Source organism: Arvicanthis niloticus, chromosome 26, assembly GCF_011762505.2.
Source record: "Arvicanthis niloticus isolate mArvNil1 chromosome 26, mArvNil1.pat.X, whole genome shotgun sequence".
Taxonomy (NCBI): domain Eukaryota; kingdom Metazoa; phylum Chordata; class Mammalia; order Rodentia; family Muridae; genus Arvicanthis; species Arvicanthis niloticus.
In genome coordinates, this window is record NC_133434.1 from 8,285,017 (window position 1) to 8,347,500 (window position 62,484).

A 62,484-nucleotide genomic window follows, 5' to 3' on the forward strand; every position below is an offset into this window, starting at 1 on the left:
CAGTCAGAGACAGAGAGTACAGGTAGCACTAGAGTTAATCAGATGGTGAAAGGCAAGCACAAGAACATAAGCAAGAGAATTCAAAGTTACATGGCATCATCAGAACCCAGTTCCCCCATCATAGCAAGCCCTGAACACCCCATCACACCAGAAAAGCAGGATTCAGAATTAAAATCACTTCTCATGACGATGATAGAGGACTTTAAGAAGGACATAAATAACACTTTCAAAGAATTTAAGAACACAGGTAGACAGATAGAAGCCCTTAAAGAGGAAACACAAAAATCCATGAATGAATTGCAAGAAAACACAACCAAACAGGTGAAGGAATTAAACAAAACCATCCAAGATCTAAAAATGGAAGTAAAAACAATAAAGAAATCACAAAGGGAGATTACCCTGGAGATAGAAAACCTAAGAAAAAGATCAGGAGTCATAGACACAAGTATCATCAACAGAATACAAGAGATAGAAGAGAGAATCTTGTGTGCAGAAGATACCATGAAAAACATTGGCACAACAGTCAAAGAAAATGCAAAATGCAAAAGGCTCCTAACCCAAAATATCCAGGAAATTCAGGACACAATGAGAAGACCAAACCTAAGGATAATTGGTATAGATGAGGGGGAAGACTCCCAACTTAAAGGACCAGTAAAGAGAGAGAGAGAGAGAGAGAGAGAGAGAGAGAGAGAGAGAGAGAGAGAGAGAGAGAGAGAAGGAAGAAGAAGAAGAAGGAGGAGGAGGAGGAGGAAGAGGAGGAGGAGGAGGAGGAGGAGGAAGAAGAAGAAGAAGAAGAAGAAGAAGAAGAAGAAGAAGAAGAAGAAGAAGAAGAAGAAGAAGAAGAAGAAGAAGAAGAAGAAGAAGAAGAAAGAAGAAGAAGGAAGAAGGAAGAAGGAAGAAGGAGAAGGAGAAGGAGAAGGAGAAGGAGAAGGAGAAGGAGAAGGAGAAGGAGAAGAAAGGAAAGGAGTCACCATCATCCATTCCTTATATATTTCCTTGTCCATTTCTTCTCTTTGCTATAGTGATCCCAGAATTTCCTGCCTTTACCATTATGGAAAATTGTACCTTCAACAAATATATTAAATAAAGCAATTATTTTCTTCCCCCTCTAAGTAGGACTAAAGCATCCACACTTTGGTCTTCCTACTTTGTGGGTTTCACATGGCCTGTGAGTTGTATCATTGGGTATTCTAAGCCTTTGTTTGTTTGTTTGTTTGTTTGTGTAATATCCACTTATCAGTGAGTACATACCATGTGTGTTCTTTTGTGACTACGTTACTTCACTCAGGATGATATTTTCTAGTTCCATCCACTTGCCTGCAAATTTCATGAAGTTGTTTTTTTTAATACTTGAGTAGTACTCCACTGTGTAAATGTACCACATTTTCTGTATCCATTCCTCAGTTGAGGGACATCTGAGTTGTTTCCAGCTTCTGGCTATTATAAATAAGGCTGCTATAAACATAGTGGAGGATGTGTCCTTATTATATATTGGATCATCTTTTGGTTATATGCCCAGAAGTGATACAGCTGAGTTCTCAGGTAGTACTATGTCCAGTTTTCTGAGGAGCCACCAGACTGATTTCCAGAGTGATTGTACCAACTTGCAATCCCACCAGCAATGGAGGAGTGCTCCTCTTTCTCTACATCCTTGCCAGATCTGAGAGGAAGAGGGGAAGGTGGAAAAAAGGTGTGGGAGGAGACAGGGGAGATATACAGAGGGTCAGGAAATTATGTAACAGTCGGGGTGGGGAGCTGGGAGTAGCCACTAGAAAGTCCCAGATGCCAGGTATCCAAGAGCTTCCCAGGACACAACAGGGCAGATATTACCAGAAACACCCAGCAAAGAGGAGAGAGAACCTGTAGAAACCATATCCAGTGGATAGGTAAGCCCCAGCTGAGGGATGAGGACACCCACCCATCTCAAAAATATCAATCCAGAATTGCTCTGGTCAAAGGAAATGCAAGGACAAAGAGTGGAGCAAAGACAGAAGGAAAGGCCATCCGGAGACTGTACCACCTTGGGATCCATCCCATCTGCAGACACCAAACCCAGACACTATTGCTGATGCCAAGAAGCACTTACTGACAAGAGCCAGGTATAGCTGTCTCTTGTTAGGCTGTGCCAGAGCCTGACCAATACAGATGCAGATGCACACACCCAACCATCTGACTGAGCATGGGGACCACATTGGAAGAATTAGGGGAAGGACTGAAAAAGCTGAAGGGATTAGCAACACCACAGGAAGAACAATATCAACCAACCAGAAACACCAAAGCTCCCAAGGATACAACCATTAACCAAAGAGTACACATGAAGGGACCCATGGATCCAGGTGCATATGTAGCAGAAGATGGCCTTATCTGACATCAAATGGGAGGGGATCCCTTGGTCCTGTGGAGGTTCTATGACTCAGTGTAGGAGACTGTTAGGTCACTGAGGTAGGACTGGGTGGTTGGGAAAAGAAGCACACTCATAGAAGTAGGGGGTTGGGGGAGGGGATGGGTTGTTAACTGGGAAGGGGAATAACATTTGAAATGTAAATAAATTAAATGACCAATAAAAATAAAGCAATTGCAATATTTATTCTGTCTATATTTCTTTAATCTCTGCTTATTGCCAAATTTACTAAGGTCAAGATGTTCATCTTCTGCCCCTTCTATGAAGCTTGTATTACTCTTGAAATAATAAAGGGACATATAAGAGACAACTTTGATAATGATTATAAAACATTTTCTCAAACATTAATTAAAAGGAGCAGCAGTGAAAAAATGGCCTCATATATTTCAGAGATTATTTTCAGATGGGAAGGTATCATGAAGTCATCTTTCACCATACCATCTGACTTCAGTTTCTGGCCCCAAATGCAGTAATTGAAGCTATTTCCAGACACAAGGAATATACACAAGGGAGGCAAATTGAAAGTATTAAGCAACACATAATACAAGAAACCTTAATTTTTGTTTCCTCTGAGCATCTCATCCCCATTGGAAGGAAATTCTCAGGGCGTTTTCTTCTATACATGTTCCAGATGCCTCTCAAAAGTCTTTGTGAAAATAACATCATTTTAATAAGTCCCTCTGGAAGACTTGAGGGGAATCATGACATTGGATTTATAATACAAGTGTAAACTAGTCAGATTTCTGCTCTTATTCTACAAACAAAAGTAAGCTAGAAGATTATATTTTGAGTTACTTGCACCAGCAACATCAAGAGGTATTTCATGTAAAAGCACTTGATCTAGAACTGGGATGGAATTCTCCACACAGAGGTAAGGTGAGGGGCATCTGTCAGATGACCTTCATGAACTCTACTTTTCAGATATGATAGGAATTTTCTACTGATATCTGAAAATATCACTCATATTTGAGAACCAAATTTCCCCCCAGGAATTTTTAATCTTGGATAGAATTTTATTATTTCGCAATATATTTCAGTGGCTGTAGCTCTTTCCACTAAGGTGATATTTTAAAAGCAACCCATATTATAAAAAAAGAAACTTTTATTACAATTCATATAGCTAGTAGTTGTAAGTTACTCTCAAATAAATCTATATTTCTTACAAATAACTTTAGTGTATAAATGGTATAATGAGCTGCAATATTTAAAATATAAAATTATAGTATAGAAACATGAGGAATTTCTATATCCTCATTTTTCATTATTTCTTTTAAAAAACAATTTGAAAGTTTTAGTATGTCTTGGTGTTTTGCAATCCAAAATTATTAATATTGTACAAACATAGCTTACTTCTTTTTATTCTTCCACAGTCATATTTCATCCCCGAAATAAGAGGATTTAAACCTTTAAATTTACTCTATCAAAGTAACTCTTTTTATCGGACATATTTCTATACATAGGGCAGGATGCTTGCTAGGAAAATTGGTAGTGAAATGTGTCATATACAGAATGCTAGAGTTAGTGGTAACTGAATAAAAATACTTCCCTCATCTCATGAACACCAGTTCTAAACTAAACACCATAACATCTGTGCTCCTGTAGACCTGCTCCATCTTAATATGCATCTCATACATTACCTTTCTCTCTCCTTATAGCTTATAAGGAGCAGGGTCTTTCTATCATGTATCTCTCAATGCTTTATGTCTATAGCATATGCTTATTGTTAATAAATTTTCATCAGTCCATATTCACAAACAAACAATATTGCTTGAATAATTATAATCAGGAAAGTATTTATGATGATTGTCTGCAAATTTCATAATTTGCATAACTGCATAAGATATGGTATGTATATGTGTAATATATTTTATGGCAACTAAAATAGAAAATTTTAGGAATTAGTCAAGAATACTCAATAGCTGAATAGTCTTACATATTCCTTAAGCATATATAACTATACATTATTGGTTTTTATCTTTATTTACAAAGCATACTCATCAACTGTACAAGATAAATTCAGCAGGTTTAGTAAAAACTATCATGATAACCAAGGGACCAGTCAGTATGAATGAAGAACAACTAAGAACAAAAGAAGATGAGGGAAATATTTTGAGTCAGTGACCAAGCATAGTTGTGTATGCTAACATAAATATTAATTTTATAATCTATCAGATAATAATACTAAAACCAAACTTCTGGATACACTTTACTTGGTTCACAATGGTTCTCAGTCATCACCAAATTCTTTCAGTTTTAAAAACTGTGAATAAACATGGAAGATACTATGTTATGTGAAACAAGCCAGTCACAAAATAAAATATTATTAAGTGGTTCTATTTGTATAAGGTAACTATGATTGTCAAACTCGTATATAGAGAATGTGATAATGATTTACAGAGTACAGTGGCTGAAAGAGAAAAGGTGGACTTGTTAAGTGGATATACATCCACAGTAATGACAGAAGAACTGAGCTATAAAACGCTATAAAGTATCTAAATTTTATCACATAGTATCACATAGTAAAGTATCTAAATTTTATCACATAGTATCACATAGTAAAGTATCTAAATTTTATCACATAGTATCACATAGTAAAGTAACTAAATTTTATCACATAGTATTATGTACTCAAAACTTAATGAAAAAATTTCCCTTACATTTTGGTATTTTACTTATAACATGTTCATCTCTAATTTAATAAAATGGAGGCCAACAATTATGATATATGTGAATATATACATATATATATTTATAAATATATGTATATTTCTGTATTGTGTGTGTTTGTAACAATTACTGTAAAAGAAAGCCTGAAATTTCAAAAAGAGTAAGGAAGATTATATTGAGGAACTTAAAGGGAGGAATGGGAAAGAGAAAATAATGTAATTATACTATAATCTCAAAAAATTGAAAGAGTTTTGTAGATGTATTTATCTTATGTATGCGAGTAAACTAGAAGAGGGTATCTTTTCCCATTACAGATGGTCATGAGCTACCATTTGATTGCTGGGATCTGAAAAGCAGTCAGTGTTCTTAACCACTGAGTCATCTCTCCAGTCCAAAATAAGTCATTTTAAAATAAATTAATAGACCGAGATTTAAAAAAAAAAAAAAGCAGAGAATGCTGAAACAATCGATTTAATAGGGCTCCTTTAGTTCTTTCTTGAGTTCCTGGACTGATTTCCCTCAAAGCTGTGTGTTCTGTGGATGCAGAGCTGAAGAGATGAGATGACTGAAGCTTTTGTTGCCCTAGAAAGCATGATGGGTTCCAGATGTTGACCACTGAGCCAGAAGGTTTATATTCATTAGAATGTGTGTTTGCTTAAATGTAATTGTTGCTATGCCCTACTTCTTTAACTTTAATATAAAATATATTTGTTAGTTTTGAATTTTTCAGAGGCCTGTAGTTAGGAAACTTTGTACATTAGAAAGACCTCGGACTTTAAAAACATGAAAAAAAATTTTTAAACTGGGGAAATTTAAATTTTAGATAAATATTAAATATTGGGATATTACCCAATTTTGGAGACAAAGAAAAGAAAGGTTATGATTTAACAGTGATTAGTGTGTTCTGATTACACAGGATAGAGGGTCTAGTTAATTTTTATTATCAATACCACATTATCTAGAGTCACCTGGAAAGAATGAAACTTAGTTGAGTTGGAAAATTAACCTTGGAAAAATTCACCTGTGGCAAGGTCTATGAGAGATTGTTTGCTTGAAGGCCCAGCCCTCCAGCCCTGAACAGAAAGATAGCTAACTGAACATTTCTCAGTACACAATCTATACACAGCATTTTTCCATAGTTTTTCCTCAGTTTCTCCTTCAGTTGCAGCTCTAACTTCGCTCGATGGGGGACTATGACCTAATAAAACATAAGCTAAGATAGACCCTTTCTTCTCCAAGCTGCCATCTGTCAGAGTATTTTATCACACCAACAGAAAAACAAACTAGATCTGATAGTGAACTCGTTCACATGGCTCTACTAATTAATGAACCTGTTAACTGTTGTCCTTTAAAATTCCCAGATCTCAACAAGTTTTTATTGATAAGTAAATTTCTAACATATGAATTCTCTAAGACAAAGAACAACTATATCAAGATAGACATCATTATCTTTTCTCTTGCTTCTTTGATTTTCTGACATTATATTCTAGTTATGTTGTTTCTCCTCTTCCTCCTCCCAAGTCCTCCAATACACACCTCCTTGCCCTATCTCAAATCCACGGCTTCTTTTTTGCTGATTGCTGCATTATTTATATCTATATAAATTTATATTGCCAAACACAACATGACCAGGCTGTATAATGTTACTTGTATGTGTGTTTTTAGGAGGACCATTTGGTGTTGGGTATGTTCTATTTGGGGGAATAAATTTCCAACACATGAAATTCAGGAGTCAGAGAATAACTGTATGAACATGATGCTCATTATCTTTTTATATCTTTTATTTTTAGATATTATAATTTATCAATTTATAAGTTTACACTTATATTTTACAACTATAATAAATTTATGTATTATAATCATTTTATATTATACAATTTGTGATTATTTCCTTTTAAAATACAAATGCATCATTATATCAAGTGGTGTGCTCTTCCCTAGGGAAAACTATTCCTCCCACTCTCAGCATTCCTCAGTTACCCCTCATGGTCCTTTGGGTAGAGCTGAAGCCTCACGGTCTTTCCTCGTCCACTTTTCCATGTCCATTGTTGTTTTCCTTCTTCAGCTCATGTTCAGGCAGCCATCCTTATCTTTAATAGAGACAATTCTAAATTTGCTAAAATAAATAAAACATATTTCATAGAAACTAGCACTACCACTTCTGAGTTTGACTTTAAATTAACAATGCCAATCTCTAAACATTCTTAAGCTTTTCCAGAAAAGTACAGAGTTGGTCCAGAATGGGAAGGCACTTTTCGGTATAGGAGAGAGCCAGCTGGAGAGTCAGAAGAAAACAAGTGTGAAGAGTGAGATCCTTCAGTCCTCTGCTGCATGTTGTAAGCAGTGCTACTCCAGACTCTTCTGTATGACTTTTTATGTCACTGTGTTTTGTATTCTAGTAGCTTTGTCCCAAGTATTGAAATCTCTTGGACCTGTAATAACTGTATGTAACTTCATCTAATTGCCATTTGTTGGAAAAGCATTCGTCTTACACCTAATTATTATGACACACATGATTTCAATGATTTATATATGTAACTTATTTACAGATTGACAATTTTCTGATATCTCCTGGCATATTATGGCTTTTGATTTCAGGTTCTCACCTAATTGCCACAACTTAAAGCTCTGCTATAATGTTAATTAAAGTACACCTTATACTGTTCATTACCTTATGGAGAAAGGCTTTAAGTTATGACCATTAAGTATCACGAGGGGTGTGTGTGTGTGTGTGTGTGTGTGTGTGTGTGTGTGTGTGTGTGGTGGTCATTTTTATTTGTGTAGATGCTGGTCTTACTGTAACAGAAAAAAAATGTTGGGTTTTTTGGTAGCATTACTGGGGGAATGACAAATAAGTCAAGAAGTATATATTCAAGGACAGATGTATCTTCTCTTCATCTATAAGAGCCAGGTGTTGATAAGTCTAATGTCTTACATAGTTAAAATTGAAGATGCCAGCAAAATTCAAGCTTGAGTTCTGAAGTGAAAATTTCTGGTTTCTTTAAGAACTCAGGGTGTCATGTGATATTTTTCTGGAAGCTGTCTTGGGAACAGGCATGTACTGTTTTGCTGAAAACAGACACATGAAAGTGTGTGTGTTGATTAGAAAATATGTAAGTAGAACCTCACAGACAGTGAAAGGTCGCTCTTGCATTGCTAAACTATGCAATGCTAGGCTGGTCTTCATTGGTCATCAAACACTTTCCTGGTCTGTGCTGGCTGTGCAAAGCTTCACTGGTCTTTGATGATCTTCACCTTGTAGAGCGAAACATGGCTGATTCTGGCTAGTTCATACTACTGACACATGTAGATTAAGCAGAGGTTTGAAGTTTCTGTTGAATTGAACCCTGGTACTGATTCATGTAGGATATTTGCTATTCGACTGGGCTACAGGTATACTGACAATGAAGCATAGAATCACCACGAAGAACTACTTTTAAACAGGTCCAAAAACAGAAAAACCTAGTAACCTTTCTCCATTACGTCTGATTGGTATGCTAGAAGGGAGATTGAAGCATTCAAGAACACTAAATAAAGGGGGTTTAGAAAAATATAAGCCTACAGAGTCCTGTTTAACTCTGTGGTAAGATAATAGGTATTGATCTCATTTTTTTCCACCTCCTTCTACATAGAACTCAAAGAAGAAAATGTTACAAGGAAATCTTTCTGGGGTGGCTGAGTTCATCCTCGCTGGGTTAACAGACAAACCTGAGCTGCAGATGCCCCTCTTCCTCCTCTTCCTAGGAATCTATGTGGTCACAGTGGTGGGGAATCTGGGCATGATCACCATGATACTATTCAGTTCTCTACTGCACACACCCATGTATTATTTCCTCAGTAGTCTGTCCTTCATTGACCTCTGCCAGTCCACTGTCATTACCCCCAAAATGCTGGTGAACTTTTTCACAGTGAAGAACATCATATCCTATCCTGAATGCATCACACAGCTCTACTTTTTTGTTATTTTTGCTATTGCAGAGTGTCACATGTTAGCTGTAATGGCATATGACCGCTATGTTGCCATCTGTAACCCCTTGCTCTACAATGCTGTGATGCCCTATCAAGCCTGTTCCTGGATGATATTTGGAGTATATAGTATAGCTTTGATTTGTGCCACAACTCACATAGTGTGCACACTAAAAGTGCATTTCTGTAAAGCAAATGTAATAAATCATTACTTCTGTGATCTTTTGCCACTACTAGAACTCTCTTGTTCTGATACTACTTTTAATAACATAGTAGCTTTAGGCTCCAGTGTTTTTAACATCTTTATTCCAACTCTGACTATTCTAAGCTCTTACATCTTCATCATTGCCAGCATCCTCCGGATTAAATCCACTGAAGGCAGGTTCAAAGCCTTCAGTACCTGCAGTTCACACATATCAGCTGTTGCTGTCTTCTTTGGTTCCCTTGCATTCATGTACCTGCAGCCATCATCAGTCAGCTCCATGGACCAAGGGAAAGTGTCTTCTGTGTTTTATACCATTGTGGTGCCCATGCTGAACCCCTTGATCTACAGCCTGAGAAATAAGGATGTCAAAGTGGCTCTAAATAAGTTCCTAGAAAAAAAAATTTTTTGTGAGCACAACTGAATTTTTCTTTCTAGAATTTTTGTTTAGAGGGCTAGCAAACAGTTCAGACGGATAAGTATAGCCACCATAAGATATGAGATTACTACTATCACTGTTTATTTGTAAGGTTTCCAAGGGCAGGGCAGTTTTAGCCAATGGACTTATGAGGAAGAGCTTCTGTCTGGGATCCAGAGACCCCATCTACTTATCATAGCATGTATCACACTAGTCACTTTGTCAAACTCCCAAAGCCTTTTTGTAAGTGATTCTGTTTTATACATGTAGAACCATGTTACTTTTATGCAAAACATATGTATCATATAACAGAGAGTAAATGCATTATCTCAATATCCGATGTAATTAGCCTTTTAATGAAATATATTTCTAAGGATTTCAGACATCGTGGTATCCAAAACTATTTTATCTAAGAATAAACTATGCAAACTATAATGACTAGTCTTTTCTAAGTGTGTGGACCTATATTAAAAACATAGAGTAATATTTTGAGTGGTAACATAGCTCTTAACTCACCCTTCATTCCCCCCTAAAAAACTACAGTAGATGAGACACAGCAAAACAGTATTGAACATATTGTGCACAAGCCTTTAAAACATAGTGGAAGTAAGAACAAGAATTCTTTGTGTGTGTGTGTGTGTGTGTGTGTGTGTGTGTGTGTGTGTGTGTGTCTGTGTGTGTACTGGGATATATCTCCTTCTTTCTTATTTTATGAAGATATTGTTTTAAGGTTCCATGTGTCCCTTCCATCGTCTCTTGTCCTTGATAATTATAAGGAATCCCAGAAACATGGGTAATGTTAAATTGCTGCTAAAAAGTCTCAAATGTTTGACTGCGATAGCCAGTTCCATTATCTGGTTTGCTTGTTTATTTTTCTTTTATGTTTTTTTTTTCTTATTGAATACTTTACATTTCAGATGTTATACCCTTTCCCCATTCCCTCCCAGCCAGAAATCCTTTAACTCATCCTCCATCCTCCTATTTTTATGAGGGTGTGCCCCCACCCAACCTCCCACTCCCACATCCCCTTCCTTGAATTCCCCCTCTCTGGGGCATCCAGCCTTCAAGGGACGTCCTCTCCCACTGATGCCCGACCAGTCTATCCCCCTCTTTATATACAGCTGGAGACATGGGAACAAGAATTCCTATGTTCAAATATTTCTAATATTTGATGATTTGACTCCAGCACATAACTGACCATGGCAGATTCAGAAGTGCATTATCTTGCAATTGTATAATACATAATATGTATTCAGATCTAGAAAGCAAAACTTATAAAAATTATTTTCTGAATAATACCATATTAGTCAGAATTATTAAATATCCTCGTATATATATGCTATCTATTCCCAAAAGAAAAGACTAAATTTGGGACAGAAGAAAAGACTTCCCAAATAATGTATTCTCATTTTTCCCTTACCCAACTAAATTCCCATTGCTTCCCTTGAAATAGCAATCATAAAACTGAGTTTATACTTCTGGAAGGTTAATTCTTCCTATAAGGCCATTTCAGTAGCTCTAAGTGGCCTCCAAAAATGCAAACCATATTAAGGCCCTTATGATGGTAGCCCTCATGGTGGTAGCAGTATCCACAGAATCTTTCCTGTATGCTATTTTTAATTAATCATTCCATTCATTTATATCTCAAATGATATTCCACTTCTCAGTTATCCCTCTATCACCACCCCAACCAATATCCACCTTCACCTTCACCTTTATGAGGGTGCTCCCCCACCCACCCACACTCTCCCACCTCACCGCTCCAGCTTTCCCCTATGCTGGGGCATCAAACCTCCTTGGGACCAAGGGTCCCCTCTCCCAATATCTGTATCCCGTTTTTAATAGGGTTATTTGGTTCTCTAGAGTCTAATTCTTAAGTTCCTTGTATATGTTAGATATTCAGATGTAGGATTGCTAAAGATCTTTTCCAAATCTGTTGGTTGTTGTTGTGTTTTTTTTGTTGTTGTTGTTTTGACAGTGTCCTTTGCCTTACAGAAGCTTTGCAATTTTATGAGGTCCCATTTGTTGATTCTTGATCTTAGAACACAAGCCACTGGTGTTCTGTTCAGGAAATTTTCACCTATGCCCATGTGTTCCAGTTTCTTCCCCACTTTCTCTTCTATTAGTTTTAGTGTATCTGATTTTATAACATAGGTGACATAAAAATAGAGAGGGGACTTGGAAGTGAAATTTCTTAGCAGGACGATCGGGATAGGTAAAAGACAGCTAGGAAGAGTTAGTCGAAACTTAGGTTTATGGAAAAGCAAATAGGCTTTGTATTGATTACATTCTGTTGCTATGAAATAAATCAATAATAAATTAACAAATAAATAAATGAAATAAATAAGATAACAAAAGCAACTACTGGAAGAAACAAAGTGTTTGCATTTGTTAGCTTGGGGTTCCAGAGTAATAAGTCCATCATCACAGAAAGCATGGCATCAAGCAGAAGCCCGATGAGAATGTTGAAAATCTAAAAGTTCAGACTCTTCAACTATAAATATGAAGCACAGAAAGAGTGAACTGAAACTGGAAGAAGGCTATAAGCTCTAAAAGCCAGTTAATGTTGATTTAATTCCTTCTTCTAGCAAGGATCCACTTTCTAAAGGTTCCAAAATCTGCATAAACAGTGCCAGGGACTGGGCACAATGTGTTTAGATACAAGCACCAATGGGCAATATTTCTCATTCAAAACACCACAGAAACATAATTTTTTAAACCTGTGTGTATGTGCATGTGTGTGTGCATGTGTGTGTGCGTGTATGTGTGTGTGTGTGTGTGTGTGTGTGTGTGTGTGTGTTTAAAAGAGGAGAACTAGAAGAGAGACTTCTTGCATGTTTGGATAATGATGCACCTAAAATTAGTATTTACTTAACAAAGAACTAAGGGGAGATATGAAATTTATCTTTATAAATTTTTTTATCATGGAGGCCCCAGTTGATCATAAAATAACACAGATTCTTACAAATACAACTGGTTAATAACAACTTATTAAAGAAAGCACATATCTTTGTTGTAAGGTGTAGAAAGGTCAATATTGTACTGATCTGGATGCTTCTTGTCTGCTGGCTAGCTTTCAAAATGCCATAAATTTATATAAAGGCTGTTTGGCTTGGGTTTGTGGGGTAGGGGGCAATAACAATCTCACCCAGCTGTGAACACCAGATTCTACAATGACAAAGAACCAGACTAGATATGCCTACTGGTGAATAGTGGCGCAATTCTTACAGGAACAATTAATTACTTTCTAGTTAGATTTGAGGTTTATTTCACAAGGGCAATATCATAAGCTCAGTTAAAGTATTTAAGTGAGGAGTTCTTAGACTTGAAGTGCAAACTGATTACTGTTCAGCTAAACTCTCATGGCTCAGAGCAGCTTTTGAAATATTTATATTTATATTTATATTTATATTTATATTTATATTTATATTTATATTTATATTTATATTTATATTTATATTTATATTCAAAGGCAAATGTTATTCCCAGTCTTAATCAAAGAAGCTTTCTTTGCAATAAACAACATTGAAAACAACACACGATTGTTCAAGGTGACAATACTAAGTAAAGGTTGAACCTTCATCTCTAAACCAAATATGTTTACCAACCCCCTCTGAGCCTTCAGTAAAGGGGCTAGGAGTATGAATGTCAGAGCCAAAAGAAATGGAGAACAATTCTATAATTCCTTCTCCTGGGTATGGCACAGATAATGATGTCATGGTCTCATAGCACCTGTGACTGCCTTCAGTGAGACTATACAAGATTGGCCTATCAACAGTCAGCTATGAGGAGTCCTGGTGAGGAGCCAATACTGATGGTGTCACAGAAACCATAGACCTTAAACATTCTCAAGTGATGATGTGTGGACAGAGGGGTATACTGTGGAATGCACTATGAATCACTGCACAACGTTCACAATGAGATGTTTTCTATGTGTTTTGTTTTTGTTTGTTCACGTGTTTTTTTATTTGTGGTATTTCATTTTATTTTATTTTATTTTATTGGCAAAAAGAGCCAATAAAAACCAATTATTGACTTTAGTTGTGTGCGCACTGAGGAGCCATCCAGTCTCCAATGAGCAGTTCTAAATTCACAGTCACATAAATGATCCTGGTTAAACTCAGTAAGTCTTAACACACACATGCACACACACACACACACACAAAGAGAGAGAGAGAGAGAGAGAGAGAGAGAGAGAGAGAGAGAGAGAGAGAGAGAGAGAGAGATGTAGAGACAAAGAGAGACACAGAGACAGAGAGAGACAGAGACAGTGACAGAGACAGAGACAGATAGAAATGGTGAAGAAACACAAAACACTGAATGTTGAAAAATGTAGTGGTAGGACTACATTTTTTACAGGTAGGGGGAATAGAAAGTATTTAGGCTGAAATTTTTATATCTGTATTGAACTGCCAAACAACAAAGTCAATACACACATACACACACACACACACACACATACACACACACACACATACATACACACACACATGATAGCTAAGACAATGATAGCTATTAAACTTAATAATTAAGAACTGTTGGAGGTACCACCATCCATGACTTCAAGTGGTACTACAAGTTGTACTTTAGTAATAAAAACAACATATTAGCCCAAAATAGACAAGTAGATCAATGGAATTGAATTGAAGACAGAGACATAAGCCCATACATGTATAGACATTTGATTTTTTGATAAAGAGGCCAGAAATACACACTGAAACCAAAAACAGCATCTTCAACAAATTGCACTAGTCTAATGGAAAGCTACATGTAGAAGAATCCAAAAAGAGCTATAGTTATCATTCTGCACAAAACTCAGCTCCAATGACCAAAGACCTCAATATAAAACCAGATACACTGAACCTAATATAAGAGAAAGGGAGAGATAGCTTTCAACTCATTGGCACAGAAAGACTTTCTGAACAGAACCCCTTAGCACAGGTGCTAAGATCAACTATTAATAAATGAAACTGAAAATTTTTGTGAAACTGAAAAACAAAGGACACCATCAATCAGACAACATGTAAGGAAAAGATTTTTACAAACTCCACGTCTGAAAGAGAAAGTGAAGGGAATTTGAAGAGTAGTATGGAAACCCAACACAGTAGAAACATCTTATGCTCAGGAGTAGTTGACCAACATATATCCCAAATGTATAAAGAACTCAAGAAATAGTTATCAAAAATTAAATAATTCAAATAAAAAGTGGGGTACAGACCTAACCAGGAAATTCTCAGTAGAGAAAACTCAAATGGCTGAGAAACACTTAAAGAAATAATCAACATCCAGGGAAATTCAAATCAAAGCTATTTTGAGATTTCATCTTATACCATCAGAATGGCTAAGATCAACTGAACAAGTGACAGCTCATGCTGACAAGGATGTGGAATAAGGGGGAACACTCATATATTGTTGGTGTGAGTGCAAACTTGTACAGGTAATACGGAAATCAGTATAGTGGCTCCTCAAGAAGATGAGAATTGATTTACCTCAGTATCCAGCTACAATGGTCTTGGGCATATAAACAAAGGATGTTTTGTCCTACTACAGAGGCACTTGCTCAGCTATGTTTATTGATGCTATATTTGTAATATTCAGAAATTGGAAGCAACCTAGATGTCACTCAACAGAAGAATGAGTAAATAAAATGTGGCACTTTCATACAATGGACTGTTACTCCGCCATTTATGGAAAAATAGCATCATGAAATTTACAGGAGAATAGATGGAACTAGGGGGAAAAAGTCACCCTGAAGTAAGTAAACCCACACCCAGAAAGGCAAATATGGCATGCATTCAGTTATATATGGATATTAGGCGGAAAGGCAATGATAACCAAGCTACAATCCATAGAACCACAAAGGGTAGGTACAGCGTAAGAGACTAGAGAGAAAGATGGATCTCATTAGGATAGGATAGGAAATGAAACAGACAGATATAGATGGATGTTGGGAACTAAAATGGAGGATCAAGTGGGAAGGATGAGCAAAGATGAGGTTGGTTTAGAGAATATAGGGAGAAACAGCTAAAGAGAAGAAGCATTTGAGAGGAGTGTATAAACCTAATGCCATAGAAACTCCCTAGCCGGGCAGTGGTGGCGCACGCCTTTAATTCCAGCACTTGGGAGGCAGAGGCAGGCAGATTTCTGAGTTCGAGGCCAGCCTGGTCTACAGAGTGAGTTCCAGGACAGCCAGGGCTACACAGAGAAACCCTGTCTCAAAAAAACAAAAACAAAAACAAAAAAACAAACAAAAAACAGCAACAACAAAAAGAAACTCTCTAGGTTCATGAGTAGTTGAACAACATATAATAGATTCCACTGATTTTCGGGGTTTTTTTTATACTTTGTTTTGTTTTTTGTATTTTTATTTGGTTACAGTTTGGTATTTTGTGTTTTGTTTTGTTTAGAAAGATCTTAAAGTTGTATGGTTGGGAATGAAGGGAGAATCTGGAAGGATTTGAGGGAAGGGAACATATTTAAATTTAAAAATAGTTTTAAAGAATATACAATAATTTATTTTAATTTTAAATTTTTTCAATTGTAAGAAATTGCTCCTATCTCCTTGTTATAATTGTTACTAAAGAAAAATTTAAATAATTCCTAAAGGTTTACTTAAAAAAACATTTCATGAAGGAGACAAGCATGGACATCTCCAAGAAACACTATGCTTTCCCTTACCCTGTGGTGTTCTGTGTCCAGAGACATAGCACTGAGCTATTTATTTCTCCTCAATAAAAACTACCATTTTAACCTGTTCACCTTGCAGCTGTAATCCATCTGTCTTCTCTGACCAGCTTAGAGATATGCAGCTTTTTCTTAGCCTGGCTTCAAGTATGTGATGGAAACATTTCTATTGTGTCAATTTCCCACTCTGTATACGGACAAAACTCTTAATTTTTCTCATTAATTTATTTATTTATTCACTTTACATCCTGATTGCAGACCCTCTCCTCCTAGTACCCTCCTCAAACAGGTCCTCTTCCATCCCCCATACCCCTTCTCCTCTGAGCAGAAGGAGGGTCTGTCTGAGTACCATACCACCCTGACACATCAAGTCACTGCAGGACTAGGAGCTTCCTATCCCTGTGAGGCCAGACAATGAAGCACAATTAGGGGAATGGGATTCATAGGCAGTCAACAGATTCAGGGACAGCCCCATCTCCAGTTGTTGAGGACCCACATGAAGACCAAGCTGCACATCTGTTGCTGAAACCAAGTACTCTTGCTCAAATCACCTCGGTAGTGGTGGTGGCGCTCCTCACTACGTGCCCCAATGTTCTAGGTTCTCTAATGAAAGACACACACACACACACACACACACACACACACACGCACGCTGCTGCCAGACCCTGACCCACCCCAAAACTGTATAAAGGAGCTCTACTCAGGAGAAGTAAAAGTGTGTGAGAATCATCCCATTGTCCGAGAGTTTCTGTTGCAAGAGCTGTAACACTAGAGGAGAGATCTGCTTTCTTAAAGTGCCTTCAGGACCCTCCTCTTCTTGCTAGCTAGTTGGCTTCTCACCATCACAGCCTGGACAAGTTCACCACAGAGGGACAGGTGCAGCACCTGGGAGTGACTGGGAAGCGACAGCTGAGGCATAGAGACAAAAGTGGAGGCAGCATCAGTGGAGGCCACTCCCCCTCTCTACTCACACTCTATCCCCTTGGCCGAGACCCCTGCACCCAGCCAGGCTGGAGATCTTCATGGGACGCCCTCCAGAACAGGGACTACAAGTTCCCAGAATATTGCAACTTAAGGAGAGAATGTAGATTTGTAACTTCATGCTGGGATAAGGTAAAATGTAGCTCCTTTCCACCTGGTATGTATGAGACAACTCTGGGGGTGTCGGGGGCGGGGAAGGGGACAGATGACAAAAAAACTGTGGCGCGCACTATTGCTAACCAGCATATCTTCCTCAGTGAGTAGGTTAAAAAAAAAAACAAACATAAAAATCAAAACGAAACAAAACAAAATTTCACAAAGTAAATATATTTGATGACTAAGCACTGTGACGAAGGTGGGTAATATAATGTGCAGGATATTTCATTTCTCTGATACTCCCGTATATTATTTTCTACAAGGAAATGTTTGTTCATAGGAAGTTAATGTTTTCAGGAATCATTAGTGATCACTAGAAGGAATATTAGATACCATCATTTTGACACACATACACATACAAACATTCAGTCAAAAGGTCACCCAGGGTGATTCTGCAGATTCTCAGAGGTATTAATATCTTTTAATTGTTTATCGACTGTGCCGTATGGAATGTCATATGAATTTGGTCTCACATAATGGCTTTTTATGTGAAGGCATTAGTCTTTGGTGCATGACAGTCAGCCACAAATCTATGGAAGGAAAAAGGGATGACTCATACCTTGATATGTACAACACAGGAATGATGAAGCTCACTCACATCTCTCTGAGAAGAACGGAGTCAAATAGACAAACTTAGATGCAAGAGATATTGACAGATGCTATGGCGATCGAGATAGAAGCATGTCAGGCTAAGTCTCAGAATTATTGTAGAAAAAGAGGGAGGAATAAAGATCAGGAATAAGTAACTAATAGCTTCTTTCTCATATTCCAAAACTCATGTTTTTACAGATGACTTAGTTGCATGGGGAACTTTTTTTAAGTATCCCTTAAAAATTTCCTTTTTTATGCATTGTGTATTTAGCTGCATATCCACCATATGTGTGCCTAGTGTCTGAGACCAAAAGAGGGCATCATATCTCTTGGAACTGGAGTTACTTTCTGTTGTGAGCCTGCAGTGTACATGCTGAAAACCAAATGTGTGTCCTCTGCATGCAACAAGTACGGAGAACAACTGAGATGTTTCTCTGTTGCCAATTGCTTCTGCTCCTTCAAAAGGGGTGCGTGTACTCAGGTGAGGTCAGGTAAAATCTTAATTGGTCAGATAAGGCTAGAGCCTGTGATTGGGCAGTGGAAGGAGGGGGCAGAGCTGAAAGTTTTAGAGAGAGGGGAAAGAGGAAGAAGGATAGAGAGACAGGGAGAGAGATGGAGATAGAAAAAAAGACAGAGAGAAGATGGAATCAGGAGAAGATGGAACTGACCCACGTGGTCAAGAGAAGATGCAAGTAGATAGGGATTTCATAGATGTAGGGTACATCTGCCCAATCTATGTGTGCAGCTTGAATTAATATCAATTAAGCTTTGTGTTCTCTGTGTGGGCACTTTGGAGCTGGAGATTTACAGATATAAATCTGGCTGGTGTATTACAAGTCTTTAGTACTATCATTTTATGGGGCTAAGGAAATCTAAGCAGGCAGGAGCTGGCTTTCTGCAGGCTAATCACAGGGGTGAATAGCCCTGAAAGTCAGAGCATCTTGGCAGCAGCTGGCCACAGGAACCAGGCCAAACCACCATCGGAACTCCCCATGGGGGTTGGCAAGTCCGCTGGTGCCAGTGTATAGCCAGTTTAGCGTGGATCATGTTTTAAATTGCATGCTACATTTCTCCAATGCCATTACTTAGAATTTAACATTTAGATTTAGCACTGCATCTAAGAGAAATACTACTGTCAAATGTGACTAAAATAGGATACATAAAGTGCTAATAAATATACAGGATTTTAGTATCTACTAAAAGATTCTTAGGAAGGCCTGTGTTATGTTAAACGGAGCCTTCATCTTTGTTCTTACCCCCGATCCTTCTCACCCAGAAACAGCTTTTTGATTCCATCCTTTCCCAGCATTTATAAACCTTTCAGTGACAAGCACAAGTGGTTGCTTGCCATGCATTTCCTATCACTCCAGGTTTTAATCAAGCATCCCACTATAACATCCATCCATCACACCTGCTATAGAGATGATGCTGTGTCAGTATGCAGTGAGCGTTGTACATGTCTTACATTGTGCTGTTGGTGAGTAGCAACATTTTTTCTGTTTTCTTTTAACAACTATTCCAAGTAAGGACATCAGGAAGAAGCTCCTTCATGTGATATATCTGATATATAGCTGGATCCCTGTTCTTTTCTGGATACCAAGGACACTCCCAACATTCCCAACTGTCCCCAGCAACACTGAAGTATAGAAGGGGGGTTATCAGCCTGTGTCTTTCAGCACAAGACCCATGTAATAGGGCTGTCACAGGTCATCTGCAGTCTGGGCCTTTATTTCCTTTATATTTTTAATTAGTTTATTTTCATTTAAATATTTTATACAATATATTTTGATCATCTATTTCTCCACTTTGAACTCCTCCCAGATGGGAGGTGTTAATCTCCTACCTACAAAACTATATTCTCTCTCTCCTTCTCTCTCTCTCTTTTTCTCTCTAAAAAATTACAAATATACTAAAAGAAAATAAAATGAAGCAGAAAAATCATGAAAAACAAAAATCATAATTAAGTTTATTTTGTGCTGACCAATTATTCCTGGGCATTAGTCCTGCCCTAGAGTGTGGTTGATATACCTGGTCATCCTCCATTTTTTTCTTTGCCAGAAGTTTTCAGTTGCTAATAGCTTTATTTTTACCAACCCTATTTTAAAGTTAAGTAATAGATTTTTAACATATTGAAGAAATACCCATATAAAACACATTAAATTTCTACATCCAAAAATTTAAGAATTTTAAAGTAAGTTCAAATACAAAAATTTATTTTAACTATTATCTCAAATCTGTATGTTACTGAGTAGTGAATAGAATATTAAATGTAACTTTACTTTAACAAATAATTTCATATTAAATAGAGTCTATAAAAAATATTCATGGTGTCTACCCATATTTTTTTTAAATTTAAAACTATCACAATCTGTTAATCTTGTTAAAAACTCCTTTTATGTCTTTAATAATGTCTGAATATTTTAATGTGGATACAAAATGAATTATGCTTGTATTCACTCTATCATTTAAAATATTCTACATATCATCATTTATGAATATATTATAATATTTAAATACAGTTAATTTAGTGAAGTCAACAAAGGTAAATAAAAACATATGGCTTCTCTAGTTTTTTGCTTTCCCTGTATTCATGTTTGACATATAAAATAATTCTTTAAATATATATTTTACAATTTTCCTGACATTTTAAAATTTTGACTGCCTTGCCTAAAAATGCTAAAACCCTAACAGTAAGAGCACTCACATCCTTCTTTTGTAATTCAGATTCTAACAAGAAGAGTAAATAACCTCAGATGATATTAAATATTTAACACTCAGTAGGGAAAAGGGGATTTCTAATTGTTGACAGTTTTCATCACAGTTAATACCTATGGGATAGGATTCTTCTGAGAGGTCATTATTATTTTTGTTTTGAATGTGACTATGATTACCTCTAACACATGAAAGTGTCATATCAACCGAAATTACAGAGGAACAAATGACTGAAGCAAAAGCTTAATCAGACATCAAGATCAGAGACTCAAAGACCCTAGAAACTATCTCCTTCTCACATTATCAAACACAATTTTCTATCCAGTGGAATTGAAAATAAAAACCTCCAACACCGAACTTTCTGTGGGAGAAAAACAAGGGTAAGTATAAACTCCCATCATTGCCGTTTAAAACCTTAGCATCTTCTGCTGCAGTATCTCTCCTGGTGCACACAAATGTGCACGGCCGTTTATCCATCCATGCCCATGCTCATTCTAGAGACCTCACTCTCTGGTACAAAGTCCTCATCCCCCTTGTGCTTGCAGTACAGACTCACGCCAGACATGCCATTGTTCAGCCATTTTCAACCCTATCAGTGTAAACTTGGTGTCCCATTCTTAAGGATTTATTTTAACACTGTATTACATTTCTGTGAACAATTTTGTTGAACACATTTGTGGCATTATAAGATTTAAATACAGTTAAGCTGGTGACACATTTTTGACACATGCTACATCCAAGGCAATAGGCCAATCACTATTCAGAACAAAAGCTGCTGACTAACTCACTTAGAAAATCCCAGAGAGAAACCCAACACATTTCAATGTAAACAACTTGGACATCGGTTAAGCTCAGACTGTGGTCCAGAAAATGTGCGCCAATTAATTTAATTTAGACATGTCAGGTATCTGAATTTCTACTTTCTTGATGGATTGAAGAATCTAATAACTTTCCCTGTGGTCAGAGCAAATAGGATTTTTGAGAAAATATTTGAACTGAGACTATATAATTTAATGACATTAGCACTATCAAGTCACAAAACGTTGGAGTTGGAAGAGATTTTAAAGGTGACTTAATACACCTAGCACTGCATCCTTGACAACCATCTGAAAAAGAAAATGGCTACACAAAAACAAAACACTCCGCCATTGCGAACTTTATGGAAATTAAAGGATGTCTGACACTCTTTTTAAATCAGAAGCCACATACTTTTCTCCTTTACTTCAGGCCTTACCTTAAGCCTTTGAAAGCAAATAGAGTGAGACCAATAAGTTGCATATTTAGATACACATGTCTTGTGATATGTGGGTCTTTACTATGTTGACAAATTACTCTCTATTATTTTAGACATTCTTCAACTAACAGTAGTTATTGACTTCTTTTCTAAAATTATCTGGTTTCCATGTTCTTTCAAAATATCCCATTCTGGTTTGAAAGTAGTAGTACAGATGTTGCCTAAAGATGAAGACTATTGTTTTTTTTTTTTTTTCTGTCTTTTAGAATCTACATGTTTACTTTTCAAATTTAAGGTAAATATACAATAGTCATTTTGAAAAATTACGTTACATCATTAGCTTTAGTGGGTTGGAAAAAATCCAACTACCTTGTACAAATGATCTGGTAGTCCACCAGCCACCATCAACAACATGTTAGAAGGTACATATAAAGTCGATGATCACAGAATCTGACCAGGGAAAGGTCCATCTTGTGTTAGTCTTCAAAAACTCTTCTCATATGAGTAGTATTCTGAGGACCACTAATTCAATAATGAAATCCAGTTAGCCGGGGTCATCGTGGTCCATTGTTCTTTACCACTGTGGTGAAGTATATAACTAAATTATGCTATTGTGTTTCTCCCTAGAAACTACCCATGTGAGAACAACAACAACAAAAAACACAACTCCTCTGCTGTCAAGATATAAGTACAACATCTGTGGGGAAATTAGGCTCTGCCTTGCAGGGTGACAGGATTATATGCAGTATATGAGATTCACAGTGTGGCTGTTTCAATAGAGAAACAACTGTGTTAAGTCAGCCAGTTGGTCAGCTGGTAGAGTCAGAATTACTGTAAGGAAATATTATGGATCTCGTTACAAACAGAAATGAAGGGAAACATTTGTAATTCCTCTTGATTTTAAGTCTAATAAAAATGTAATTACTATGCATTATAAACAGTAACACACGCGGCAACATATATTACAGGGAATTTGACATGCAGAGAAAAAAATAAAATAAAATAAAAAACCCTGATAACCCTTTGTTTTTAAGCCAAATTTAAAGGACAGACCTCGCACTCATCCTAAAAGGTTATGATCACTATTAATGTCAAGATCCTAGATGCCAGCTTTTCTTCCTCTGATCACACAGTCATCTGGTGTCCCAAGAAAACAGGAGAAATAGTCTGCTTTAATGAGGGATGATGGTCTCTACAGAATACTTGAAGTATCTGTCTTGCTTCATCTCTTTGTCTCTCTGTCTCTCTGTCTCTCTGTCTCTCTCAAACACACAAACACACACACAAAGAGAGAGAGAGAAAGAGAGAGAGAGAGAGAGAGAGAGAGAGAGAGAGAGCAGATACAGACACCAACACTGAGACTGTGAGAGAGAGAGAATACAGATATGCAGAAAAATGTATTCATTTCTCTATTTTAAACTTAGAAGCTTTGGACAGCATAATGAGAAGATAATGGGGTCTGGAAACCATTCAATGGTAATTGAATTTATCTTGGCTGGATTCTCAACCAAACCGGAGCTGCAGCTGCCCCTGTTCCTCCTCTTCCTTGGAATCTACCTGCTCACAGTGCTGGGGAACCTGGGCATGATCACTCTGATCCTGCTCAGCTCCCACCTGCACACCCCCATGTACTTCTTCCTCAGCAGTCTGTCCTTCATTGACCTCTGCCATTCCACTGTCATCACCCCCAAAATGCTGGTGAACTTTGTGACAGAGAAGAATATCATCTCCTACCCTGAATGCATGACCCAGCTCTACTGCTTCCTTGTTTTTGCCATTGCAGAGTGTCACATGTTGGCTGTAATGGCATATGACCGCTATGTTGCCATCTGTAACCCTCTACTGTACAATGTTGTCATGTCCCATCATCTCTGCTTCTGGCTCACAGTGGGAGTTTACGCTTTGGGTATTATTGGATCATCAGTTCATACAGGCTTTATGTTAAGATTAAATTTTTGCAAGATCAATGTGATTAACCATTATTTTTGTGATCTTTTCCCACTCTTGGAGCTATCATGCTCTAGTATATACATCAATGAACTCTTGGTTCTTTTCCTGAGTGCATTAAATATCCTGACACCTGCCTTAACCATCCTTATGTCCTACATCTTCATCATAGCCAGCATCCTCCGTATTCGCTCCACTGAGGGCAGGTCCAAAGCCTTCAGCACCTGCAGTTCCCACATCTCTGCTGTCGCTATCTTCTATGGCTCTGCTGCATTCATGTACTTACAGCCATCATCAGTGAGTTCAATGGACCAAGGAAAAGTGTCCTCTGTGTTTTACACTACTGTTGTGCCCATGCTGAACCCCTTGATCTATAGCCTAAGGAATAAGGATGTCAAAGCTGCTGTAAAAAAAATTCTTAACAGATGAACATGGCAGACTCATGAATGGAGTTGTTGTCATAGAAGCACATATTTTTTTTTCTGTGTGTAAGTTAGCCCTACTTTGCTTACCTATATTCTCGTAACCTTTAGCTCTTACAGTGTGATCATAGTCAGAACTGTCCACAATCAGTTCACTGAGTTAATGCATCATCAAATGCATCAACCATATGCTGGTGGTTATGATCTCTGTTTGTTGTAGCAGTCATGTACCTAAGACTGTCATAAGTCAGCTTCAGGCACCAAGGGAACGTGTTGTCTGCATTTTATTCTATCCTTGTGTTCAGCTGAATTACCTGACCTGTGGTATTAAAAAGAAGTGCATCAGTGTTGCCTAAAAATAATATGATATTGTTATATCATATTACTAAAAAATAGTTAAAGAAAAGATTGATCTTGCAAACCTGTTAGTGATTATTATATTGTTTGAGTTATCAACTGCATATTGGGGCATATGTCAACACTGTCCCTCATTTTCATTATTTTGTCTTCCTGTGAATGTTCACGTCATTTGCTATGTGGGATTGTGGAACTTTGGGTTAACTGTTATCATTGAGGCATATATTAGACTAAATACTAAAATTACAAAGAACAGTTAATCCCAAATGCACTCATGTTGCCTATCTTTTTCTACCAACTGACATAAATTTAGGTGGATTCTCAACCATAATGAAAATTTCATTATCCGATTGAAAATACTAAAATCCTTTATTATAGGCAGTCAATGATAGTGCAAATCAGGATGAATAACAGCTTTGATTTCTACTGTGGCATCTTAATCAGAACTTTAAAATATGAGCTAGAGATATAATTACATGCTTTGATTGTATGAGTCGGCATATCCCCTGCTTTGCCCTTTGCTTTCCAGTGCTGTAGTTTCTGTTTGTTATCTAGCTGCACTGAAAGTTAATTGGTGAATGATGGTTCTGTCCAGCCACATCGTTCCATGTATGCCTCTAGGACATAAACTGCTTCCTGCCATTCTAAGTCCAATATTATTTCCATTTCTAAAAATTTGGACATTATTTTTTAAGATGAATGTCTAAAAACTCTATAAAATGTAATGTATGGTTAAACTCTATAAAGTATAATTTTGGAAAGTCCCTCATGGATCTTCTGCAAGATAATGGACACAGTCTTACTAATTATGTACAAAAGCATTAAAGGCTTAAGCCTGATCCCTTCTGTGATAATTCCTAATAAAAGAGTAACAATATCTAAATATTCCTCTATCAACAACCAAGAAGACCCAGAGACAATATGTATTTTTTAAATATTTCCCTTCATTTATTGTAGGGATGCAGAAAATAATATATAGTAGGTATATTTTATTGAGGGTTGAATTTAGTCCATATGATGAGGGGATTTACTAAGTTAGCTACGTAGTCCAGCAAATGCCATCTGTGTGCTGAAGAAGCAAAATCAAACAAACAAAAAAAACAGTACTTACAGAGAGCCTGGAAGTTCCCTAGAGAGTCACTGGCTCTACAGCAAAAGTTTTAATGAGCTGAAATCTGAAATGCTCTAATGATAGTAGCAGCAAGAGACATAATCAGAAAAGAAAGAATATCAGTTTCATGCTGCCTTCCTCTTTCAATTTTCATTACATCTGGACCAATCCCTTTGTATAGTGGCTCCCATTTTCACAAGGAGTCTTTTCTCTCCCTTCAGTTACTGACTCTCATGTAAATCATTGGTGAGAGTACCCCACATACACACCCAGCAGCATGCCTAATATTCCTAGACCTCTCTTAATACAGTTAACTTGAAAAAAAACTAACCATTGCAGCTTAGTAAAATTACATTGACTATTTGTCAGATAGTGCAACCTATGTCATCTGTATGTTCATTTAGAGCCTTCTCAACATAAGAACTGTCAGCCCATAGCTATACAAGACTGTCTCTGGAAGCTCTCAAATTATCTTTATTGTATAGATACAAGCAGTTCAGTAGATATAATATGACTTGAAAAACTTCTTTTCATATTTTAAAGGTCACTGTTATTTTCACTCTGAATCTTATTAAAATGCATCTTGAAATCTTGTGACTCTGTTGCTACTTCTCAGCTATCAATTTGAATCCATGAACAGTCACTATCATTAATGAACTCTCATGATGAAGTTTCTTTAGGCGTTCCCTCATAAAAGTAATTAAAATAACAAATTTAACTGTCATTACATTTATTTATTTTGGGTGGTGGTCACATGTGTCTCATCCAGCAGGGCATTAAACAGGGGCCTAGGGAGGTCACCTGAAAGAGAGAATGAGGGAACAGGCAGACACAAAGAATGATGGCTTGTCTATAGGCTGATCAAACCACAACTTTACTTTTTCACACAGAGGTTATATACACAAAAAGGCAGGATCTGGGGAAGGGAATGACGCAGGAGCACAGATGTTCAGGGGGAGTACAGATATCTTCCAGAACAGAGTATCAGCTGGGTGATGGTTCAGGTCACTATCACTATGATTCACTTGTCTTTATCTAAGTTGGTATTATCCACCAAGGCTACCCAAGGTCTATGACTATCCACAAGATCTATGACTACTTGTTCTTATGCAGGCTGGTAAATTTCCACCAAAGCTGCCTGTTTACAAGATCTTATAGCTATCTGTTTCAGTGTTTTTCCACAGAGACCTAAGACTTTGTGTTAGCAAGCTGACTTAGGCCTATGGCTGATTTTAGGCTTTCAGTGTATAAGCAAGGCTGCCCCTGACACACATGTGTACCACGATGATCATATCTGGTACCCACGAAGATCAGAATTCCCTATTAGTAAAGTTACTGATGGCTGTAGCTGCCATGTGGATTCTGGGAACTGAACCCAGATCCTTTGGGGAAAAAATAGTGGATGCTTTTAATCATTGAGCCATTTCTCTGGCATTTGAAATGTCTATTTAACTATTTAAACCATTAGATGAGTTTTTCTATATTATTGAAAACTGTCAATTTTCTTGTACCTCACTGGTACAAATCGGCATAATTATGCTCCAATTGTATTTTGAGAGAAAAGTTTCATTTTAACAGGAAGGGTGATATGTAGGAGGAGCTAAGGTGGGAGGAGTACTGAGAGGAAGACAAGGAGTAAGAAGAGGAGGAGAAGAAGGAGAGGAGAAGCTAGGTGATGAAAGAGAGAAAGAGGGGGGAGACAGGGAGGCAGATGTTCATGTATCTCCACCAGTCAAAGATAGTTGATATATCTAGGTTGGGTAGTGGGTTACACCTCTGATTGAACAATACCAAACTTATAAAGCCTATGATTAACATTTTTTAAAAAATGTATAAATGCAAAAAGGAAAAGGGGCCATGGGATAGGGGTTTCTAAGGGGGGGAATGGGGAAAGGGGATGGCATCTGAAGTGTAAATAAAATATCTAATAAAAATGGCAAACAAAGAAAATTGTCAATTTTATTTCCCCTTCTGAGTGAGAGCCAAGTATCTTCCCTTAGGCTCTCATTACTTAGTTTCTTTCTGTCTGTGGATTGTATGTAGAGTGCTTATTCTATACCTGTGTACCTTTCTGGGTCTGGGTTACCTCACTCAAAAAAGATATTTTCTCGTTACATCCCTTTGCCTACAGATCTCATGATGTCTTTGTTTTTAACGTCTGGATAGTATTCAATTGTGTAGACGTGTTACATTTTCTTTATTCATTCTTCACTTGAGGAACATCTAGGTTGTGTCCAGTTTCTGGCTATTACAAATAAAGCCATTGGTTGGCTGAACATAGTTGAACAAGTGTCCTTGTGGTAAAGTGACTTCAAAGGTGAATGGAGGGAACTAGGTGGGAGAGGGGGTGAGGAGGGAAACCCAAATGAGGATTAGGTATAGGGAGAGGAGGGGTGGAATAGAGTTGTGTGAGAATAGAAATCAGTGTGGGGTGTCTCTGGAACTAGCTGAAGACCTGGGACAGGAGAAGCTTCCAGGAGTCTATAGGGTGACACTAGCAGCAGGAGATATGGAGACTAAAGTGACCACCTCCTTTAGGGAGGTGGGACTTCTAGTGTGTGTGTTGGGAAAGTAAACATACCCACAAAAACTTTGACCAAAAATTTCTCCTGCCTACAAGATGTGCAAGGATAAAGAGGAGGCAGGGATTGAGAGAACAGCCAACCAATGACTGGCCCAACTTAAAACCCATCCCATGTGAGAGAGCCAACCCCAACACTATTAATGATATTCTGCTATGCTAATAGACATGAGCCTAGCATTACTTTCTCCTGAGAGCCTTCATCCAGCAGCAGATAGAAACAGATGCAGAGACCCACAGTCAAACATCAGTCAGAGCCTAAGGAATCTTGTGAATGAATGGGAAATAGGATTGAGTGAGTAGGAAGGGTCAAGAACAGCACAAGACCTACAGAATCAAATAATCTGGGACCATGAAGGCTCACAAAAACTGAACTACCAACTAAAAAGCATGCATGGGCTGGGTGTAGGCCAACTACATATTTGTAGCAGATATGCAACTGGTCTTCATGTTAATCCTCTACCAGTTGGAGCATGGGCTGCCTCTGTGGCCTGCCATTGAGTCTCCTTCTCCTAACTGGACTGCCTGGTTGCGCCCCAGTGGGAAAAGATGCACGTAGTCCTGTTGAGACTTGAACCCAAGGGGCTTTTCCTCTTCTCTGAGGTGAATGAGAGGGAATAACGGGGAGGAGAGATTTGTAAGGGTGGAACCGGGAGGAAAGAGGAAAGAGGACAGTGATGGGGACAAAGTGAGTAAATAAATTAACAAAAAGGAAATACGAAAATTGCTTCTTCTCTCATTTAATATAGTCCATCCATAGTTTTCCTTTCCTCCACTCCTCCCAGTTGGTCCTCCCTGCCTTCCCTCTCCCCCCAGATCCGTTCTTCCTTCACTTCCTCTTCCAAAAAGAGCTGGCCTCTGAGAGATGACGGCCAAATGAAACAAAACAAGAAAACAATACAATTCTAAAAATCTCATATTCAGGCTGTACAAGACAACACAACAGGAAGAAAAGAGACCAAAGAGCAGCAGAAATCACCCATTCCCACTGGACACTAAGCTTAAGTGGAAACTTATGGTTTCTTCGGAAAGTCAGTTGTGTCAACAGATGGTGTTTTGCTGGGGCAGACAAGTGAAGGAGTGCTTTCCTGAAGCCCACACAGGTGAAAGCAGACACATGAAGGACCGTTTCACTGAAGTGGACACAGGTGGAAGGATATTTTCTCCACTAAAGAGTTATACCTTTTGTTACACGTGAAGCTTAATTTTCCTAAATTATGAACTAGGATCATGCGGAATGCGCGGATGTATTAAACATGAAAACAATCTAGAATGTTCAAAGTGGCTGTAATCTCCTGTTACTAACATTCGGGTTCCAAATAAAACATTCCCTTTTCATTGATTATTAGAAAATTGATTATTGTTTTATTTCATTTCATTGTGTAACCTAGCCATTTATATCTATTAGGCCTCTCAGTCTCTCTACAGAACAATGATGAGTCATGCAGACAGAATTATACAAGTTCCTGTAGCAAAGTGGTTTATGTAATCAGTGCATTGGCCTTCCGGTTACAGACCTGTCTCCCATAGAGCTCGGCTGAGTCAACTGATGGATATCGTCTTCTAGTGTCCTAACGATGCTGTCATTTTACAAACTGGCATTCTGCTTCTGTGAATCAGCTTAACAGGCTGGGCTGCTGTCAAGTCTGTTCCCAACAGAACAAGTTCCTGTCTGTGCTGACAGGATGAGCATTCTGAAGCTGTAGCATGGGATCAGAGCCTAGCCTGTCACTAACAGGGTCTTGAACTCATGCTCACAGCCTTTGGAATAATCTCCCAGACCTCTCCTAAAAAGGACTAACCTAGCTATGGTATAGTCCCACCCCAAAATTACCCTGATAGAGTTTGGAGAAACAAAGGCCGCACTGTCTATGGTGACATGGTTTCCAATGCAAGTCTTTCAAATCCAGGTCCTAGGTCCTTTTGTTTCTGACTTTTCACTAAAGTAAATCAACAGGAAGCCAAGATTTCAGAGGAGAAAATTCAGGTGAGTTTTCCTGCAGCTTTGGGAACTCTCACTTTATATTTTATTTCCTAGTATGCATGCAATTTTCAGTATAAAATCACTGCTCTTTCACCATTACACTTGTTTGTCTTGCTTTCTGCTGTTGTTCTTTTCTTTAAGGCAGGGTCCTCCTATTTAGGCCACAATGGTTTGAACTCGAAACAGTAGGACTTTGGCCTCAGAATACGGTAATTTACAGCTGTAACCTACCATCCTACTAGTCCAAAAATACATAAAAAAGTATTTTTGTTTGGTTCGTTTTTATTGATGTGCGTGTGTGCTTGCATGTTTGTGTGCATGAGTATGTGTGCATGTTTGTGTGTGCGTGTGTGTGTGTGTGTGTGTGTGTGTGTGTGTGTGTGTGAGGGCGTGTGCATGTGTGCGTGTGTGTACACTCATTGCTTTTAGAAATCAGTTCTCTCCTACTGTATGGAGGAAGGATCTCTCTTGATGCTTTACTTCTGGGCTACATACTCCAGGTTAGCTGTACATGGACTTCCAGGCAATTATACTCCCTCTCCCTCCCATTTTACCAACATAGGAATGGTGAACAATAGATGCAGGTTGTCACCTGCAAGACTTCCACTGGAGAGAATTAATTTCCCTTTGAAAGCATTTGTCAATTGGAGGCAGATTCTGAATTAGGGGTGAGGGTTCGTGTCTAGTTCCCCTCCACACGTGGCTTAGACGTGTACAGGCTCTGTGTTTCCTTTTATGTGTACATCTTTATTCTTAATTAGTTTTTCATAGAATATATTTTTATCATGTTTTTCTCCTTCTCCAACTCTTTGTAGAACCTGCCAGAAAGCTTTCCCAAACCGATATGGAGTTGTGCTGGGCCCACCATTTGAGAACTTCTATATAGTTTCCTTTCCAGCTATGTTGAAAGATCGTCTATGTTTAGGGAAGACTAATATTTGGCAGTAAGTCTGGAGGCATGCTTCCTTATCTCCCAATTTAATAACACTGCTTAAGCTATAATGATAACAGTAATGATGATAGCTCTAACTTCCACCATCAGAGCCCTGTAACCTGGCTGTAGTATCCTGAGCATCACACTACGCTGAGGAACGTAAATTGTTCTGGTTGCTTATTGGCTACTAGAAGTCCTATTATCTGTATGCGTTGGATGTTTCCTTCATTTGCCTTGATACTACGACAATGCTTTCTCTTCCTTTACTCATTTGTGGGAGTCTTTATAATTCTAAATAGTGATTCTTCATATGTATATAAGGCTCAACTGTTTCCCAGCTGATGGCTTGCTTTTTATGCATGATGGATTTTCTTGCATAGATTCCTATATAGCTATTACTTTACCTATCTTCTTTAAAAATCATTCTTTTTGAGGTCATTATGGTCCTTGCCATTTAATTTTTATATTGTAATCATTATAGTCACTATAAACAGCAGTGGGAACAGGATTAATGGTATAGTTCAGTGAGTTTGGGTAACTATATTTATTTAAGAACTTAACAGGCCTATCCATCACAGAGCAGAGGGGCAAGTTTGCTTCATTTACCAAGTCTAACTCAAAGAGAGTTTGGTGCTATTCATGAGCAAAAATTTCTTTTTACGTTTCAACTATTTTAATGAAAAAGTAAAATGAACATTAAATTCAAATTTCAATGTTCACAAATAGAATTTTACACACTACAACCCCACACCTTCATTACAATACCATTTTAAGCTGTTGTCTCTAATTGTTGACAGTTGACTGACTCCAGCAGAGACCTTGTGATCTATTCAAACTAGTATATTGTCTACGTGGTTCTTTATAGAACAATGTGAGCCAATTCCTGATATACACCTTAGGAAGTTTTTCTGTATTTTTTTTTCTCTAACTATGTATGTATATTTTATCCACAGAGACAAACATTGTGAATATTGTTTTAATAAACAGTCATTCTTGAAATAAGTTACATCAGATTGAATGTGCAGATGGTTCTTTTGATAAGCCCAGACCTTAATAAGATTTTCAAAGTGGAAAATGCCATGTTGAAAATGAATTTAATATCCCTATATTAAAGAATGGCAATAGCTAACCTGGCATATCTTACACATGCTCTGATATTTTGAATTAATTTGTACTGGATGGAAAATCATCTAACACCAAGATTATTTTATATTAAAGCATTAAACATATCAAGAAAGTGATTGCATTCTACCATAGCACTGGTAGAGTGTCCATTGTTTGCACTTGAGATCATGTGGCTGGCTGGGAGCTCCAGCTAGCTGCTGCTGCCTAGCAACAGAAAGAATGTTGTAACATTATTAGCGGAAGAGGATGTAAAATTCAATATTTGAAATAAAATTTCTAGTAAATGAACATTACCTTTGAACCATCAAAACGTCAAAATGTTTTAAGTCAAATCATCAGAGAACCTCTCTTATGTGTGTGGTTCATTTGGCTGACAAGAAGGTCAAGGGCATATATTATCTGCTGTGGGTTATTTTCTTTTCTGTTTTCTATTACAAATGCAATCACAGCAGACAAGTTTGTACTTTTTTATTTGCATGGGACCTAAAGCATTTTATACTCTGATGCATAATTCTCAAGAGAGAATTATAAGATCTCTGTTTTCTTGCTGAATGAATTATGTTATCTCCTTGTGATTAAAAATAGCCATTTTTCATGACTACTGATGCTGAGAATAGATTGTTTTGTTAATCCCTATATACGCTTAATTTTAAAAAATATTCTATTTCTATTTTGTTGTCTCTCTATAGTGCATTGTATTAATTACAAAAATGGCATGGGTCATTTACTAGATATCTTTGTTCTGTGTTTGTGTGTGCATATTCTATTTTTTCAGCCATATCATTTTGTGTTTTAAAGATGATGTCTTTTTGATGATTAGACGTGTTAAATCTTAATATATGTTATGCTCACCATTTTCCTTGTATTCTGCTTAATAAAACTTTGCCTTCCTCCAAGACACAGTAATAGTCCCTCTTAATTTTTCAGTAATTGACTTCAAGTAGAGAGGGAGACAGACAGACAGACAGACAGACAGACAGACAGAGAATGTGTTGTAAGAGAGTGGGATCAAGTTCTGTTCCAAGGATTGAAATGTCACTTCACACTATGAACATGTTGAACTTCCCCACTTATATATGTCCTTTAATTTTTGTCAAGGATGTTCTAGAATTTTCAGTGAAGAGGTTTTATCTATATATTTATTAGAATTTATTTCTAGGTATTCTGTGGTTTTGATGCTGAATTGATTTCTTTTTGCATTTTTTGTGGTAACGTATTTAAGAAAAACAATTTAAGGGAGAAAAGATTTTTTTCTATCTCACAGTTCAAAGAACAATCATTGTAGGCAAGTCAAGGCAGCAGAAGCCTAAAGGAGCTGATCACACAGTATTCCTCATCGGAAAAAGAGTAACAGGGTAATGCATGCTTTCATCCACTCAATTTCTTCATTATAAACTGCTGGGAACCCCCAACTCAGAGAGAGGGTCAGGCTACAGATAAGATGATATAACTAAGATAATCCCCACAAGCATGCCCCAAAACCCATTTTTTTAAGATATTTCTAGATTCTATCAAGTTGGCAGGTGTCATTAGCCTTCACAGATGCTATTGTATTGTGCTTTATTGTATTTCCTATACAGTTTTGTTGCATATTGATAATTTAGCTCAACCATTGGGAAATTCATGAGTTAAATTAAGTAGATTTGGGGGAGATGGCTTTCAGTGTTTCATGTGATTATAAAATAGGTAAATACGTGTGCTTATCTTCCCTTATTCTTCATCATCTGAAAATCCTTAATATCATATGGAATATGATTAGAAAAGTATATGGTTGCTTTGATGTACTCGTAAAATACCCTCAATGTTTCATTATTAAGTGTCATGCCAGTAGCTGGTATATTTATCCTTCCTTTAATCGAAAAACATCCATTCTTTATTTAAAGTGTGGGTCATAAATGGGGGGCAGGAGTTTGGTTACTCCTTGGACTAGGTCTGTTAACACTATTATATATTTTTACCTTTTTAGTCTGTTAATATCAGTATCTTAAATATTTACAAACATTAAATTGAACTTTCAATACCAACATACATCTTATATCATAATGGCATACAGTATATTTTGAGTATTGAAGAATCTGCTGATATTTTGTTTAAAGTTTTCGCTTTTAAATTCATAAACAACATCAACCTGCAATGATTGTTTCAGCAATATCCTTGTCTGTTTCTCATCCTGATTATACACTCTCTACTGTTCCTTAATTCTCTCTCTTTAAATAGTTATCTTGATATTTGGCATTGCTGCTTCTTTTAATGATTAAAGGAAGATATAAAGCCAGTTATGGTAGGATATTATTTTAATTTTTATCTGCATTCCAAATTATTTATGGGAATAAAGCTATAAATTCCCACTGAATCACTATGTTTTGTTTAAGTCTCATTATGGGAATGCTCAATCTTCACATTAACAGCATAGTTACTAGAAGTTTAAAACTTTCTAAAATCTGAAATTTCTCCTCACTTTGACTGGTTTACACAGAACAGAGTGCTTACAGAATGGGAAGTACATAGAAAGAACAACAATATCAACCAGCCAGACCCACTCCAGAGCTCCCAGGGACTTAACCACCAACTAAAGAATACACATGGAGGGACCCATCGCTCCAGCTGCACATGTAGCAGAGAATGGCTTTATCTGGCATCATGGGAGGAGAGGCCCTTGGTCCTGTGGAGGCTCAATGCCCCAACATAGGGGAATGCTAGTTAGGTGAGGTGGGAGTGACTGGGTGAGGGAGCACCCTCATAGAAGAGGGGAGGAGCAGCATGGCATATGGTGTTTGTGGGTGGGAAACTGGGGAGAAAGATAACATTTAAAATGTAAATAAATAAAATGACCAATAAAAATATTCTCTAGTTTTCTCTATGCTGTGCAAATGTCAGACATGTCTCATTTGTAAGTATATATTTGTGGGGCACCATAAGGAGGCAGTTTAAGTGGGGAAGAAAGAGAAAATTCTGTATTCAATCATTTGAGTATTGCACCGATAAATCTAGTAAAATATATGGAAGACATTCAGATACAAAAGTACAATACTTTGTGTTTCTGTATCATTATTTACAGGGGTAAAACATCAGCCTAATTTGCTCATAAATCCATTCAAACTTCTAGCAGGCATTTTAGAAAATTCAGTATTAGAAAAAGAAAACAGAATTTTTTCTTTTGAAAATTCAAAATTCCAAAAAAAGGGAAAGATGCTAAAGAGTTGGGCAAATGACTCATCAGAGAAAATCTTTGCATGAGAAGATTCACAAGCATGAGGACCAGGGTTAGAGATGCTCAGAGCAACCTCATAAAATCCAAGTGAACCTAGTGGCCATCTTGTAAGAGCGGCTTCCTAGAAATGGGGACAGAAATCCAGAGTAGGCTGGCTAGCTAGACTAGCAAGCTCAAAGTTCAGCCAGACACTCTGCCTCAGTATAAAAAGTGTACAGTACTGGAAGAAGATATTGAACTTCAACCATAAGCTGCCATGACATGGGATACATATGTATGTTCATCTATAGACATACATTCATATACACATATGTTAAACCATGTACACAGATACACTTCATACAAGACATATAAAAATGAGCTGAATAAAAGGTATTAAGTAATTCAAAACTTATAAAGATAATGCCATATCAGAATCAAGATAAACAAAAATAGATCCACATAGTGGTGTCAAATTTACATCAGTAAAGGTTTTAGTCAAGTCCATCTGATGACACTATACATGCAGGATCATGTGTGAATCTCAACATAATTATGTTGGACAGAGAAGCCAAGAAAAAGTTATATGCTAAATTACCATAAAATACTTGAAAATTCACATTTTCCAAGACAAAAATGGATTCCATATTGCTTAGGAATGCAGTGGTGAAGATAGTTGATAGACAAGATTGCAAAAACATTTGATGAACATCAGTGACGGGGAGACATGTTTGTTTTGTAATTTGGAAAATGACTTCATGGACAAAAATGTAAGTCATAATTGTCTAGTAAGTACTCCAAATGTAATATTTGTTGGTTAACAGTGACAACTCACGAAACTGTTAAACTTTAATGAAGAAATGAACAAAGAATTCAAAAGGGTTTAGAAGACTGGCCAAGAACAGCTCAGAAATTCACATTGAGGTGTAAACTGATAGCCACATGTACATGTATTCGTTCCATAGCCATACATTTGAGAAAATGATTGAAAACCCAGGATATACCATTTAATCATAGAAAGGAAGTAGATCACATTTTCTTTATCATCACATATGATATCCCAAAGTACCAAGTTGGCTGAAAATAAGATGAGATACTCCCCAAATTTGGAAGTAGCAAAGTGAAGTTGAAATGAAGAAAACTAAGGGCAGATGCTTAATGTTGGTTTTGATAAAGCAACTTGATCATCCAAAAGGTTTGAAAAGTTTTATATGCATATTGGAGGTAGTGAATGTGTTCAAAATACATGATATACTTGAAAGAAATTGGCTACGTTATACTCAATACTATGCACAATGAATATACATAATTAAGTATTGACAAACACTTGGTATTATTAACTCATTATTAATATCCACAACACTCATGGGGAAGGGAGTTTCTTTGTTTTAGACTCCTGTGGGATTAAGAGTATGGATGTTTCTATAGTGCTAGCAGGTATAGATTTGGTAATTATTTTCCCTTTAGAGTCAAACTCCTGGCATGACAAGCCCCTAAGAAGAACAGTGGTTCATAATTATTTTATCTGGTCCAAATAGATCTGAATAGGATTTTCTCATAAGAGAAGACTAGCAGGCCATAGGATCACTCTTCTCAGTCTACTTAGTTGAGTCCTCTTATTCTTAAGTCAAATTCATGAAATCTTATACCAAATCTACTCCACCATATGTTCACAATCTGGAAGACATTAGATTCAGTATCTGATGACCAAGTAATTCAGTAGTTGTGTGTTTGCATGAATACACTTCATGAAACTAAAACTAAAATCAAATATGACCAGCTACACTCTTCTTGCTGATAATATTCAGGTGAGTCCTCGCATTGATAAGATATTGTAGTTAAAATTTAGCTTTGAATGATGGTTAAACATTCTTAATATCTATGCTGATAAAACTATTGTTTATGTCCAGTTGGAAAGGAAGTACCATATGCTTCATGACGGAGAGCAGAAAGTACAGTGCACACAGAGCACTGCTCCCGTAGGCGCTGTGTCTAATCTCAAACTCTATCCTAATCCCAAACTCGTTGCTTTCTTCCCCATTACAACCACACTTGTGCTGACATTCATTATCAGTGGTGAAGTTTACAGAGTGCTCTTGGGTGCATTAACACACATATTGCAGTGCTTGGTCAGGTCATGAATCCCTTTAACTAAACAGAAACTGGCATTAACCTATATTCTATATTTCCAGAGAACTTAGTCAATTTTTAAACTATCACAAATATTACTAACTCTTAGGACACTTAATAAAGTATTATTAAAGGTCAGAAAGGGCCCCCTTCTCTCCTTACAATTAAGAATTCAGATTTCTTAAAAGCAATCTTACAAAACACCAAGTCATTCCTGACGTCATCTAAGACCCCTTTACTCCATAACAATTTTCCTATCTGTACCTTTCTCCCTTGATTGTAATTCTCATATCAAATCATGCATGTTTTAAGTAAAACTACTAAAGCATTTTGAGGCTTGAACATTACCCTGCTCTTCATCTCTCCTTATCCAACATCTATATTTCCTAGAATTACCATCATCAATGTCCCAAATATATTGAAAAATGAAATGATCTTTGTATCTAGTACTCTGTCAGGAAAAAAAAATGTCTAAACCATGTGTGTCAGTGGCACAGTCTATAAGAAAGTATATTTTAAATACTTACAGACGTGTTAAATTTTGGCTATAGGATTCATTCATACTTGCTGGTTAAATTGATAAAGAAATATAAAAATAAAAAATAATAAAACCAATAAAAGCAAAGACAAAGAACAGAGAGAAAATATAAGACTATTTTGTACATTACTTGAATAGTATAAGACTAGTCAGGGTGTGTATGTGGAAGCCAGTACATAGAAAAACCCTGCCAGAAGAACAGAGAAAGAACACATAAACGCACACTCTGTCTAGAAGCTGCCAGTTCTTTACAACAAATTCCCAGACTATTACTCTAGACATACAGCAATGGGAAGCAAATGAAAAGGGTAAATATGTAAAACGAATAGAAGAAAAGAGAGTAAAGGTTTGAAGCAGCCTTAATGTCCAGCAGGATTCCTGGTAATGACAGTGAAACCCACTAACAAAATATTACTCATAGTTTAATGCCTACCTGACACTGTTTTAATGTCTCGATCCAGTCTCTTAGCAGTGAATTTGTTCTGATGACTCAGAAGACCACATTCCAAGCAGATATCACTCCTGAGTTCTAAACTCATGCACAGTTTCCTAATCAACAAGTCCATTCAGTCCTGAAATTGGCATCAATCTGGGTATGTGCAAAGCAGGAAAATTACCTCCTAACCCCAAACTCTGGCAGGACTCTCAAGTGCTCACAAGTCATAGATATCACCCTTATCAAATGGACCTCACTCTTTTCTAGTTTACGGTCTCTGCATTAGTAGTGTGCTCAGCCACACTACACAACAGTACCTCTACATGAGTCCCTGGACATATGTCTCTTTGACACCATAATAACTATTCTTGACATAATAAACAGAATCCTAAGAGGTCCTTATGAAATGTAACAGAAAGTAAAATGGACTACCATGACAAACAACACACACACACACACACAAGAGCAGCAGCAGCTCAGCACAACTAGAATAAGATTTAGGGCTTTTATTTGCTTGCTTTTTGAGAGCAGGGCTGTGTCTCATTTAGTATTGCAATTCTGGAATGTAGAAAGTTTCTCAGTTGTTTTGGGTGAGCAAATGAGTGGACCGTTGCAAAAGCCACAAGTTATGTAAATTACTCTTCTCTGTAGGTAAGAAGACTGAAGTTTACACAAGAGAAGTGACACCTTCAATACCACAGGGAGGGGAGGTGACCATGGCTGAAACTTACCAGCAACATAATTAAAATATAACACAAGACAGTATATAATAGTTGTTACTATAAGAATTCGAGGTAAACATGGAGTATGGAGGAGTCAAAACAAAGAAATTTCATGAAACTACAAATTACCTGGTAGCTGAGATTTTGTAAGTTCCTTGAGGAAATACAAACAATTTTGTGGTAATAGCGTGGGTATGAGAACATGAAAATAGGAATACTTCCAAAATAGGAAAGAGGTAACTTCTAAAACATCAATTATCTTTCTTTGCCTGAGATCAGTACTTAAGAAGTGTTAGAGAATAAGGCTAGCCACCTAATTGCTTAGCGCTGTTTCTCATAGACTGTCATTACTACAGTATTCCACCAGCCCAAACCTAGTCTTAGTAATCCAGTTATATTTTATCTCAGCCTTTGTAACCAGAGGTCTATTTTCTTATCATTTTACTGATTCATTTCAAAGAGGAAGTGTTTCATTTCCTATAATGTTCTGAAATTGAAGATGTTTACATGCTTCAGTCTGTCATCATTGTCCTCTAAGTTTCTATTGTAAGACACAAGAGACTTTTGCCCCAGGTTAACCTCAGTATGTTAATGTGTCCCTGTGTCTTTCCTATGCCATTTTTTTTCCACCTTAAGGTGAGTTAACGTCAATGCAATCTTATTGAAACACACAAGAGGCCAAAGTGCTTTTAGTATTTAGTAAAGTGTCCAACACTCTGGCATAACACCGCCCTAGATCACATGACGAACAAAATTAGAGGAAATCGTCAAGAAGTAGAAATAATGAGAATAATGAAGAAGTTGCCATTCATTTTGTGCTCAGACTTAAAAAGGAACTGTTGTAGGGTAGAAATATTTTTGTTGTTGTTAAAGAAAATAGGCAAATACATAAGAACTGATCTTAACATTCACTAATAAACTTGGGAAAATCTCTATAAACACATATAAAAGGGGGAAATAATATTACCTTCCAGAAAAATCAACAATCTCTGATTTCTCATGTGTAAAGCAGACAGCTCTCTCATGTGTGACTCTGAAGCCTTGGTCACATAAGTGGACCTTCAGTGCTCTACCTCCCACAGGAGTACCTACGGTCTTGGTGTCTTCTTTTCTCTTTCCCACTTTCCTTCAGCACATGACAACAGGGTTCACAGCACCTTCTAACCACCATTTCTAAAAGGGTGTTATTCTTCTCATATCTCTATGACTCAGGGGAAGAGCAAGAGGAATTAAATTCAAGACCAGAAATGAAGAAGGGAGGTGAAACACTTAGAAGGAAGCAAAGTCCCTGTTCTTAGAGTCAGGGACTTAGTGATCAAAATAAAGAGGAAACTCAAGGGTCATCGGTAAGGGAAGTTCAAGGTCCCAATCATCAAAGACAATAGCTGGTGCAGATAGAACCTACCAAACGGGAAAACATCTCTGAGCAGGTGCTCCTGAAAGGTGCTTGAATAATAGTTATCCTTCTTTTACAGGAAAAGCTAGCGCTTATGGAGCTTCGTTTGTAGAGACAACATGAGTCTCACATTTAAATGTCACAAGAGGATAAGAAAGCAGAAACCCAATGAGTTTCACTTCCCAAGGCATGGAATAAAAAAATGAAGCCAAATGGAATGTAATCTTGATGATAGAGGATATTCAAACAGTACTATCAGTATGTTGAATTTTGGTTCTATTGAAAAATAAGTCACTTGCCAAATTGCAAACTGCTAAATACTACCGATTGATAGTTTGCCTCTCTCCATTGAGCCACTCGACTCATCAGATCTGGGAGAAGAATGAGCCCAGGAAATCACTCTGAAGCATCCTTCTTTGTCCTTGAGGGGTTGACAGACAAGCCTGGGCTCCAGATCCCACTCTTCTCCCTGTTTCTATTGATCTATGTGGTCTCCGTGGCAGGAAACTTGGGCTTAGTCTTTTTAATCAGGATTAGCTCTCAGCTCCACACACCCATGTATCATTTCCTCGGTAACTTGTCCTTCATAGATCTCTGCTACTCCTCTGTTATAATCCCCAAGATGCTGGTGAACTTTGTTTCCGAGAAGAATTTTACAGCCTTTCCTGAATGCATGGCCCAACTGTTTCTGTTCTCTTTCTTTGGTATTGATGACTCCTACATGCTAACAGCCATGGCATATGACCATTATGTTGCTATCTGCAACCCCTTGCTCTACAATGTCACCATGTCCCACAGAGTTTGTATGCTACTGTCCACTGCTGTGTATACTTTGGGGGCCTTCGGGGCCACAGTTCATACCAGCTACATATCCAGTCGTTCCTTCTGTGGAACTAATATCATTCACCACTACTTCTGTGACATCCTCCCTCTTCTAAATATAGCTTGCTCTAGAGACTATACCAAGGAGTTTGGGGTGATGATGGTTGTTGGATTTAATGTTTTTGCAAGTGTGTTTGCCATCTTCATCTCTTATGCCTTTATCCTTGCCAGCATCCTGCGAATACGTTCAGCTGATGGCAGGTCTAAAGCCTTCAGTACCTGCAGCTCCCATCTTGCAGCTGTGGGAGTCTTCTATGGCTCCATCATCTTCATGTATTTTAAACCATCTACAGGTGACACAACCCAGGAGAAAGTGGCTTCTGTCTTTTACACCACTGTGATTCCCATGCTTAATCCCCTTATATATAGCCTGAGGAACAAAGATGTCAAAGAAGCCATTAAAAAGGCTGTGAGTAGTGGGCTATTCTCTTAGTCTGTGTAGGAAAAATAATTCATCTTGAAGCTACAAATTTAAACGTTCATTTTGTCTTTTTTCATTTTGTCTTTTAAATTGTCTTGAATATAAGAATAACTATTCCAAGTTGAAGGATCACCTCAAAATAAAATGTCTCTGAGATTTGTTTTTGGTGAACCTCACTTCCCCATTTAAGTGTCGTCTCTACTCCCAAAGTAGTTCTTTTCATTATCTCTAGTCTCTCTAGCCTACTTTCTGACCTACTGGTATATAAACGTATATGAATAAATGAGTGTGTATGTGTGTGTGTGTGTGTGTGTGTGTGTGTGTGTGTGTGTGTGTGTTAATTCATCAAATACTACTAAGAAAAAATAAACTTAAAGACATGCAAAAATCCTATGTCTGTTTTATGAAATTTAAAAATTACATTTATTAGTTTATGGAAGAGGGCATGGCAGAGTATCAGAGGACAAAATGAAAGAGTTAGCTCTCTCCTTTTCCCATGTGGCTTCTGGAGATCAGGTCATTGGGCTTGGTGACAAGCTTCCTAACCCTCTAACCCACCTCACTAGCCTACAGCCATATTTTAAAGGACAAATATATAAACATGAAGACTGAGGGGAAAGAATATGAAAGTGAAAAGAAGAAGAGGCAAATTCAAAAATAGTGAGAGGAGGCAGAATTCTGGATATATCCTGTACTACTCATGTCTTTGATTGAAAGACAAGAATCATAATGGAAAACCACTTAAATGTTTTGGACCTTGCAACTGGAATATTAAAGGTGGCAACTTCCAATGACACAGAATTGAGGAGTCTTCCTATGTGAGAACACATTCAGTTAACAACACTAGTGGACAGATCTTCACCAAAAACCTCCCTTTAAGGAATACCGTTTGAACAGCAGCACATATTATTGAGACCATTTTTTTTTTCAGGAAGAAAAAAAACACTAGTTAGTATTAATATAATTACAGAAAGCAAATATGATCAGGATACCAAGGAGTATTTTTCCCTAAATAACTTCCACGTTTCACATAGAGCCTTTCCCCTGAAATGAAATCGGAATTAACAATAAGATAAAAGCCAAAGGGGTAAATCCAGAGCTGGGAAGAGCAGAAACACATGGGGTCAAAATAATGTGTTGTCTCCTATTTTTTTGCCATATCTAAAAGTATCAGAAGAGAGTTATTAAATTAGGATTTAGGAAATCTACATCAATATTTTTCAAAACATCCATATCAACTCTGGCTGGTTTCTATGCAGTTTCTTTATAGTCCTTTCAGTGTAGAAGAAGTGTTCTTGTTTATAGCATCTTCAAAACAAAATAAATGAAGTTACCCAGCATGTACCTCCTTTATGACACTCATTTCAACAGCAATTTAACGCTAGTTCTGGTAAGAGTTAGACATATCTGTCTTCCAATCTAGAAGGTAGGATCTCTGACAATCATGAACACGTGTCTTTTACATTTTGCCCCCATATCCTAGAATAATAAATTATGTAAAGCTACTCAAATGATGACAGATGAACAAATAAATGAATTTCTGTGCATAAAAAATATTTTTTAAAAAATTAATTGCATTTGCAGACAAATGCTTAGATACATATACTGCATCCCTCTGAGAATGAATCTTCTTGGACTATGTTTCTAATGGGTTTTTTTTATAATTACCCAAATGGATTTCTGTAGCTTCTTGAACATTATTCCAAGACGACATGACTAGAGGGCACTAGAAAAAAAGAGAAAATATGTAACTCAGTAATTAATAACATAAATATCAATAGCTACTTATTAAATACCATCAGTTGGCTATGACACCCTAAAAGACTTTTAATTAAAAATATCTTTCCTTCCACCAATCTAAATAATATTTCATTGTGTAAATGTACCATGTTTCCATTATCCATTCATAAGTTAACGGACATCTACATTGTTTCCCGTTTCTGGCTATTATGGATAGAGCAGCAATAAGCATGGATGACACAGACCTAAGTTCTTCCTCCATCATTCCTCAGCCATTCTTCTTCAGACCAACTCTATTCCTCTTTCTACTTCTCCTGACCCTAGACCTTTTAAAAAATTCAAAACACATTAAATGTCTCAGGTCCTGTTAAAAATATACAGTCTTGGTGGTGGCAATGTTCTTGAATTAGTCACGGACAGAGCAGGTGCTAATCCATTGCATGTCCTGGCCTGATACCTGGCTTGACAGCTAAAGCTGTCTTATGACTAGGACTCATAAATACTAAACCAAGTCAAATTCAGGCAGTAAAGCAGAGGAGAAGGAAAACAGACAGAGACCTGTGGGTAGCCGTGCCACCCACAGACCTGCCCTCCAGCACATGGCAAAGGCAGGCCATAGACACCTGCTTGTCACCATACCATGCCATGCAGCATTATTGGAAGATGTCGTCTAGGGACATTGCCAGCTTGCAGTGGGATGTGCAAATATGTGGTGGTCAGATGGGAGAGAAAGAGAAGTGAAGCAGCTTGAGCATTGTGAACAGAGATGGAACTGGAAACTCAAGGGTGAGAGGAGTAGCCTGGAGTGGCCAGTGCCACCACCACGGGCCATGTTGAGCTTCCAACCCAAGCTGGCACTGAGGGTCATGTTTAATTCCGTGGCTGAGAATGGGCCCTGCACTTAACCTGGGCAGCACATTACCCCAAGGGTAAGAGCACAGGAGAACTAGCTCTGCCACTAATCTACTGTGAGGTGGTGTGAGGGGTGGCGTGATTCCCTCCACCTCTTGCTCCTAATCATCTGTAGCAGTCGAAAGAACTGGCTCTGAGATCATGAGAGTAAACGAGCTGGCCCTGTCCTCGCCTGCTCAGGAAGTTGGGCCCTGCAACGGCTTCTGAGCAGCACAGTAGAGCTGGCCCCAATAGAGAGGGTGCAGGTAAGCAGACCGAATAGCAATGGTAAGAGCATGTGAGAACTGGCTCCGACCCTCATCTGGAGTGATGTGGCATAGGTATGGAAGTGATGTCTTCCACCTCACCTCCTGTAACAGCTGGGCAAGCTGGCTCTGGAGTTATGAAAGCAAGAGAGCTATCTCTGTCACTTCACTGGCTGTAGTACTAGGGAGAGTGGGTCCTGCTCCTGATCTAGGCAATAGAGTGGAGCTGACCCTGCTAGCAAAGGCACAGGTGAGCTCACACTGAGGATGTGAGAACGAGAAAGCTGTTCCAGCCCCTTACAGGCCGCAGTACTTGGGAGAGTGATCCCTGAACCTCGACTGGGCAACTCAGTGGAACAAGCTGAGAAGGCATGGGTGCAGGTGGGCAGGCCCCAAGAGCATGAGAGTAGGAGAGCTGTACCTACCTCCTGCCAACGGTGGCATTATGTGGCCTAGCCAGAGCAATACTGGAGAGCTTGCCCAGGTGGTGCAGATAAGGGAGAGCTGGCAGGCTGACCAGCTCAGCTACCACCCAGGCCCAGATCCAGTGCTGGGAATTGGCGAATGCCAAACTCTATCTCATCTGCAAATGATTTGGGACATGAAAATGTTCCAGTCCTGCTGTTCCAAAGCTACAGTATCTTCATGACACAGGACAACAATGGATAACTGGGAGGAGTCCCAATGACGATCCTATACTGATGGTGTCACAAAAGCCAGAGATATTGAACCACACCAATGATTCATTGCAATGAACATTTGCAAGTGAAGATGTATGGACAGAGGTATATACTGTGGGACACACTGTGACACACTACAGTTTCCATGATGAGATGTTTTCTATGCTTTGGTTTGTTGTTATTGTTTGTTTGTTTGTTTGTTTGTTTGTTTTGCCTGTGTGTCTTACAAGGGGGTAGAGAGAGACTGCAAGGGTGAAAGGTCAAAATGAGGGGATGGGGAGATGAGCAGGGAGCTGGGGTGCATGATGTGAAACTCACAAAGAATCAATAAAAAGTTATACATCGATATATGATTGATAGATAGATGATAGATAGATAGATAGATAGATAGATAGATAGATAGATAGATATTCATTCTTGAGTTCCTATAAAATCAAAGACAACTCAGATACCATCTTATTCCAAATGAGAACAATCAGTGTATCATTATAATCAATTCCAACAAAACCAAAATCCAGCAATGTAAATCAAATCTTGTAGTCCAAAGTCTAGGTATTGGTCTCACACATGATCTTCTGGGCTCCACAAAACATGGGTGCAAACAGCTTATCTCATAGGCTCCTGTCAACTCACCTGCACACTTGCCACTGTTTCTGGTGTCTCTTGGGATCGTGCATACCCTAAATCTTCACTGCAAGTGAAGCTGCACCTTCAAGAATGAGGCCTCTCTTCATAAATTCAAACACTGTCACATTTTGCCAGGCATCTTCTGCTCTCCGTGACCCCTTCTTGCCTTATATCTAAGCATTCATACATTATATGTATGCATTTCAAATGTCTTACTACACAAAACCCACATAAGGAAGCTGTGTTTGTGCATTATCATGTTGTTTGAGCAACAATTCCTGGGTAAGACTGATAAATGAACTTCTACATCAAAAAGTAACCAACAAAGCTAGAGAGACAACTCAACAGGCAAGGGCATCTATCTTTAAGACTAACAACCTGAGATCAATGCCCAGAGTCTGTATGGTGGGAAGAGAGGACCAGATCATTCAAGATAACCTCTGACCTCCACATATTCAGGCACACACACGTACACCACACACACACACACACACACACACATACACACACACATACACACATACACACATACACACATACACACATATACACACATACACACACATACACACATACACACACACATATATATACTAAATAAATGTAAAAATAATTTTAAAGTAACAGTAGATGATTTTATTAGATATTGCTGAATTACTCTGTCACTTTTATCAACTTATGTTCTCAACAAATTATATATAAGACCATTTATACTCTTATTATTGTTTTATTTGTTATTGCACAATTAAATACCTGAGATCCTTTTTTTCTACTGACTCCATATATAAATTCTGTACAGAATATATGGCACAGCATTTAAATACTCTTCACAGATAACATCAGCAAGCAGAAAGGGAAGAATAGTACAAGGGACCACTGGAGATCAGAGTCAGTTACACTGAGTGCTTAGGTTACAGCTCTTACTATTTTTATTTCAATAATCAAGTATATAAGGTTTCTTGTTTGTTTCTTTGTTTGCTTGCTTGTTTGTTTTAAGACAGGGTTTCTCTGTGTAGCACTGGTTGTCCCAGGATTCTCTCTGTATACCAGACTTGCCTCAAACATAGATAGAACAACAAGTCTCTGCTTCTAGAGTGCTGGGACTAAAGGTACATGCTACCACACCTGCCTGTAAGGTTTTATTTTAATGTCATGGAATATAGTGCAGCTTTAACAAAGCTATTCCACAGCCAGTTATAGATTACACCCCTTTGAGTTTGGGGGGGGGATTTTTTTGTCATTTTTTGTTTGATACCTTATTTGGCCCCGTTTTTAGATTGAGTGTAGAAGTATATTCTTGTGTGTGGCATAGGTATAGATTCTGTTTACTCTGCTTTATAAAATACCATTCTTAGATTGGTTGTCTCCTTCATTAAAAGACACCGTGTCTTCTCGGCTTTTTTTTTTTCAATGATGTCTACATATTTCAGTTCTATATGACTTCACTCTTTTGGGATACTATATTCTACTGTACACACTGTACTTGATTCAGAAATAGCCTCTTCTAAAATTTTGGATTGTTTGTATTATAGTATCAGCTAAATATTATTTCTCTTATAAATTTTCTAATGACTTTTCTCTTTTAAAAAGTAGGTTTCAGCATTAGAGATCCTAGATGTCCTGCGATTCTGCTGTAGTGACGTAAGCTCAGTATAGACTGCCCCTCTCAATAACTTTGAGCAGAAACCTGGACAGCATATCAAATAATCCAATCACATAGAACCATGGGCATAAATGAAACGAAAATCCAAGTTCACTGCCAATGGACTACAAGCATAACTGTAAAATCAATTTGAAGGTATCTAAACATCTAAACTCATGCTATCAGAATTAGCCTGATACTCAAAACAAACCTACAAACCTGTAATGAATATATCTGCAGTGAATATTAACGAAACCTTAAAACTGAGAAAAGAACCCAAAAGAAAGTAAAAGAGGGTGTTAAGAATGGAAGAGTACAGCTCGAGTGAACATCTTTCTCAAGTAAAGGATGTGTCAATTTGTTGTCCATTGACAAAAGGTCACTCTGACAACAAACATACAACTAACATTATATAAATTCAACAGGTTATATTTAGGAATATATGCATATACAAATATAGAGAGACAGATATACTTATGTATGTGCAATAAGCTTAGTGAATAAAGATGCTATAAATTTGAATAAAAGAGGAAGGGATATATATGAGGTTTTGGTGGGAGGAAATGGAAGGACAAAATGTTTTAATTATAATCTCAAAAATTAAAAAATATACAAATACATGCTTCTATCAAGCAAATATCTACAATCAAAATATCAAGTATGCCACAAATGCTTTTAAAATCACGTGAAAATAAGAGCAACTTCTATCCAGTAATAGAGATAAATCTGTGAAAAAGAGATTTTGACATAAAGCTTACTTCCCAGGAGTGCACATCCCTTGTGCCAATGCCTTTCTCAAAGCCACCTTTACCTCCTTGTTTCTCAAGGAATATATCAAAGGATTGAGGGAAGGAGTAACAATATTATTCAACACTTGAACCACTGAATCCAGCCAAGGACTGGAGGCAGGTCTGAGGTAAATGAGGACCACTGGACCATAGAAGAGCAGGATGGATGTCAAGTGGGCACTGCAGGTGGAGAAGGCTCTGCGCCTGCCTTCAGAAGAACGGATTTTCAAGATGGAGATAACAATGCGAGAGTAGGAAATGAGGATAAGGAGGAAGCACACCAGTGCAACAAGACCTACATTGATGAAACTTACAGCCTGTGCCAGAGAGGTGTCTGCACAAGCCAGGGGCAGCACCACTGGGATGTCGCAGAAAAAGTTATCCACTTCATTGGGTCCACAGTAGGGTAACTTGAAGATGAGAAATGTGAGGACAGATGCATGCAGACAGCTCCCCATCCAGGTGGCCACAGTCATGGAGCCACACACCCATGAACTCATTATAACTGTGTACCTCAAAGGGTGACAGATGGCTGCAAAGCGGTCATAGGCCATCACGGTGTACAGGAAGCATTCAGCACAGCCCAGGAAATGGTAGAAGAAGAGCTGAGAGGCACAGCCCTGGTAAGAGATTGTGTGGCTGTGTCCAGTGAGGTAGAGCATCATCTTTGGGGAACTCACAGAAGGGAAAAAGATATCAAGCACTGACAGGTTTCCCAAGAAGAAATACATGGGTGTGTGAAGGTTGGCAGAAGTCAGGATGGCCAGCAGAATGAGTAGGTTTCCTGGAAGAGTGAGCAGGTAGAAGGCCAAAAAGAGAACAAAGAGTATCCTTTCCAGCCCAGCTGTGTGTGGGATTCCCATCAGGAGGAATTCAGTTACCAGAGTGCAGTTCCTCATTTTCAAGTTCACTTACTCCTAGAAGATGAAAAGATTGACACACTCAGCTGAACTTCCAAAAAAAATTCAGTCTACAGAACCCACTGGAAATCATTTATTGTGAATACTTCCAAAATGAGGTTTCATCTAATACTGTCACCAGTTAATTTTTGATATTGAATTGTCCATTCATTTATTTTTAACTGTTCCCTAAAACTTAAGGAGCTGAACTTGAATTTAGAATTTGAGCATTGACAGTATAGAAGAGTGGTTATCAACCTGCCTAGTGCAGCAACCCTTTATTACACTTCCTTGTGTTGTGGTGAACCCCAGACAAAAATAATTTTCATTGGCATTCCTGTAATTTTGCTACTGTTATGAATCATAATGCAAATATCTATATGTAGGATGTCTGATAAGCAACCCCTGTGAAAAAGTCGTTCAACCTCCAAAGAAATCACAACCCACAGATTGCAAACCACTAGTATAGAGTAACATTCACAGTTCTGAACATCTAAGTTCAAATGTCACATCAGCTCCTCACTCTGAATCCAGATGAGTTTGTCAAATTTCTCTGAACTATTTATCATGATATTTAATAGCCATATCAGAAAAATGATGGCTACACTCTAATCTACAAAAAATTATATAATACTGTTGACATGAGTGATTCGTAAAATTTCTTTCTTTTCTTCAAAGTCAGTACAACTGAAAACTGAAATTTATCTGGTGGACACATGAGAAAACAAAAGACCAAACATAATATTCAGTATTTGGAAAAGCCATTTACAGTTGACAGTGTTATTAACTGCTTCAATACAGAGTAGTTTATGCTCTCAAAAGTCATGATTCAAACTACGACTGTGTGCTGTCCACATGAGTGTTTGTAAGGTGCATGGTCATCATGCAGACGGTAAGAACATCAAGTACCATGAAAATATAAACTCAGGCAAATACAAGTAAGCATGGGCTCTTACTCCTTCATAGAGACATACACCTCAAAAGAGAAGATGCTAAAATCAGAAAGCATTCCAGAAAACAGTCACTTACACACTGAAGATTACTGTACAATGGACTAAACCCCATGCCCACATCCACCTCCTCTTATTGGAAGGGATGAAACAGAACAGCTTGACTATGAAGCCAGAGGAGTGGGGAGGGGGAGTCTTCTCAGCATAAAACCTAACTGATGAAGCCTGGAATCTGTGACTCAACAGGACTCATGCCCTGAGAGACAGAGCAGCAGCTAGCTAGCCACTAAGGAGTAATAAATATTGTTAGTCTCCTTTGGGACTCTCTTCTCCCATGACCTGACTAGAAAGTATAGAACAGAGGGATCAATTAGCTGAGAAGACCTCTTCTTTGTTCCATCCTTCCTTCTCATCTCTGCTTTTCTTCTCATTCTCCCTAGAGTAATAGGATGTACTCACCTAGCCAGGTATTTAAGGAAAGCTCCTTTATAGTAAATCTCCAGGTTTCCCTGGAAGAGTGCCATCCCTAGGGTTCAAACCCTTCCAATTACCTAGTTCTTTGGGGATCCTGATTGAATAAAAAGCAGAGATTAGAAAACTACATAGAGAAAAGTGGCAAGCACCTAATATTGTACTGATTTCAAAAAGAAAGCGAAAAAAAAAAAAAGAGCCCAACTTATTGTGTAATACTTTGTTGTGGTTTTGATAAGAAGTATGCCCATGAGCTCAGACATTTGCATACTTGGTCCCCAGTTTGTGGTGTTTTATGAGGAGGTCATGGAACCTTGAAGAGGTATAGACTATTTCTAGATAAAGTACTTCACTTTAATTGAGGAATTTTTGAAGAGGATTTTGAAGTTTTATAGATCAATCTACTTCCTGTTCTCACTCCACTTCTGAAATGTGATCAGATTACTTCCTGCTCTTTCTACATGCCTCCTCAGTCATTATGGGTGGACTTTACATCTTTGAAATTATAAGCTTAAATAAAGCTTTTTTTCTCTACTTACTTTTTATCATGGCATTTAATCACCATATCAGAAAAGTAACTATTTCACTTTAATCTACAAAAATTACATAATATCCCATAACTATTTCTTTAAATGCTTGAATTTAGATAGTATTTTTTTATCTGAAAATGGTTTCTTAACCCTTAACACAACTATTAATTTTTACCTGGGTATATTTTTAATCATTTTAATGGACTTTAGGGATACTTGGATCAAACTATGTAATAGTACCATAATTGTTATGGGGGTAACTAGATGCCTTCTGGTTGGATATGGCTCCTGCATTACAAAAAATAACTCATTCATGATACCTTAAATCTAGTTAAATTTGATAGTTAGGAAGCACTTAAGCCCTAAGTAGGAACCCATTGTTGTTGTTTGTTAATGTGATCAAACTACTTTCTAAGTATTTGTGTTGATGTCCAGAGATTTCTGCTATTCTCAGCATTGATCACAGAAACTTCTTTTTTGCAATAGGGCAGTGATCAATGCAAAGATGAATAACTGACCAGAGCACTGAGAACAATTGAGGGTGAATGTTCAACATGAAAGGAATATTTATACCTATCCCCTCCAACTTCTAAACTTCAAGGAAGAAGAGACAGAATGAATATAAGAGCCAGTGAGTAGCAAAACAAACTGTGAAATGCTGTCTTCTGTAAATTACATGGCGGCTGGACACATGAACTCACAGCAGCTTGATGTATATAAGATTGAACCACTTAAAACCTTAGCATGGATAAAACTGGGGTTCAAAAGACTCCATAACTAGCTAAGAAGCTATTGGCTATTGAGAGCTACTATAGAAGGAGAGACATGATTAAAATCTTAATTTCAGTATATGAAAGTAATTAGAAGAGCAGATGGTATCTGGGAGGACATATAGATGTCTCTCACATGGATGTGTCTTATTCTATGTGCTTCTGTGATATATTATGATAGCCCAACTAGATGACTCTAATCATAAAATTGCTGGACTAAATATTAAATGAATAAGTTCTGGAGACTTGTGAGATAGCTGAGGGGTTAAGAGCATGGGCGGCTCTTTCAGAGACCTAAGTTCAATTCCCATCAACGAGATGGTGGCTCACAACCATCTGTAATAAATTCTGATTTTCTCTTCTGGATGAGACAGATCACTCATATACAAATAAAAAATAATAATAATTTTTAAACTATTATAAAAAATAAATAGTACTTTTTGTTCCTGTCATAATGTCTATTGGTTATAATTCTATTACATTTGAGGAATAACACATGTTTACTAATAATGTGAACTTCTGGTTCTATAATAATCTTTACCCCACAATGTGTTAAGAATTTATTCTCCAAGTTTACAGAAACAGACTAATGATTATCTCCTTTTGTGAGACATGAGAAAAGAATGTCTGTGGAAGCTGACATTGATAGCCAAAGGACAAAATTGTCAAAGTAAACATTGTGTTAGGAGGAGAAAGATACAGCAGAGAAATTTGTCAGCAAATGCTCACAGAAAAATTCCAGAATGGGATAGCATTGTCTCTACCTAGGGCACTAAGACTGGATTTCAATTCTCTTTCTTGGTTGGTTGGTTGGTTGGTTGGTTGGTTGGTTGGGTTTTTGGTTTGGTTTGGTTTGGTTTGGTTTGGTTTGGTTTGGTTTGGTTGTTGTTGTTATTGTTTTATTTTTAATTACATTTCAATTGTTATCCCCTTTCCCCATTTTGCCCAACCCAGAAACTCCCTATTCTATCCCCCCTCCTCCTGATTCTATGAGGATGTGGCCCCACCCACCCATCTACCCACCCACTTCCACCTCCCTGCCCTTGAATTCCCCCACACTGGGGCATGCAGCATTCACTGGACCAAGGGCTTTCTTTCCCACCAATGCCTGACAAGGCCATCCTTTCCTACATATACAGCTGGAGCCTTGGGTCCCTCCCTATGTGCTCCCAAGCTGGTGGTTTAGACCCTGGGAGCTCTGGTTGGTTGGTATTGTTGCTCTCCCCATGGGGCTGCAAACCCCTTCGGCTCCTTCAGTCTTCTCTCTAACTCCTCCATTGGGAACCCCATGATCAGTTCAATGGTTAGCTGGGAGTATCCGCCTCTGTATATGTCAGGCTCTGGCAGACCTCTAAGGAGACAGCTAGATCAGGCTCCTGTCAGCATGCACTTCCTGGCGTTCACATCAGCATTTGCCTTTGGTGACTGATTGCACATGGGATGGATACCCAGGTGGAGAAGTCTCCAGATGCCCCCTCCTCCAGTTTCTGTTCCATGCTTTGTCTCCATATTTGCTCCCATGAGTATTTTGTTACTCCTTCTAAGAAGGACCAAAGCACCCACATGTTGGTCTTCCTTCTTCATGAACTTCATGTAGGCTGTGAGTTGTATATTGGGTATTGTGAGCTTTGGGGCTGATGTCCACTTATCAGTGAGTGCATAACATGTGTGTTCTTTTGTGACTGGGTGACCTCACTCAGGATGATATTCTCAGGCTCCATCCATTTGCCTAAAAATTTCATGAACTCATTGTTTTTAATAGCTGAGTAGTACTCCATTGTGTGAATTACCACATTTTCTGTATACATTCCTCTGTTGAAGGACATCTGGGTTCCTTCCAGCTTCTGGATATTATAAATAAGGTTGCTATGAAAATAATAGAGCATGTGTCCTTGTTATATGTTGGAGCATCTTCTGGGTATATGCTCAGGAGTGGTATAGCTAGATCCTCAGGTGATGCTATGTCCAATTTTCTGAGGTAAATCCATCCCTGGGGTTTTCAACTAAACCTTCTCTATAGACTTCTCCAGGCACATTCTGTCCTTAAGGTAGAGTCAGTCTCTGTGTTCTGGTCTAAAATCCATTAGTTGCTGTAACTCTATGTGAAACCACACTGTAAGAACAACATAAGCAACATTTCACACTACCTCATTTCAGATTATCTGCTCTGTAAATTGTTTCTTATACAGTTGTTCTTTTTTGTTTTTACAAGTATTATAATTTTTAAAATCACCTTTGAATGGTCACAATACTATGGCCTGGCTTCAAATATTTCAAGAAAAAGAAGCAGTTAGACAAGGATGTTAAGACTATGTAATCAATAAACTTCGTTTAGTTTTACAAATCTCAAAACAATGATTATATTTTGATAATCATTGAAACTACTAACGTCTTCAGTTAAAGGTGAATTAACTTGCAGAAAAACAATGTGTCCATCTAAAGAATTAAAGGAACAGGATGGAAAACTGATTGTTACTCATGAATTTTCAGTAACAAAAATGTGAAAAGAACAGACTTTGGATGGCAAAACCACACTATGGTGTAGCCCTTGCACATGGTTCTCATATAATTTATCAATTTGCATGAGTGCATTGCCATACGTAAGGCTCTGAGATGGTCTTTAGGAGAATGGAACCCTATCCACCTTCTCATGGTCTGGCTTCCAAACTAAAGATCAGTTATTCAGACTCAATCATGGGCTAGTCTAGAAATCACTCCAATATTAGAAAATACAATCTTCATTTGGAAGACTGGTTTTGGACATTTTCAGAGACATATTTGGAAGTTAGCTGCAGTTCTCTGTGATGTTATGTTATCAAAAGACATAGTTGAGACATGATCTGGATTTCAAACAAATGTTAATACTTGTGTTAAGGCTCTTTTAACTGTCAAGTTAAAATTACTTTTGTTTCCTCTACAGTGTTTAATGCAATGTAAATTGCATTGATTGTACGCTTTCTAGATGTGTTAGTGTGTTGTAATCCAGAAAGTCTGTTATGGGGGTCTATCAACCAGCTTTTGTTTTATTACCATGAGTTTCACAGAACCTCGGTCTTCTGAAAAAAGCTTGCAAGTATTGGGAGAAGTAAGTCAGGCTTTAAGCAGAAGCAAGAGGGTAGTGGGCTTGATTATTGCTGGTATAACAGCTTTAATTACATTAATTGCTAGCACCACTGCTTCTGCAATTGCTTTGACACAAGAAGTTAAGACAGCTACTTTTGTTAGTCATTTAGCAAAAAAAAAGTTACTAATGTGTTTAATATACAAGAGGATTTAGATAGACATTTGGAACAATGGATTGATGCTCTTTATCCTATTCAAATTATTGGAAAGTGGTTCAAAGTTTAAGAGTAAGGAGTCATTTCAAGTGTCATGCCAAATACCATTGGATTCATGTTAGTTTTAAATTTTACAGTGGTAGTCATTATAAAAAGGAAAAAGTTTAAAGACACTTAAAGTGTATTTGGCATAATTCTAACGCCTCTCTGGATGATTTATATAGTGAGCTTATAAATTTAAAGAATGCTGCTCTGCTGAGAGTGGATGCAGCAGATACTGCTGATAAAATTACCCTGAGGTCATGGCCTGATGTAAGTATTTCTATTTTGGTCAAGCTTCAAGAATGGCATATGTAGCTTGATTATGTTAGCTCTTTTTGTCCTGGGAATAGTTTTATTCCTGCCCATCGTGTTAAAGCTTTTCTTTAACATCGACATGTTAACAGCCAAAGTACATGGCTTAAAACTGAAAGTGGACACTCAGACAGAGTTATTAAATTAACAAGCTGACAAGCCAAGGACAGGTAAGATTCTGCACAGAGGCTTACCAACCTAAGGCAGAAACTTATTGCTTTTGATAATACATATTCCACAACAGGTAAGGAAGGTAAACATGTCAGAATGACCTAAGACAGGCTCAGTTTTGTTTATGAAATAAAAAAGGGGGAGAAGCAGAGAGCTTTGGGGGCTATTGGCAAGAATCTGACATGGGCCAAGGACAAGAAAATGGACTGCTTGGCAGAAATACGACATTGTCTAAGGACAAGGAAGTGGGCTTCAGGCAGGAATTTGACATTAGGCTAGAACAAATCATTAGAAGTGATTTCAGGCAAAAATCTAAATCTTAGGCTAGAACAAAGAAGTAATTTTAGGCAGGAATCTAAATTTTAGACTAGTACAAGGAAGTAGTCTTCAGATATGAAAATTAATTTGGCTAGAACAGGGAAGTAGGCTCAGATATTTTGGTCATACTGATAAGCCCTTAGAAACAGTGATCACGGGAATATTCATGGAACTTTATTGCCTTGCTTGCTCTTTGACTATTTGTGTTTATTGTCTTGCTTGTTCCTTGAATATTTGCATCAATTGTATTGTTAGTTCCTCAACCTAGAACTGACCTTAATACTTGCATGTAGTTAAAATGGTATAAAAGCAAAAATGAGGAGTAGGGATGGGATAGGGGTTTTCTAGAAAAAAGAAGTGGGGAAAGGGTACAGCATCTGAAATGTAAATAAATAAAATTTCCAATAAATACTTGAAAATAAAATAAATTTAGAAAATAAAAAGGAGAATGGAGCCCAATCTCCCTTCTCTTGGTCTGGCTTCCAAATTACACTGATTTCTTTACCACCAACATTTGTGTCCTGAATGTTGAATTTTGAGTGAGAACTAGTCATCCCAGGATCCTCTATCAATTCTTCTTGCTTCCTGGGAGTGTGTGAGTACTTTATTATGCAAAATTTAATTTTCATATACCAGTCACAGTTCGCAACAAGCAAATCAACACCCTCGCACTTTAATCAATGAGACAGCATCTTGTGAGGTAATACAGAACATTCTTGAGGATATTTGAACTTGATGTCTCTCATACATGGATTGTTTTTTCCTTCTAAGTTTGATTATTTTCATAATGATTGACAGGATAAAGACACATTGACTAACTTCTATCCTAGTTTCAAATTCCTTATTTTATCAATGGCAATGAGCCTAACTGAGTGGCCAAAGTGGTATCTAGTAGAATATAGAAAGATAATATTGGAAAGGAATGATAAGAGGGATTAAAAGAAACATAAAATACTCAACAGCTTCTAGAAAGGTTCAGTTTCATAAAAAAAAAAAATCAAAACTGAAATCCACACATAGATTGTGCAGAGCATAAAGGCTCATTGTTTTGGCAAATTGCAATTAATTAAAACACTGTATTAATTTGCAAAGTCTTCTCTCCAGTATTAAATCCACATATCAGCCCAAATTAAACCCTGCCTTGTGAGATTCCCAAGAACTACGTTTGATCATCTTACTCATTTGGCAACAGGAACTCACCAAGAGAAAACCTTAAACAACATCAAAATTATATACGGAATGATTTCTATTCCTTATACCCCAAAGGTTGCATTGCTTGACTTAATACCTTTCTCAGGGCTAATTTCACCTCCTTGTTTCTCAAAGAATAAATCAGAGGATTCAAGGTAGGTGTGACAACATTATTAAACACCTGGACAACAGAATCTAGCCAGGGACTAGAAGCAGGTCTGAGATAAACAAGAATCACAGGACCATAGAACAACAGAATGGATGTGAAGTGGGCACTGCAGGTGGAGAAGGCTCTGCGCCTGCCTTCTGAGGAACGGATTTTCAGGATGGAGATCACAATACGAGTGTAAGAAGTAAGAACTAGGAGGAAACATGTGAGCGCAACAACACCAACATTAGTAAAACTCACAGTCTGTGCTAGAGAGGTGTCTGCACATGCCAGGGACAGCACCACAGGAATGTCACAGAAGAAACTGTCCACCTCATTGGGGCCACAGTAGGGTAACTTAAAGATAAGAAATGTGAGGATGCTCCCATGGACAAAGCCCCCCAGCCAAGTGCCCACTGTGAAGCAGGTACACACCCAATGGTTCATGATGATCGTGTATCTCATAGGGTAACAAATAGCCACAAAGCGGTCATAAGCCATCACTGTATACAGAAAGCACTCAGTACACCCCAGGGTGTGATAGAAGAAAATCTGCGAGGCACAGCCTTGGTATGAAATAGTTCGGCCTTGTCGTACTAGGTAGTCCATCATCTTAGGAGAATTCACAGAAGGAAAGAATATGTCAAAAACTGCCAGATTTCCCAGGAAGAAATACATGGGAGTGTGGAGGTTGGGACAAGCCAGGATGGTGAGAAAGATGAGCAGGTTCCCCAGCAAGGCGAAGACATAGAAGACCAGGAACAGGGTAAACAACATGCTCTCTAGTCCTTCAGTGTTGGAAATTCCCAGCAGGATGAACTCTGTCACAGAGGAGTAGTTCCTCATGCTCATGGCACAGGCAGCCCTGGAGAAGAGAAGCAAAGACATCCATAAGTAACTGCTTTCTGAACAAGGGATTCCCATCTAAGGCAATAGATGCAAACAAAATACAGCCGACGATGGAAACAGGCCTAATGATGAATCTGCCCTTGACATTCAGTTAAGGGATGTGCCACATTGATCTCCATTTCTTCACACTTTAGGTGGGGAAGGCTGGCAACAACTGCTTCCTGCCACCAATTTTTTAAATTAGACCATTTTAGAGTTCCCATTTTTCTTATGGAAACTGAATTACCAGATCGTGACCGCACTTTAGATAGACAAGCTCGATTGCCTGAATATTTGCCTGTAAAATTGTTACAACAAAAAGAAATTGAGATTCTTCTTTTTAATCTTTTCCTCTAACAATATGCTTTTCCACTTAGAAAAATTGCCTGTTGTTTAGACTCATAATCTACTCACACACAGGCAGAATGTGGACCGTGTCTTGAAGTAGAAGCTGTGACCTAGTAGAAATATATCTACATTCCCATGTTCTATCTCCTCAGTCAAGTTTCAATTCTATACTACAACTCTCACAAAGGCAAATTCCCATATTATTCATAAACCTTGACACCATTTCTTAAAATCTTTATCAACAATTAATAATCCTAAGAACGTCTTCTGTTTAGTGTTCTACATAAATATGTGGCTAGCTGTTGTTAATCTTGCTCTACTGTAACTAATATTTGTTCATGGAAATAATCTGAAAAATCCATTTACAGTGCTTAGTAGATTGCAGATCTGTGTTATTTTGATTTGGAACAAGGAAAAGTTCTTGCTATACTCGAAAGCATAATTAATGCAAAGAATGAAGAGGAAGAAGGTTTCCAATAATGATTGTCCTTAGTGTACAAGCGAGGACCTATCTGAACTTATCTTATTCAAATTGTGTGGTTAGGTGAAAGTACCCGCAAAGACATGGACAGGGAGCAAAAGGGATTCTATTCTAGCTATTTAGAATAGAATGATTTAGCATTCAGTAAAATTTCACAAACTCATTTTCTATCAGCATGCTAGGAATATAAAAATAAATGGAAGCCCCATACCTTGAATACACAGAGAAATATAAAATTGGTTTCTGACCATTACCTGCCTCCACCAATTTGCACCTCTGAGCCCTGAGCAGCTTCCTGGCTCAGAACCTCACCTACTCTAAGGAAATTGGACATTTTCTGCCTTTTGTGCTTTTGTGAGGATTGAGTGAGATAAAACTATAATGCTGTAATTTTGCTGGCTATTTAGAAGGAAATACATAATGGAGTCAGTATAATAAGTTATCTTCTAGCAAATAACCCTGAGGTAAGACTGACTTGCAATAACTCCCAAAGCCCTGCAGATAACATGAAAACCTAATTTAAAACAGCTTGTAAAGAAGCTCTGGAATGTTTTATTATTATTCCGTTTGTTTACTTATTTATTTAACCATACATATTTATGGAGCCAGTGGTTTAAGGCAAAACAAGATAGATTACTCTTGGAAACATTATTTTCCTCTCACTTAAAAAGTGTGTTTTATGAAGAAACATTTAGTGGTTAGAAGCGCTCAGATGCTCTCTTACTCACAGACTTCCTTGTGTAACTCATAACCGGATCCACACTGCAAAGCACAGCTCTCTTGCCCACACCTGCCCCAGGCAAATTACAGAGTTCTCGGCTGTCTTACACACACACTCAGAATCCTTCTTTTTAGCTTTTGCAGACAGATCTCTGTACCATACTTCATCTATGAGTGACCTAAGAAAGAATCTGGTAACAAGAAAGCTATCTGGGACTATGTCTCACCTAACCACGGACTCTCCAACTTCCCACCATAAAGCATCTCAACCTTCAAGAACCTTCAAGGTCACCTTTCAGGAAGACCAAAGGGGGAGTCGCTCTTCTGAGGAGAGTGTAAAGTTGATCTTTGTTTTCACAAACAGCAAATTCTAAAATTTCACACTAGCTTTTATTAATACCATAGTTTTCCGCTCACTGTATTCAGTTATATTTAGTTATCAGTGATAAAATATCATGTGACTAAATAAACAGACACTCATTAAAAGAGGTACTTATAGATACAGTGAGGAAGGGTAGCAATATGGATCGTGTGATATAGGGATAATTCCTAGTTTCTATGATAAGTGACAAATAAGAGCCTATCTCCCTGATGCTACTCATTTCCTTTCAAGTCATTTCAACACACACACATTATATTTGTGAGCATGCACACAATCTGTATTTCCCCTATTCATTGTTTTCTCATTGTTGCTCTAATAATAGATCAATGAATACAGACATTTGTAATGCACGGCAGCTTTAACACTATGTGGTTGAAGTAGAAAGATTGTGTAACTTCAGAAGTTAGAGACCAACCTCAGCAACACAGACTTCTCATGGAAAACAAACAGGTTTCCCTATATGCTATGATTCTATGATTCTTCCCCTCTTGTTTTTACAAAGTAACCTGTTCAACACTCATGAAGAATAGAAGAGAGAAATGCATGCCCAAGAGTTAACAGAAGCATCGAGATCTTTACACACATACCAGTAGCCAGGAAACACATTGAATGTGGGCAGACAGAGATGTTCTTAAAGTTTCTAGTCAAAGAGAATGTGTTTCTAAAATCAAGAATCTATTGTGCAGATAATATCCTAGCATACAGACAAGAGGTTTCAGCTTCTCTTCTTGAATCTATGATGTAGATTTGATGCTTGGTTCTGCTCATAATCTGACCTTGAAATAATGAATTTATAATGTTTCTAAACCAGAAAGTGTTCATGGAAGTAGTTTCTTTTGGGACAATGTCCCCAATGACCTAAACTGAAGACCCAAGACAAATGAATAATCACAGGGAATAATTAAAGGCTTTTGTTGTTTTCTTATACCCTTCAACCTTTCCTGCCCACTCCCATTACTATACTCACTGTGGAAATAATATGATAATTTGTAACTCGTTTGTAAATATATAAAACTCAAAGAAAAACTGTAATTTTTCTTCCTTATCTTTTTGAGACTCTGGGGTCATTTTCCCAGTCATACCACCACAATTCCGATGTAGTCTTAACTATTATTAGCCACACTATATACACGTATGGTTTTTATATTTTGCTTAACCAAGTTTTAATTCACATTTTTAAAGTATTTTCAAGCCGGGCAGTGGTGGCGCACGCCTTTAATCCCAGCACTTGAGAGGCAGAAACAGGCGGATTTCTGAGTTCGAAGCCAGCCTGGTCTACAAAGTGAGTTCCAGGACAGCCAGGACTACACAGAGAAACCCTGTCTCGAAAAACCAAAAAAAAAAAAAGTATTTTCAAAATTGTTACAGTCACATCTGATCTACACAGTACACATATGCACTCCACTCAACTATCTTCATCTCCTATATCCTCCATTTTTCTTTGTTTTTTAACATGTTTACCATTTGCCAAAGCAAACAAAGACAGGTGGATGCATACGCATGTATATGTATGCAAAGTATCTTTTAATTTCTACAAGTTGTCTACTTTTAAGACTGTATTAAAGACGAGCTTGCCAGTGTCAAAATTCTATAAAATTAATTAGTCCTACAATTGTAAAGACAGGTATCAAATTACTGTGTTAACATCAATGCCTAGCAGAGCAAATATATGAATATATTTAAAATGTTAAAAGGTTTCATAATATACAGAAAACAAAGCATTTTAATATTCATTGTTAGTTACCTAAGGTTAAATATACTTA

General features: G+C 37.7%; 5 protein-coding genes across 5 annotated transcripts; 3 read left to right on the top strand and 2 right to left on the bottom strand.

The window, feature by feature from the left end:
* The first annotated feature begins 3,142 nt into the window (after positions 1–3,142).
* LOC143439029 (olfactory receptor 8G50-like) lies at positions 3,143–10,089 on the top strand. Its single transcript, XM_076924752.1, has 2 exons — positions 3,143–3,272; positions 7,278–10,089. The coding sequence occupies exon 2, from the start codon at positions 8,716–8,718 to the stop codon at positions 9,658–9,660; it is 945 nt and encodes a 314-aa protein (XP_076780867.1). The 5' UTR covers positions 3,143–3,272; positions 7,278–8,715; the 3' UTR covers positions 9,661–10,089.
* A 13,375-nt stretch (positions 10,090–23,464) lies between these two features.
* Positions 23,465–24,388, top strand: LOC143438845 (olfactory receptor 8G3-like). The gene has a single exon (XM_076924525.1). It carries the CDS (start codon positions 23,465–23,467, stop codon positions 24,386–24,388), a length of 924 nt encoding a protein of 307 aa, XP_076780640.1.
* Positions 24,389–37,150: 12,762 nt separating this feature from the next.
* Positions 37,151–42,874, top strand: LOC143438846 (olfactory receptor 8D2-like). Its single transcript, XM_076924526.1, has 2 exons — positions 37,151–37,471; positions 40,965–42,874. Exon 2 carries the CDS (start codon positions 41,268–41,270, stop codon positions 42,198–42,200), a length of 933 nt encoding a protein of 310 aa, XP_076780641.1. The 5' UTR covers positions 37,151–37,471; positions 40,965–41,267; the 3' UTR covers positions 42,201–42,874.
* A 4,185-nt stretch (positions 42,875–47,059) lies between these two features.
* LOC143438847 (olfactory receptor 10D3-like) lies at positions 47,060–50,926 on the bottom strand. The gene is made up of 2 exons (XM_076924527.1): positions 50,751–50,926; positions 47,060–49,739 (listed from the first exon to the last, which is right to left on the bottom strand). Exon 2 carries the CDS (start codon positions 49,719–49,721, stop codon positions 48,789–48,791), a length of 933 nt encoding a protein of 310 aa, XP_076780642.1. The 5' UTR covers positions 49,722–49,739; positions 50,751–50,926; the 3' UTR covers positions 47,060–48,788.
* Positions 50,927–57,267: 6,341 nt separating this feature from the next.
* On the bottom strand, positions 57,268–58,790 carry LOC143438848 (putative olfactory receptor 10D4). The gene has a single exon (XM_076924528.1). It carries the CDS (start codon positions 58,788–58,790, stop codon positions 57,810–57,812), a length of 981 nt encoding a protein of 326 aa, XP_076780643.1. The 3' UTR covers positions 57,268–57,809.
* Positions 58,791–62,484: the final 3,694 nt, after the last annotated feature.

What these genes read in the sequence shown, in the direction of transcription:
- LOC143438845 (XM_076924525.1), top strand. Translation starts at nt 23,465, where the DNA reads ATGGGGTCTGGAAACCATTCAATGGTAATTGAATTTATCTTGGCTGGA.
- LOC143438848 (XM_076924528.1), bottom strand. Translation starts at nt 58,790, where the DNA reads ATGTCTTTGCTTCTCTTCTCCAGGGCTGCCTGTGCCATGAGCATGAGG.
- LOC143438846 (XM_076924526.1), top strand. Translation starts at nt 41,268, where the DNA reads ATGAGCCCAGGAAATCACTCTGAAGCATCCTTCTTTGTCCTTGAGGGG.
- LOC143439029 (XM_076924752.1), top strand. Translation starts at nt 8,716, where the DNA reads ATGTTACAAGGAAATCTTTCTGGGGTGGCTGAGTTCATCCTCGCTGGG.
- LOC143438847 (XM_076924527.1), bottom strand. Translation starts at nt 49,721, where the DNA reads ATGAGGAACTGCACTCTGGTAACTGAATTCCTCCTGATGGGAATCCCA.